Below are 72,089 nucleotides of genomic sequence, written 5' to 3' on the forward strand. Positions count from 1 at the left end.
CTGTTTCTGTTTTCTGTTGCCATGTCTCTCACAGCATGCTGATTTTGATATATACCTATTGCATAAGACAGAAAAGTTCCTGGCACCACTTCTGTTACCATGAAAATGCTTTATAAAGCACATTTTCTCTCTGCGTTCTTCAGCCCCAGGTTGAGATGCCGCGCCAAGACTCATGTTCTATATATTATAAAAAATACATATTTCCCAGTATGGTAAGTCAGAAGACTGATGGTAGAAGGAATAGAAAGAAATCTGCCATAATGTTTGTGTAGAGGGAGAATTTGATTGACGTCACATCAAGAAATGTTATACACAATGCCTTGTCAAGTTAGACAACATGCAAAGTTTGCTCAATAATGTGTGTACTGGAAACGTAGCCAGCCCTGGGGGGACAGGCATTGGTTTCAGTAGGTCTATAATACATGGAATGGTTGCTAATGGAGCCAAATCTCTTCTCATTATTTTAGCCTGGAAGATCATGAAGATGGCAATTTACTCACCCAGATGCATTATCCCAGGGCACAAGAGGTTATACAGCATCCTCCACTGCTTCTGAGCTCCAGGGACAATTTTTGCCTGTGGAGCCTGCTCACTTTGGCTTCCTCGTGGCTGGTTGATATTTGCTTCATGCTGGATAAGGTGTGGTCACCTTGGTCAAGCACAAAGCTGGCTTCCAAATCCCCTGTCCCTGCTTGTTCTGCACTGCCAGCCTCCACGGGGCTTGTTTGCCTGGGTTGGATTCCTCAAGTGTAGGAGGATGTTGGATGAGATTAATGTCAGATGTAGCAGACTTACAGACACACTATTTAGAAGACAGATTTTCTGGTACTGGAGGGACAAACAGACTTCACGCTATGACTCACAGTCACTATGTTGAGCTTCTCCAGCTGAGCAGGTTTTGCTAGTGTTTTCTAGAACTCTGCCATTTCTCCCTACAACCAGGCAAGCAGATGCTCCTCCCAGAGGACGTGGCTATAGGCAGTGTCAGGGTGTCCACCTGCATCATGACTGCACAGTTGGTATAGGCCTTATAATTGATCTTCAGTCAAAATCCAGATGGGGATTTCAGTTGAGCCTAGAATCATAGAATCATAGAATCAGTTGGGTTGGAAAAGACCTCCGAGATCATCGAGTCCAACCCTTGGTCCAACTCTAGTCCATTTACTAGATCATGGCACTCAGTGCCACGTCCAATCTGCGTTTAAAAATCTCTAGGGATGGTGAATCCACCAACTCTCTGGGCAGCCCATTCCAATGCCTGATTACTCTCTCTGGAAAGAATTTTTTTCTGATATCCAACTTAAATTTCCCCTGGTAGAGCTTAAGCCCGTGCCCCCTTGTCCTATTGCTGAGTGCCTGGGAGAAGAGACCAGCCCCCACCTGGCTAGAACTTCCCTTCAGGTAGTTCTAGACAATGATGAGGTCACCTCTGAGCCTCCTCTTCTCCAGCCTAAACAACCCCAGCTCCCTCAGCCTCTCCCCATAGGGCTTGTGCTCCAGTCCCTTCACCAGCCTTGTTGCTCTTCTCTGGACTCGATATCCTTTCTAAACTGAGGGGCCCAGAACTGAACACAGTACTCAAGGTGTGGCCTCACCAACGCAGAGTACAGGGGAAGGATCACTTCCCTGGTCCTGCTGGCCACGCTATTTTTGATACAGGACAGGATCCCATTGGCCTTCTTGGCCACCTGGGCACACTGTTGGCTCATGTTGAGCTTCCTGTCAATTAGTACCCCCAGGTCCCTTTCTGCCTGGCTGCTTTCCAGCCACTCTGTGCCCAGCCTGTAGCGCTGCAGGGGGTTGTTGTGGCCAAAATGCAGGACCTGGCCTAGCACTCCTGCAGAACAGAGCTTATGGGACTACTGAAGGACAGGCTGGATGACAGCATGCCACATATCACACTGCATCCCACGACATTTTCTTCGAGTTGTGTAAGAAGGTGCAGTGGGATGGGGCCCTCCCTGTCAATGTTACATAGCTCATTACTCCTTCAAACAGTGGATGCCGCTCATAAACTGAAAGAAAAAGACAAGGAAAGCATAAGGATTGGCAGTACCATACCTGGAAAATACTGGTGTAACAGGTCCTGTCTGGTTATGGTCAGTACTTCACTCCTACTTTCCTCAAGGTTTTCTTCCTTCTTCCCCTTCAGTGATTCAAACCTCACCTTCCCTGGGAGCCGTGTTTGTCCTTCTTCCTTCCACTCTTTCCTCAAACTTCCCCTAATCTTTCTCCCATGAGCAGCTAGCAGACAGACCCAGGCAACTATGATCTTCCCATGTTCTGTGTGAGATGATGGAAGAAAGTGATTTCTCCAATTCTATAAGCAGAATTTCCCTTTTGTGAATATGCTATCTCCCTGCAGTCCCATTTCAAAGAACTCTCCCTCCCGAGGAGGCTTTTCTAATGTTGTATTAACCACATCTTGTGCCTCAAACCAGCATCCAACCAGATCGTGTCATTTTTAATCCCTCTTATCTTGTTCCCATTTCCCATCTTCCTGCTTCAGGAGGTCATGGTGAAAAAGATGAAACCAGCCAAGGTGCTCCTGCATAAAGCTGGCTTGTTGAAACATTTTGAAACTGCTCTGACAACAGACAGTTTGACCAGGGGAGTGCAGAGGGGCAGGGTTGTTCTCACTCAGCAGCAAATACATGGCAAGGACAAAATCCTTTAGGAGGAGCACTGCCAAACATTGCAGTCATACACATAGGGACTGCGTGCAGCTGTCAGAAATGCAGGCTTGTTTCTCTGCAAGTATTACTGCTGTACAGACAGCTAAGGCATATGCTTACCACTCTGCAATTGCCTTTCTGTGTGGGATAGTGATGTAATTCTACAAAATTCCCCTAGCTTAAGGCAGCATCCACACTGATTCTTGTCTCACCTGCCACTGTATCAGTCACCTTGAGCAGACTCTGATCCTCCTCTCTTCTCCCTCCCACCAACACAGATATCCTCCTCTAGGCACTTCAGCTGCAAGCTGTCCCTAGGAATTTCTCCTGTTGACAAAATCATGTACAGCCCTCGCAGATGTTGACCAGAATCGTGGGCTCCTCCCTGTGTCATATGCTGCATGCAAAAGAGCGGCATTTCATGGCCCATGGGACACTGGGGGTTTTGCCTAGTGAATTCTAGATGAAGTCATATGTACACTGTGGACTGTAAGGGACTCTGGCATGAAGAAGGCACATCAATCTTGCTGCACAGATGGGCCACCATTGTCTTGTGATTCACTGTTTAATAAAAGATACCACATCCCAGAAGAAAGGGATGCAACTAAAGCATTAAGCAGCAGAAAATAATGAAAAATGAAAGCAGCAGCATCTGACTGGAAGATAGCTAAGGGTATGATAGAAATGTAGGTCTTTGAATCCAAACTGAGGGTAAGAATGGCTCTGGATATTGTGGGCCCCTTCTTCCATGACCAGTCTGTGACTCTTCCATTATGTGCTGCTTCTCTTAGCCAGTGTGAGTCCATGTATTTCCAGGTACAGCTACAAATCCTGAAAGTTTCAGAAGCCATGGTCCTTTACACACTGACAACTTACTAACTGGGACATCATCCCAACCCTCAGTAAACTCTCTGGTGACAGTAGTCGCTACAAACTGATGTCTTGTAACTTCCTGAGAAATGGATGCCTTTCAGCTGTACCTCATCTCTTTTCTAGGCAGACTTCTTTCTCCCTTTAACCTGAGGGAGATGACATTTATTATGTATTTGTATAAACTTAGCATCCCATACTGTGCCATACAGAGTAGAAATACAGAACAGTTTGACTGGGGGTTGAGCACTAACAGAAGTGTAAAGATGTTTAGGGAACAGATATCTGCTGCAGAGGGAATCAGTTGAAGTTTTGTCTATGTAATTCATAACATCTGAGGCAGACTGTGCTCATTGTAACCCAGAAATCCAGTCACAGGAGAGGACGATGAGGTGTTAAAGCCTGAGTGACTTCAATACTTGCTGTTTGCTAGGTCAGTGTACTGAGTTCTCCCCCCAGGAGATTTGATACCAAACTGAACTAGTGACATTTCTTCTGCCTGCTTGTAAATTTTGGCTGCTACTGCATTCCACAAGTCTGCAGTCTGCTGACCTTATTTGTTTGTGACATTTCGGGATTGTTTGCATATTTTCAAACCTGGGTAAAGAAAAGCTGAAAATGAAGTCAAGGAGCCAAGCAGAAGTGTCACAGAGATGTGACAGAGGCACTGTGCAGAGATAGAAGGGACTAGAAGTCACCCCTTCTTCAGAGGCAAACATATGTAGTGTAATTTCTTGCAACTAATAGCTTTCTTTAAGGCATTGCAGTGGGAAGTCAGTCTTTGGAAAACAAGCTTAAACAATTCTGCCAAAAACAACAAAGTTTTCCAAGTTTCCAAAATACGATGGAAAATATCCTTCAGGGTCATCAAGCTGAACTACAAGCCCTTCCCAGGACTGCAATCAGGAACGCAGAAAGATGGATCCATTCCAAGAGAGGCTGCTGAGGCCAGGAGCAGCAAGGGAAGACGCCACAGCAAACTGCTCAGGCTACACACACAGCACTGTCTGCGGAGCTCGTGGCAGCTGCTCCTGGGCAGAGCTGCTATGGCCCAGACACAGTTCAATGCCTGGCTGTTCCTGTGTGTGTTTGCTGGATCCCAGAGGCTGACAGGTAGGAAGTGCATCTACTGGCAACACGGCTTCTTGGCTTGGCAAACATCTGTGCAACGCCATTTGCATGATGCTTTGCCTGCTTCTTCAGATATAGTCAGAGGCTTCAGATAGCTGTACTGGCATGGGAGAGAGCTGGAGTCCAGCTGGGGCATGTGCTGGGAGAGGCACTGGTACCTACTTGCAGGGTGAAGACCTGCTGCTAGTTTTGGTGGAAAGGGAGGATTTTCTTGTGCCTGCACTGAAAAACCCCCCTGCTTCTGCAATAATGTTTGTGGATTTTCTATATGCTTTTGGGGGAAAAAAATCTAAACTTGTTAAGTGATAAAATAAGTAAGGAACCATTTTCCCTTCCCCAGGAGATATTTATGTTACTATTTCAATACAATTTTATGTTTTGTTTAATCTTTCCCTAATCAAAAATCTACCAGTGTGTATATTTATGAGGCTGTTACTAATAACAGCAGTTTGGCATCTGTTCAACAAATGCACTGACTTTTGAGCCAGACATCTCTCAGTAGAGGGATCTATAAACCTAGAGGATCAGTTAGTAAAGAAAAGACCAGCAATAAAATTTTGAGATTATATAATATTTTTACCTAAGCTAAAAGCCTTGCTGGAACATTCATGGTGGAGTAGAAAAGAGAATCTACATCCCTACTCACATTCCAAAGCCACAGCTGGCTTGGATCATGGAGCCCGCAGCTGTGCAGAGAAACAATCCTTTGCAGCCTGCAGTGCGGCGGTGCACTGCTTCAGGCAGCTTGTACATCTCCCTGAAAAACTTTAATCAGGAATGGAAAGTTGGAAGTGGTGTTTGGTGGTAGCCATCACACACATACAGTACTAAGTAAGCTTTCTACTTTTTATATGCACCTGCTGAGCTTAACTCTGGAGTATTCAACATAAATTCTCACTCTTTTTATATACAAAAGTCTTCATCTATATAAAAATGAAAAAAACCAACCAAACAAATCCAAATGCATCAGAGAGATTACTATTTTATACAAGTTTTTTCCATTTCATGTTTCTTGACCTGAAGGATGAGTCTGTAAGAAGTAGAAGAGAGTCTTGGCAACATAATGACGCTGATCAACATAGAGAAGGGAGGGGATGCAGCCTCTCTCACACAGTTCTGAACCAAGGCTAGTGTATCCTTTTCACAAGGAAAGAAATAATAAAAGCAATAAATGCAGAAAGTATAAGCACTAGAAGTATTAGCAAATGATAACTGAGAAATTTTTAGGCTTAATTTGACTTTCATATTCAAAAGCTACCATTCCTCTGGCCTCATATCCATTTTTTCCAGTTTACATGGTGTCATGTGGCCCAGCGAGTAATCAGCTGGACATGAAATGAGCCATAATGGATCTGACAAGGTTTGTTTTACCCTCACATTCTGCCCTAGGCAGCAGCAAAATCTTAGGGAAGAAGTATAAAACCAGGATAAGCATCAGGTTATGTTACCACTAGCAGGTTGAGGAGCCTCCCAGCTCCCTTCTTCCTTGAGCAGCATTACTTTCTCCTGCAAAAAACCACCCAGTGACCAAACCCCATCAGTTCAAAGCCCATCTATACTTTGCATGAGAGGCTGCCTTGCTGCCTGTCAAAGCAAGTGCCTTGGCTGCTGTATGCCTCGGTTCTTCTGGAGGGATTATGGGCCTTGATACCCAAAACTTACCCTTGCCTCACTTAACCAGTGCTGCTTCTCTTAAAAAGCTTGTTTTGCTTATCAAAATTCCATGGTCAGCATCTGTCATGTTTGGCAGGCTATGAGTGGTAGCTCAGAAATATTGAAGCCATTATTGACAACTAAATGGCAAAAAACAGAAAGGTCTTGCGCTGCCAAACTCTTCCTGATGTCTTTCAGATGAACATCCTCACAGCAGCACCAACATGCTCCAACGCAGCCCAGAGGATGCTGACATCATGCTAGAGGTCTCCTGAGCACTGGGGTCCTGTGGGCCGAGGCACTGTTGGTGGCCATGCTCCCACCTACCTGCACGTAAAAACTCACCTGTTCTGTTTGTTCTCATCCCTGACGGATTTCAGGAGAACACCTTGGCGATGTCTAATTGCATTTGTGCTTGCTCCCATTGCGGGGTGCAGCTGAAGGGGTCTCTGCCCTGCCTCGTGGCACCTCGTACGCCTGGGGTGGGACACAGAACCATCCCCACTGGGTCAGGCGACTCCCCACAAGGGGCCAAGTCCCGCCCGAGGCAGCCGGGGCGGGAAGCAGGAGCCGAACAGTCCCTTGGGGAAACCGAGGTGTGGGGCCGGTCAGAAAAGGGGTGTGGGTCTGGCAGAGAAGGACATGGAGTGGGACTGGGCGGGCCGTGGGCAGCAAGCCAGGGAGCGGCCGCCTCCCGGTCCGCCCGAGCTTTGGCAGCGCTGCAGATGGCTCTGCAGCTCGTTGGTAGCTGCTGGAGGGGTTGTGCTGGGCTTTCCGTGCGCATGCTGCTCCTCTCTTCCAGATGCTCTGGGGAAGACTGGATATTCAGGCCAACGGGACAATCCGGCTGCGGGATGAAGAACTTGCCTCCCTACGCCCAGCACGGCGGTTCCTGCAGATTTTACAGGATGAAGTTCCCAAAATACCGACAGAGATTGAGCAGCATCTGAGATATTATTCCCTGACTGATACCCCCTTGCCTCTAACAGAGTTTGACCAACTCATTTTCACTAGTGTTTACTCTGCCTATCAGGTTCGTTACGTGCAGGGTCTGGATAAAAATCTCTGGATTCACTTTTTCTCTCAGCTGGCTGATGAAATCTTTCGTGACCTGTGCAAGGGGCTGTGCCCTGCAAATACCACCCTCCTCCTGGCTTCCTGGCCTTGGAAGGATAAACCTTCACATTTAGCATCCCTGAAACACTCCTATCATTCTAACCTGGCCAGGACCTAGAGAGACACTTAATGAGGGAAACTACCATAGGAAAGGACACACTTGTCTTCATTGCATCCTTGGTGATTTCCAATGCTTTCTACAAATATGCCCCACCTTTTTGTCGTGCTTTCTGTACTGTGCTGGCAACCCACTAAGAATTAATCACAAGCTTTTATTTTTAAATGAAAAAAGACAAAACAGTGGGTTTCACCCTCTCCTGATTTTTTGCTAAGTGGGCTGTGCTGAGGGCAGCAGTGCTATTTAGATGTCTTATCTATCTCGATCACTGATACTGGGGAGAAGGCTTGAAGTATTTTTCCAGGATGTTATGCTGGTGTCCTAGCTGACTGCATTTCAGATCATTCAGTTCAGCCCCCTTATATTCTCCCTGTAGTTTCAACCAAATACAGAATCTTTTCTCCTCTCCAGGATGCAACTAACCAGATTTTGTTTCATGATATAGCTCACACATTTAATTTCATTTTTCTGTTCACATGGAATCACATTTTATATGTCAATAGCAATTTCCCATCTCATGTATTCATTTTTCTTTAAAAAGCAACCTGAAAATGTATGTATTCCATGAAGCTTTCTAGTATTTGAATATTTACACATATTCACAGCTTTGTTTCAGTTATCAGTTTGGAAAATACTTCCTTAAATCTCATTTAAATTCTGAAGGATTGTGACCTACTTATTTCTTCAATAGATTTTGCCTCTCTTCTACAAAGTTTTTTTTTTGTACAGCTATTACAAACATAATACTCGGTCTCTATCCTCAAAGTCAGAAATATAATTATTTTATAGAAAAAGATCATTAACATTTGTCTTAAACATTGCAGTTTGGAATTAAATAAATGCAATTATCTCCTCAGGAGGGTTTGGATTTTATTTTTTGTTTTTTTCTACTAGGTTTCTTGCTGCCACTATAGATACATTAATTTTGAACATTATGCTTAGATGATGTGATCCATAATTCCCTTTCTACAAATATAATTTTTCCATGCTCAACAAAAGAGGCATGTGTGACATTTGAAATGGGAACAGTTAGATTTTGACCTAGTTAATCTTCTTCTAAGCAATTGCAGCCCAACAGATGGAGAGAAGAAATGGTAACACAGGAATAAGAAGCCTGGAAGCAAGATACCACAGACAATGGTTTTAGAGGTCAGGGTAAGGCTATGACAGGAAGAGACAGATTTGCACAGTTCAGTAAAGCAGGTTGGTTGTTGATGGCTTTTTGTTTTGTGTGTTTGTTTAATTTTGCTTTGTGCTTTGGGGTTGTATTTGTTTATTTGTTTGTTTTTCACCCCAAAGGATGTAGGAATTAAGAACAGACTTTTATTTGAAGTAAAATTTCTTGTTCCATCTAATGTTTTACTATTCTTGTGCTGGTTTTTTACATACCTCCGATCTCCACTCTTCGTCCTTTTACCAAATATACCCCCAGTCTTTAATGTCTGGGATATGTACAGAGTGACAGAGGCAGTAAGTGGCTGCTGACAAGCCAGTCCAAGCAGAAAATATCCAAAAGATGAGCTGATATGGCACTAATGCATGAAAATACTATATTCTGGAAAATATACAGTCTGAGCCATATGAATGTATGGATAAAGGCTGAGTGGGTTGGCTTGTGACTCAGATGCAAATACACTGCTTTGAAGTCAGAATTTTGTTAGGAGCAGTTTAAGAGCATTGCTATCTGTTGAGCAGATTGTAAGTGATGCCTGAGAGTTTTTGATTTTTAATTTTTATAGATTTTATAAGTAACTGCAATAGATGTAGCTTTTAATGTACCAATAAAAGTAACCCCAGTAACTCAATGTTTACACATTCTAATCTCATCCTGTATCCTCAAAATTCTGTTAGCTGCTTACTCTTCTTTTCAGGGTAGAATTCCAGAAAAACACCTTAAGGCCTGTACCAGAAGATATAAACATAGATAGAGTGACCTCTAAGTTCAGAACTTTGGAAGGCCTCCAAGGACTCTATGTGCTGCAAGGAAGACGAAGATGATGAAGGAGAGGTCCCAACTCACCCAGACTCAATTCTCAATGGGGTGTGTAGAGGGGCAGAATGGGGCAGAACTGAGGGGTGGCAGAACGAGGATTGGATGGACATTATTATAAAAATCATAGAACCAGTGTCATGGGGCATGTGCGTGGATATATATTCCTGGGTCCTGGAGGCTCCTTAAAGCTTCTGCTCCTTATCTTCTACTAAATTGGCCTGGAGTTCTTTTCTCCGTAGTCTTTAAGGCAACAAAAGTTAAACTCAATTGATGTTGCAAAGTTTGGTACATGCTCAAAATTATGCACTTCTGTAGTTTATATATTTTTGGGAGACAGACCAGGGTTTAGCTCAACTGAAACAGCACCAATGGTGCCACAATGAAGCCTCCAGCATTCTCTGCTCCTACTCAGTGGATCCTGCTGACTGGCTGTCTTCTGTCTGTCTGTCTGTCTGACTGTAGGAACACAACAGGGTCCTCTACAGCCACAATAGCCTCTCTACAGTTGCACTGCAGCTCGGCAGAACATGGTGTGTAAGAAACTGCTTAGAACACAGGTCCTGAAAACATCACTTCATGATTCCTTTGATCACACTTGCACTAGGCTATCGATGTAGCACATGGCAGGTTAGCAGTACCCTTGTATTCAAGGGGCTCATTTCTGGGGAATGTAATGCCCCCACAGTCATCAGTGCCAATGCGTAGCATGATACGACTCACATTTACATATTATGAGCCTGCTCCTGACCCAGATCTCCAGAGATTCAAAAATACATTTTTATTCTTCCTACTCACCTTGCTTCTGATCTTTCAGAGGATGGTCTGTATCTGGACTTGAGCCCTCATCTTTCATTACAAGGGCTAGAAGCCTACATTTTTGTTTGCTTCTAAATATATTCTTTCTATTGAATGGAAGCTGAGATTCTCAATCACGTCTTCTTGACTTATCTACGTCAGATACAGAAAAGCACCAAATATTGTGAAACTTGCAATGAAATCGTAAGAGGTACCAACGCTTAACACACACAAATGATAAAAAAGAGTGTACACAGAGATACTGACTCAGTATAATTCAGGTCATTCAATCACCATGCCTCTTTCTTACCTGAGCTGGTACCTCAGTCTGGGACAAGCACATAAACTAAAAAATAACAACAAATTCCAAACTGAGTATATTTTACATCTTTTGTATTTTTATTACATTCATTTCCATTACATTTATTCCCAGATATACAAGGAAAGTAACCACACCCTTCACTCTCTGAATGCTGGGGATCTGCAGTAACATGACTGCAGTGGTTCTCTGATCCTCAGCATCTCACTACATTGCCCCACCCCTGCCCCAAAACTACTTCATGCTTTATGTTTAAATCAAACACCAACACGGGACACACAGTTACAATCTGAAAGGCCTCTATAGATGAATGTCAGATTCAGCAGTGGCCCTGCAGACAGGGCACAAGCGTGCAGCAAATGGAAAGCACTGGACACATGATACAGCATGCTCAAAGTAGAGAATGATATTCAAAGAAGAGTTATATCCAAGTTCATGGCACCTTAGCTCTTCCTATGCTCCTTTCACATCTACATTTAATTATTTGATCCTTGAAGTGAGCTGGCACCTGGAATCCATTTTGACTGAGCCTCTGGATAGATCAGGAAGCCTGTGAAGGTGATGTACTTGCCATGGTTGCTATAGGCACCATAGCCATCATGCTGATGACTGTAGAGCCAAACTGTGTCTCCATATTGCAGAGGCAGCATGATACTCTGACTCTGCATCTCTCGCCTCTTGGAGTGGTTGTCATCATAGATCATGGCCTGCACCTCATTGTGGTTCTTCATAAGTTTCACTGACATAGTCTTAAAGGGCATTTTGCCAATGGTGAAGGAGAAATAGTACGCACCAGGTATACGGCATGAGAAGATACCAGTGGAGGAATTGAAATCCTTTCCAATGTTCACAAACTCTGTGTCAAATGTGATTGGCTCGTGTTGGGTTTGCTTGTCATCTGCCCCCAGGAGACTCTGTGAGCGGGCAACAGAAAATGCAGAGCGAGGGTCTTGTACCCTGTTTGGTTGATCAGATAGCATGTGTCGCTGTGAAGCTTCACTCTGCTCTCTGGGAAGTTGCTGAATTTTACGAGGGTGTGGCCCCAGCTCTTGAGAGCTGAGAGAATTCTGGAAGAAGGCAGAAGTGTCTGGATAGATTAGGTAGCCATTGAAAGTTGTATAGGGGCCCACATTGCTGTAAAGAGCATACTTGGGATCTCCATGTAAACGCAACCAAACTGTGTCACCGTAGTCAAGCTGCAGCATGGCACTCTGGCTGGCTACCTTCCGCTCCTTGCGGTGATGCTCATCATATACTATTACCTGCACCTCATTCTTGTTTCTCATCAGCATGACAGACAAGTTTTTCTTTGGGTATTTCCCAACAGTGAAAGAGAAGTAGTAGGCTCCTGGGATCCGACAGCGGAACAATCCAGTCTTGGGATCAAAATCATTGCCAATATTGACATACACTTTGTCAAAGGTAATAACCATCTCGGAGCTCCCTTCCATGCTGCTGGTTCTGGCCACAGAGAAAGCAGAGCGAAATTCAGGACTGGTGTCTACTGGGAAGCCATCAGTAAGAAGAAAAATCATGCAGCAAAGGAAGCCAAAGAAGACCTGAACATTCAGTCTCATCATTGTACCTGAAAGGAAAAAGAAGCCTATTTTAGCAGGAATACCAGTCATTTACAGCTCATACACCAGCTGAAACCCAAACCTGTAGACTTGCTACACAGACATGACGGTCTGTGTCCAAGTATTGAGAAGTTTCCAGTGTGTTCTCGGAGCAGTGTATGGGACCATACATGAATTCAGATCCCAGCATGAGTTTTATGTTTTCCTAGTGAAAGCTGGATCTTTTTTAACCCATACTCATTGGAAGAAAAGAATCTCCTCGGATGCAGGAAGAATTCTTGATTTTTTTGAATTTTCACATTTTGTAGATTTTAGGAACACAAGTAGCTATAACAAAGTAGATTTTTAGTGGGTTAATATTTCTAGCAGCTTAAGTTTAATGTCTTTCTATCGCTACCTTCTGTCCCAGAACAGGGAGCTAAAATTCTTTAGCTGTTTAGTCTCTGTTTCAAAGTACAAGATTGAAGGGTATCAAAAGAAGATGTAAACACGGGGCAGAGTGACCCAGAACACTGGAAACCCTCCAAGAGCCCTTTGTATGCTGAAGAAGAGCAGACTGATGAAGAGGGGGTCTCATCGACCCCAGACCCAATTCCTAGGGTTGTGGGACTGGGGTGGGATAGAAGTGGAACTGGAAATGTGTAAAGTGATGATTGGATGGATTATATTATAAAAGCTATGGAAATTAAAGCTTGCCCACGCACACATTGATGTATTCCTGGGTGAGCCTGGGTGCTCATTAAAGTAATTACCCTTTATCTTATCTCCTACTAAAAATTTGGCTTGGAGTCTTTTTTACAGACTTTTAAGGCATCACCTCCTTTGAATGCCAAACTATCCTACAGCTTGTCTGTAAAACAGTGTTGCTCACAATGCAGAGGGATCTCAGAGCCTGTTGGGGCTTTGCCAGAGCTCCCTTTTGTCGTGCTTTTATTTCTAAGACCAAGAATGAAACAAAGCCCTGCACAAATCCTGTATTGTACAACTGAGATACAGCTGAAGTGCAGGGAGAAGGGGACATATGCTCTAGAGATTCCTGTGCAGATGCCACTGCCTTGCCACTGCACTAGCTGTTTCACAGAATGTGGAAGCTGGAAGCCAAGTAAGTTGTTAGATCCCATTATTTAGACTTCAGCATGAATCTGTGAAGAGAGTAAAGAAATATGAAGAACAGGGAATATTCAGGGAAGGAAGACAATGGAGAAAATGAAAGAAACAATAAAAAAGAAAGTAAAACAAAATGATAAGTAAAAGGAAAGTCTTCTGAAGTATGCAGTTCCTGAGAGAGAACTAAAGTACTAAAAATGGGGAAACAACTCCCTATCTGGATAATAGACCAGACATAAAAAACTTCTTTGACCCTTATAAAAGGAGGGATAAATTAGGAACTAATAGGGTTTTCTGTTTCTAGTTTCTATGGGGTTGTTTTGTTGGGTTTTTTTTGGACTGAGGCCAAAAAATTATCTGTTAGTGCTTTCAGGCTGAAAACAAAACTGCCAGTCATTCCAGTGAGAATCTTCTCTCTGTGTCACCTCTCTGTGGTTATTAAAATATCATTCAGGCTAGGAGGCAACTGCCTGGTTTGCAGTCTGCTCCATCTGTCACCCCAGAACTGGTGCCTTGCCAGCCTGCAAACAAAGAATTCACAGACCAGCAGAACAGGAGCAAAACATGCAACTCGTTGTGGGGAGGGCTGAAGTCAAATCTTGAATTAAAACGGATAAAGAGGTAAATATTTGTATCATCTGAGATGGCCTAATAATAGCAGTAAAGCAGATGGAATCCACATAGGCTGTGAGGTGGCAATGGGATCCCATTTTGCCAAGATGTGATACCTAGCATCACTCACCAGCAGGAATTCAGCTTGACCTACAGTCCCTGCTCTTTCACACTTGAGAATAAAACTGAAATCTGAGATGCAGCTTTAATAGCTATGAACTCAAAAATTATGTAGATTCTCACTTAATTACATGAAAATGACACACTCACAAAGACAAAAAAAAATCCATCCATGTCCTAATTTTACATTAGGTCATTTCTCTCACAGATATTTGTAGCAGGACTCTGCCTCAGCAAGGATATAGCAGCTCAAAATTTGTTTTACAAGTTTATCAGTGATGGCCTGAGCAAGGAGTGTCTACTGATCAGTGACAAGATCGAGTGAGGAGGGTCTGCTGTTCGAGAGCTAATTTCTCTGTAATAAGGTCACATATTAAATGTTGGAACACTCAGCAGAGTTGAAAGATCCTCTAGTGCTGCTGTCCTATCTTTATCAGCTCTTCCCAATAACTTACTTGCAAGTCATTCAAAGAAGGCAGTTAATTATGCTGTATTTCCATTAGCAAGTTGTTTCCTTGACAGCTCCCACTCACCACTTTCAGGTCTATATAGGTTCTTTTAAAAATAATTTAGATACTATCTAATAACTGCCTCTCACACTAAACTAGTCTAAGAATAATTTGCCAATCATAAGGAAGACCCATCTAGCTACAGGGGTGCCATAAACAGAGGCAGCTCATGACAACTTTCAGACTTGAGTGTTGGCATAGTAATTCTGAAAGATAAAGGTTCCAAAATGCTCTGTTGTTCCCCCAGAAAGTGTTTCTGATGCCCAGGTCTTTTACTGGTATAATTTTTATCCACCAATGAAGAGAGAGCACCAGGGATATGAAGGTAGGACATGTGGTATCAGCCTTAAGTCCACGCTAGGCATAAGTTTTAAAACTTTAAAAAAGAGTGAGGTGGAACACCCAGGCTAGAGATGAAAAGTGGGTCTTTAGCATGTGTCATGCATAGCAGCTATGTTATTCTCGTTACATTTACATATGAATCAGGACCCTTTTCTCTTACCCTACCATTCCTTATTGTCCCAACATCACAGAAGTACACAATGAAGCTATGCAGAATCAACAGATAAACAAGGTATGCTACTGCCTTTAAGCTACCAAGAGGGACTGCAGCCCACAGAGAAGTAGCCAAGAACCTAATTTTGGAATAGGAGACACAAAAGACATGATGGAGCTAAACAATTCTCAAAGGCACTGACATAAAATTAATGACCTGAAAAGAAGCAGCTAAAATGGTAGTGATTCACATAGCAGAACAAGAGTTACAAATCTTCCTTGAAAAGAAAGCAAGAATCCACCATTTGCATGACCCAGGAAATTTTAATAGCTTTGTGTTTGCTGGAGGTGATTTTTCTGTCCTGGAACAGAGTCAATCCACCAGTGAAAAGACAATTAGTTTTTCTCATCTACTGAAAGCCATAGATTTACAAAAGGACTTTCAACAATAGAAAGGTCACCCCATTTCTAGACTTGCAGGCTTGCTTGTAAAACTCCCAAGGGTATTCTTTTTGTTCCAAAATACTAATTATCTAGATTCCCTAGTCCTACCTTATGCAAGAGACCTTTAATTTCAGTAGGAATTTTGCCCAGAATATCACTGAAGAATGAGATATGAAACAAAACTGAAGCAATACAGTTGGATGAACTGTTAGTAAAAGGTTCTTAAAATCTTATAAGCTGCAATAGCAAAACCCTGTTCTTCCTGGCTCTCACCCTAATATTTAAAGACAGCTGCAAATGTTCCAATTATTTGAATCAGTGAAAGCCTGTGTAATGAACAACTCTCTTGGACTATAGTTAGCAAGACTTTTTTACCCCAGATACCACATACTGTCTGTTCCACTCACTCGATACAGATTAAGAACATCAGAGGATGCAAATGCATCAGTTCCTCCAACATCAAGGACAAATTAATTGTAACACATCCTCAAAAGAGAAATCTGTATAAATAGTACAAGAGTAACAAAATCAGGGATTCAGTTATGGCTCTAGCCTTTCTCTGCTTTTGATGAATGTGAGATTTTTTTTTAACTCTGGAACAATCCTGAGAGGTAAAACATTGAATGCTTTTTGGAAAGTCTAAGCCACACTTTCAATGACAGAACCGTATGACATTAATATAGAAGATACTTAATTTGAATGTTTTCTTGAGTCAAGAGAGTCTTTTAACATAATAAACCAGACTTTGTGTACTCAAAGATCTGTGGAGAGACAAACATTATTTTGAAGTGCCTCAACTCCAGCCCTACTAGGGAAAAGGAAATGGAGAGACTGTATTTTGGTATAAGCCAGTAATAATATCTTGCACTTCAGAATATTAATTAAACCTGCTATGTTTCAACCGAAGCCCTAACAACTCTGTTTAAGATAAAACGATGCTAAATAAAATTCTGTATATTCACTGACCAAAATGAAAACATTATAGTTCTGGCATTAAGATTTTTCTTTAAAAACACTCAAGAAAACTTGTCATGCACATTTGAAGTGAGAGAGTGACACAATGTTTTGGCTACTATGTATATTTAAAGATATATTAATTTAGACAGACAGAATGGGGTCTTAGTAGAGAAGATGGCTGAATAAATCCTAGGTGGGAACAAGGAGTCTCACAAGCTAATGGTCTAAAATGTAGTATTTTTTTAGATCCATTTCTAAATGAACACATGATACAAATCTTCCTCTCCCTCACATACTCACTGCTCAAGCAAACAGGACTAAAACTGTAAAGCAAAGAAACATATTCTACCACTGATCAGAAATGGAAGAACAGAAAACATTGTTAGAACATTTGAGTTTAATCTGTAGTTCATAAAATGTGTTGAATACTATAAAGTTGTTCTGCACATGCAGTTAAATCAACTGTTGATAAGAAATGATTGAAATTACAGCAGCAGGAATTAGTGAAAAAATAGCCATTGCTGGGAATAAGTTCAGTGATCAACCGCCTCTGTGAAAGCAGACGCCAGAGGAGACTTGAGACCACAGCTTGGGAAAGCCACAAGTCTGTTGCTGTGCAGTGTGTATTTAACACTGCTGCCTTTAGACATAAAACACCAAGACGGTTTCAACAGTAGGCATTTTCACATGGATCCCATTACAGTTGCAGTAAGGCCAAAGTTAAACTATCTCTTTTCTTGCCCCCAAACCTAATTTCCTTTTTTAGCCTGGTTTATGTGTGCATTTCTTTCTCCTGGTGGCCAGAAAAGATGTTGAGACTGTAACAAAGCTTTGTTAGAGCATCCCATCTCTCCAGCAGGAACCATATTGCTGCACCAGAAGGCAAATCACACTGGCATAAAGGATTAACTGAGAGTCTGGCCTGGAATACCAGGAGGTATTTTGATAGCTAAAAGGCAGTAACTGACATTTTGGCAGCATATACCATAAAGATCTCAGTTAAGACAGTGAGAGAGGAAGGCCCCAGAGGCAGAGTACACACTGCAAAACTAGCTCTAAAGAGAGAGGAAGACACAGAGACCTCAGAGAATGGAGTAGAGGGCAATTTTGTTGTTCCAGGTGGCTGGGCTAGAAGCCATGTAGCAGAAAGACTTTTTCACAGAAGCTCTCCTTTTTTGTTTGCTTTGGCTGTGGAGGTAAAACCATATGAAGCATAAGGACACTGCCAGAGAGACTGTCCCAGCAACAGACCTATTGGAATGACAGACACTTTGTAAGGAAGAATGCTGCACAGGCAGTACAATTCAGGTTATTCCAAAGGCAAATGGGAAATTATTCTATAAAAATGAACAAGACTTAGTTACAGGGAAGATTTTAGTTTAAAAGACTTAAGATATTTAAACTTAATATCCTGGATGGAGACATTAAAGACATGGACCTCTTGGAGCGAGTCCAGAGGAGGGGCACAAAGATCATCAGAGGGCTGGAGCCCCTCTCCTATGAAGACAGGCTGAGAGAGTTGGATTTTGCAACCTGGAGAAGAGAAGGCTTCAGGGTGACCTTATTGCAGCCTTCCAGTTTCTAAAGGGAGCTACACGGAAGCAGAAGAGGGACTTGTCACAAGGGCATGTAGTGATAGCACAAGGCAGAATGGCCTTAAACTGAAAGAGGATAGATTTAGGTTAGATATTTGGAAGAAATTCTTTACTGAGAGGGTGGGGAGGCACTGGAACAGGTTGCCCACAGAGGCTGTGGATGCCTTATTCCTGGAAGTGTTCAAGGCCAGACTGGATGGGGCTTGGAGCAACCTGATCTAATGAAAGGTGTCCCTGCCCATGGCAGGGGGGTTGAAACTTTAAGGTCCCTTTCAACCCAAACCATTCTGAGATTCTATAATTCCATGAAATAAAACTGGTTTATTTCATCATACGACAAACTAAGACAAACAAGCAAGGTCCAGTTAGTATCAGCAGTGCTGCAGGAGAATGTGAAGACAAAGGTAATAACTATACAAACCCTAAGAAACTGTCTTAAGAGGCAATGAGGAAGAAAGTTTAGAACAGTTTGCAGAAGACTTTTTTGGGTTGAAGACAAGATCTGGGAAACTAAGGAAAATGCAGATGGGTTCAGCAGCACAGAGTACTGTTGCAATTCTTCTGTTTTAGTAAGAGTTTGTGTGGCATAAAGGTAAATGTTTTTTCCCCAGTAACTAATGAAGCATGGAGAATTTAAAGGGTTCATAAAGAATGAAAGAGATGTTTAGACAGCCCCATTGAACACAAGCTTATTAGTAGGTTTTCCTGAAGTGGTAGCTGACAACCTTAGGGACATTTGAAAAAGATAAAAAATCTCCGCATTAAACTAAATTGGGTAAACCGAGCTGTAAGTGACAAAGCGGAAACACTAGATAGGCAGAATGACACTGGAATCACTACTGTGGAAACAACTCAGATTCTAACCCCTTAATTTTTTCTGTTTTATTGTTATACACCATGTTTCTTTCTAGTAGTTTTTCTACATCACTTCCTTCCAGTGAAGGAAAGTTTAACTCTCAGGAAAATTCCCACTCCCTTTGTTAACAAATGAAAGTCTAGGAAGAGTTCGGAGACTATAGGTAGGTACTTACAGTATTCACTACAGACAAATATACCTATAACATAGGTAGATTTTTGATTTGTTTTTGGGCCACACTTTTCCCTTATACATCTAAGCAGCAGTTTCCTTCAGTGCAGCTGAATGAATATTTTCTTCCTCCAATTATGCTCACCAGAAGAGAAGGTTCCTGGGCTGTTCTCAGAGTTGATGCTGTATTTGTCAATTTTCTTTCAATCCTTAATTGTAACAAATACTTATAGACATTAAAGTAAATGTCATCAAGATGAGAGTAAATATTCCAGTTAAAAAGATGGTGTACTGGCTTTGCTTCCTGTGCCACTTTCATTCCCATTCTCAGTCATCCAGCAGTTTAGTACAGCACTATGAGTTGGCCAAATCTTGAGTGAGTCTTTCATGCTCTCCTCTCCATCTCCTCACTAAGAATGAAAACAGCTGTTAATAGTAGGTTTATTTGTCCAGGAACTACTAGGACCCTGTGCAACCAGAGTCCCACGAAAGTGCACTGAATAGGAAAGTAATTTTGACTGTCTACACATTACAGGAATTGCAACTTTTGTGTTAAAGCTTCCTGTTGAAGACTGTTGTACTTCAGATTGTGCTGATATTACATGAGATACTGGAACCTGTGGTGTACTCTCAAGGTTTGTTCAGTGTCCTCTCTGGGATGGTTATACCTCTTCAATTTTCTTTCTGTGAGTCAGTGTTGCACTTTGTATCAGACAATATATGATTTTAATTTAACTGCTATGTAAGGTCCTAATCAAACAAAGGAACAAGATTTTACTTATTCCTTCTCTAGCTGCATAGCCACACTTTTTTTCCTTCTCACTTGGGCAGGCAAATAATTATAATTTTCTTCTAGAACTCTGTGCTTCCAGAGTTTCAATCCTTTCCATACTCACTGGAATGCTGCCCCCCAGTCATTGCTCTAAGACCTGCCACATCACCCAGCTGGGTAAAAGCTACAGGGAATATGCTGGTACTTGTTCGTTGACCATCAAATCCAAATGGATGAACTGTGGAGTTCAGCAGTTGTCCCCTAAGGGAATTAATGGATAGCTGAGTGCCAGCTGGGGTTACATGCAATGACAGCAAAAAGCATTTTTGTTCCCCAGTTATGGCTGACCTCATTGCTGGCTAAGAGCTGATGTAGTGATGCAGCCAAAAATTTTCTCAAGTTGGGTAAATCTGGTTCCCACCTGGATTACCTGCAGTTAACAGAAAACTTTCAGAAAGGGTAAGTTTCAACATCCTTTGTGTGATAAATCAACCTGTAAAACTATGTTTCATCAGTGGAAACATAATTGCTTTGGTCATTTTGCTCATTAAATGCTTCACTATTATTGAGAAAATGTCACATGCTATTGAGTGGTATTTTCTGACAGTCAGCTTTGCAAATCCATCTGAAAAACTATCTGTACTGGAGCACTTGCCTACAGGAATGCTGCCTTCTTTGTGAGTTTTTTAGCATGTCCTGACAGCTAAGGCAGGAAAACATGCTGTCTTTTAACATCTGCCATCACACTCAGCCAAAAACCCACATTCATTTCTTTCCATGCCCTGCTGTTTCATTACTGTAAGGGAACTCAGAGAACACTGTGAATTGCACTGCAGTGCTGCTCTTTACTGTCAACATGCTGCAACATCTCAATTTGGAAATTCACTGAGCTCTAGTTTAGTGAAGAGGGAGATAAAAGACATTAAGATCTGTGTGTCTTTCATCTCTGCAATGGCATCTTCATTTCTACCCCTTCTCTTTCTGAGTCAGGACATAGACCTGGAGCTGGAGAACAAGCATCATGCACTGAGCAGAGGCTAGTATTATTCCAGAATAAAAACTCTGGGGAAAAAGAGGTGTCGGTCAAAGTCAACATACATTAATAAGTATTTTTTTTTCTGCTCTTGTTCTCTAATTGTCCAACAGGACCATAGAATGCTTTGGTTGGAAGAGACATTAAAGATCATCTGGCTCCAATGCCCCTGCCATGGTCCAGACACTTTTCCCTAGACCAAGTCCCATCCAATCATGCCTTGAACTCTTCCAGGGATGAGGCATCCACAACCTCTCTGGGCAACTTGTTCCAGTGTCTCACCACCCTCACAGTAAATAATTTCTTCCTAATATCCATGATAACTCTGTTGCTTTTGTACCCAATGAATTGGTAGGCAGATCAAGAAACAACCATTGGAAGAATAATCACAGCATGTGACTACCCTCATTTTTGTCACCAGACAATGTTTTGAGACAAAGACTTGCCCTGGGTGGTACAGAAGTTGTCAGTGAAGAATGAAATTCTGCAATACATATGGTGATCTTCAATATCAGTTATTTTTAAGGAATCAAGTTTATTTGATTCTTGACCCAGATTCTTTCTTTTATGTCTACAGATACACAATAAAGAGCAGCAAACTAAATTAGCAGGGGTAGTCATTGTCATGTATTAATACTGATCCTTTACAATCAGCAATGTGTGGTTCCCATTTCCAGTGGTCTTTCCTGCCAAATCCCTTATAACAAGACCTCTCCAAGGAATGTCTATGGACAGCTAGAACCTCAATCCTTCCAAATTTTTTTGCCACTGTCTAGCAACTATTTCTCAGAATGCTATAGCTGTTGCAAATGAAACATCCAAAGACTGTGAAGTGATAGCTGATATCACCAGGAAAACCACAGTTTCTGCTTCCACTTTTTAACTCTGAATATATTTTGGTCCATGGATTTAATCAGCTTGTCATCTTCATCAACAGGGAACTGTGAAGTTCCTACACCAAACTCTGTACAAGTCAAGTTTTCACAGTTGTGCTTTTGAACATGGATTTTTCTGTGACAATCTGACACAGACGGGCTGCTGCCTGCAAGGCAGAATCTACTACCCTGGCTGGAGGACTAGAGAAAAGCATTTGCTGAACAATCTCCTCAATTTACACAAAGCTTTACAAAGTTGTTCCCATATCTGCTTTCTAGCTTTGTATTGTTTCCAGTATTTAAAAAATGCCAGTCCCCTCATAACAGCAGTAAAAATGCTTGTGTGACTATTTCTATAAAACTCCATCTTCACTGGAAAGCTGCTGGCAAAAAGCTTTGGCATTACCATCAGAAAGTGCTGCTGGACACTGCTCTTCACTCATCAGTTCCTCATTCACAGTGAGAAAGTGCTCAGTGCCTGTCAAGTGTTCACAGGTTCCAGGCTCATCTGCATGACCAGCCAGTTTCCTCCTAGGCAAAATTGCCTTTGACAGCTTGAAGCTGATGCCTCTGAATTTTGCTTATAGGAAAAGATTTTTGCTCAAATATTGAAATAATGACTACAGAATGCATTTGCAGATTTTACCTGACTTTTTAGACCCTAGCTGGACATAATATATATAAAGAACATGAAGGATATGGCTGCTCTAAACCCTGTTATGCGGATGCTTTAATTAAAGCAGGTTTGGTATCATTACTTGGCATTAAATATGCAGCTCATACTGAGAAAAGTGCCATTTGCAATAGCCTACACAATTTCCTCACCACCACACTGAGAAATTCCAGTCATGCACCCTAAACCCAAATGTTCATATACAGTTCATATTTCAAGCCAGGTGCTCCCTCTACTTAAATTCTTTCAGTTCCCTACCTTCCTTTTAGCTACTTCTGTCTAATACCATTCCTTTTCAAGATAATTATCAACATCTTCCACCAGGAGATTACCATCTGCAGAACCCCCTCCAGCCTGTTCGGTATTTTTCTGCACAGTCTGTCTCAGATTTTCTCACAATTTTCCTAGAGAACAATCCTCTCGCCTTTTTCCTCCTCCTAATGGTAAACACGAGGTTTTATTACATTAGCTCTATTAGCTTTATCTCCTTCCAGAACTATCTTGTTCCAAAGCTAAACTTCCTTTAGCATCAGATCACAGTAAGCCTTCTTTTGGATTCCCTTTCTGTCTCCCAAATAAAGACTGCATTTCATACACTCATATGAGAAGTAAAGAAAGCAAAGGGAAGAGTGGGAAAAGGAACAATGAAATAAACTCAGGCAAATCAGTATAAGCTAATGTGAAGCACTGCTCAGTCCTTGGGTGGAAGGGATATGAATTCATTTTGAAATATCTGGGGCATCAAGTGACTGGCTTTTTAAGTATATAATTATTTTTCCCAAGGTGTTCCAGCCATAATAGAAGATGAGGGCAGGGGGTAAATCAGAGTCAGAGCTTATATAATGTTACAGCTTGTGCTCATATGTCCCACAGTACATCAAAATATGAGGATTTCTAACAACTTATAGATAATTCCAGTGTAAGAGTGTTTAAATTACAACAGATTATTATGCTAATATGCTACAGTTCACTGAGCAACAACTCTGTGAAAACAGCCTCTAAAAAGCACAGCCTAATTTTTCATTTTCTCCCTGTCTTGTTCATTCAACACAGACTCTTTCTAGCAGTTGCTCTGCAGCCTTTCAGTCCCAGAGAGTACCTGTTTTCATAGAAAAAATTCCCTATTGCCTGCTTGGTATAAAAACACTTCCACTTCTCCAAGTATGTCTTTAACTTCTCTAAGTGCTTTTCTTTTTGTCTGAGTGGAAAGGTTTAAAGCCTGAGAAGAGAGAAAAACCCCTCTGTCTTTAGAGGATTAAAAAATTATTTGGTTTGACTCAGAATGTGAGCTCAGAATTCAAGATCTTATGTGCAGCCCAGCACTGCAGCATACAAAAGAGTTGATCATTGTTCTCCTATTTCTTTCTACCTGTCTCCTTACAGAAATCCAGAATTTTTCAGCATGCACAGGGGACTGTCTGTTCCATTTATATTAAACAATATATATTAAACCATGAACATGAGAGGACCTAGATTTTCTTTCCCTGGAGAAGCACCTAAAATATAAATTGTAGAACTATGCTTTATTTTATTTCTATTCCGAATTCCATTATTTTATTTAATTTCATTTTACCTCTAAAAAAGCAGTTTTGGACTACAGTCTTTCAATCAAGGAGTAAAATACTAGAAGAGTTTGTATTTTCAGTTCAGATAATTTTGCTAACTGCTAACCCTCATTAATTTTTCTTCTTCCGTATCATTGTTTTTTACCATTCATAACTCAGTCAAGTGTCTGCTCCACAGAAATCAGAATGTCCCATTCTCCATGCCTTCACCAAAAAGAGAGACCTCTTCTGTCTTCTAGTAAGCTCCTACTTTTCATTCAGACTCTTTTCAGAAAGAGCTGGTCTGTGATCTCAGTGCTGTGCTATCCTACGATATCAGACAAACATCAGAATAGAGTCAGGAGACTGCTTTTATTTTGTTTACACAAAATGATTGTGTTGCCTTCATAAAATGATAGAACAGTCTAGAAGAGAACTTAAATGTCTTCACAACTTTCCTAGACCAAATATTCAATAGTTTTTATTATCCTAGAAAATTATCCTTGTAGTCTACAATAATAACTGTTTCTGCTATTTCTTGCTTTCCATTCCATTACCATGAGCCCAAAGAAAAGATCATTCCCTCCTCTATTTTGTATCTGAAGACTGTTACATTCCTCTATCAAATTTCTCGTCTAAAAAATTTTGGTTATTTCAAATCATCTTGCAGGTCACATTTTTCTGACCTGTGATGAGTCCTGCTGCCCTCCTCTTGACTCTTTCTGATTGAATTACACGTCTCCCAAAGTGCAATAACCAAAAATTTGCACAGCCTCCATTGCTTTAACAATGCTGAACAGATCAAGAGGATTTCTGCATGCCTTCCAGGCTTGCAATGTCTCTTTGCCTTCATTTGCAACAGCATGACATTGACTCATGTTCAGCTTGCATCTATCATAAGATTCGTTTCTGCAGAGTTGCAACCTAGTCATTTACTTATATCTTGTGCTTATGCAGTTGATAATTTCTGCCTTATTGCACTACCTTGCATTTATCCCTATCAAATTTCATCCACCTCTTTTCCTACCAGTGCTTCTAATGTGCTGGAAAAATTTTGAATTCTAATCTTTTCGTCCAGCATATTTCAAGTGTCACAGTCTTAGGTCTCTGGAAAATGTGATTTACTCACTCCTTATATTACCATTCAGGTCACCTAAAAACACTGAGAAAAAGCAGATCCAGGACACCTTGACACAGCTATCATATCAGTGTCAAGCAGCTTGTGGCCTCTCTAAAGGACTGGCACAGACTAATAGCATACAGATTATGAGCTCTGAGTCTTCTGATATTATTTAAAGACCTACTTGTTCAGATAATCATGTTCACCCAGTTTACAGCCTCCTTCATCTGCTATGCCCCGTGCCTAACCAAAGCAAATATTTAAATTAATGTGTAACCACAGCCAAGAATCTCAACTTTTACTTAAAAACAAAAAAAACCCCCCACCAAATCAAATCTCTCTTATGTCACAAATATATTTTAATATGTAAAATGAACAAAAGCCAATTCTATTAGAACCTGCTGGGAAAGATGTGACCATTTCTCTTCATAGACTTAGGGATATATTAGAAAAACCACAACTTCTTACATTCACTGTAGTTACAAGAATAAACTTCAAGCACAGCACCAAGGCAGTTGGTTGATTTCAATGGACTAAACAATTTCTTTGCATCTGCTCCTGGCAAAAGGACTGCAGAATTCCTTCCTCAGCGCTTAAACACGAGCCATGATGGTCAGAAGCAGGCACATAACAGATAGTAAGCCTTTGTGTACATCAGAATAAAGATAATCTGGTATTCTGTCTGACAACAGAGGCTTGACTCTCTCATCTAGCTCTGGCTCATACCCCAGTAATCATTGCCATAGTCTCCCCAGATTCCTTAAACCAACACATACAGTTTTCCTGGCACCATGGCTGAGGCCCCGGCACAGCAGAAAACATTCATGGTATGAATTAACCAGCTGGAGGATGAAGAGGGAGAAATAGGGCTTTATGAATTTTTATTATTTCCCAATGGAGCCCTAGTAATCAATTATTATCCCCTAGTGTAACCAATCACTGCTTGCTCTGTGATCATTTGATTCTGGTGGTGTTACCTCTGCTGGAAACCTCAGACCTTTGATTAGCTGCAGCAGGAATTCCTCCTTTGTTCTCTAACCTGTCTGGAGGAAGCATGCAAGTAGAGAGAAGCTTTACAGGGAAAAGAAAGCACTCAGGGGTAGACAACAGATTGACAGCACCAGCAGCAGAGCAGTTGCATATTACTGGCTTATCTCATTTGAACATCAGTAAATTTCCTTACCAAGAAAGGGTCAAAGGAAAAGGTAAAGGAAAGCTGGAAGGAAAAATGAAATCCTGACTTTTCTTCAGCTTGGATTATTTGGCCAACAGGATCTATACTCAATTTCTGGTTGCCAAACAAGAAGTAAGAGCTGAAGTTTTTAATTTCTACTGGGTGAAAATCAGCCTTTCAAATATTGTATGATGAACTATCAAATTGCCAACCCTTAGTGTGTTGTCCAAGACACTACAAAGATTCTCAATCCTACACAGCAGTCAGTAAATTTTAATTCAGTGAAGCATCATTTTCCTTAACTGTGCATATTAGAGTAGAATGCATGCTTCATACTTTGGTATTTTAAAAGGATGGGTGAATGGAAGAGTTCAGGAGTCAACCCCACCAAATCCTAACATCTAACCTCAGATGCTGATAACAAAGCTGTAAACTTCAGCATTTGTAAAATGCTAGCAACTTAAACTTCTACTTTTTTCTTTATTCTCATTCTTAGAGTCAATGTAAAGATGAGTATCTCTTGGAGGGAGACATTTCTCCATTGCAAATATTCTATTTTCAGAGGTACTTCCCACCTTGGAAGTCCACTGTCACTATCACATTATTTCGTTTCAATGCTCTCTGTCTATAAGTAACCATAAGAATGTGGAAATTCTGGAAGAAGGAGTGATCTCTTGGAGGCTCACTGCATGACTCCTTTCCACTAGCACCCACTTCCACTACCACTGGCCTCTTTTTCTTTTGGTCTTCATATTGCAGGGTGCTCTACACAGAAGGTTCAGACGATCATGTCTCTACACCTTCGCCACACTGTATTTCTCACTGTGCCTATGTTCATCTAGGTTACTGTTTTATACAAGAGTTAGTGTTCCAAGAACTGGTGATCAACAGTCAGCCTTGCTGCTGTTTGGGAATATGTCTGTTATTAAAAAGGAGAGTATAAACACTATCATACACCTACGTGACCACAGGTCACTATATAGTTATCCTGGTTTTTCGTAAGTATAGCTGTTGCCACCGTGGGTCTGCCCAGCCTCATGTATTTGGAAAATATGAATGGTTTGCAGTTTATCAGTGGAGGCCACAGCACAATGGACAGATGATCACACTAGTAAAACATAAGTAACAACAAAAAGGCTTCCAAGTTTTGGCTCCTAATCTCTGGTTTCAATGTATTTTATTTCTGCATTTGTTTCTTCATCTACAAAACAGCAAATGTCTACAACATCAAGAAATTATTAGATTTATATCAATTCTATACCAAAGCGATAGGTTCTCCATTATAGAAATCAAATGTACTTTGAAGGCATTGCTTCTTCCAGATGGAAAATTCAGAACTCATTTGCAGAGCCTAGGCCACAAACCATTCAGTAGTCTCAATTACGGCTTTTTAGAGGGAAACAGAAGGAATGTAGAGGGTAATGCTGCCCTACTGGGAAACTGCATGCTTCCTGGACATAGCTTTTACTGTGATAAATTAACCATTAAAACCGGCTAGACAAGCAAACAGCTGCCATATGCCTAGACAGGATTGCAGCCTCCTTTGCAAAGTATTTCAAAGTCTTGTTACACATCATGTCCCTGGAGAAGAGAAACTGCAGAAGGTTGCAATAGCATGAGAATAAATAATTGAAGCACTGCTTATTCAGTATGTGCATAAACTGAAGGGTCACAATGCTGCCTTCTAGTCAGCTGGCATCGAAGAAACTCACCCAGTGTCTAATAGAAACATCATCTGGAGACACTGACCTACTTCCCTGGGAGCTTTTAGGGAATGGGTGAGAAGATGACAGTGGGATTGCCAAGTACACAGAGAAAGATTAAACTGGATTGTCTAACAGAAAATTGTACATTACAGAATCAGTCGCACATGCTACTCTTGGAAAAACCCTCGGGACTCAGCTCCCTCGGAAACTAGAGATCCATGCAAGATTAATTCTATTTCCCATCTCAGAAACTGTCCCTGTGGGAATTTTCCAGGATTCTCTTCCCCATGGCCGATCCCTGGGAGGTTTTCCAACCTCGGCTTCGTGCAAAGTGGGGCCAAAATTTCATACCCTTTCGGACATAAACTCTAGCCATTTAATTCTGGAAATAAAATGGGTGAGAGAGGGTAACTCGGGCATTTCCCGCTATTGTCCAGCCGCTCACTGGGAAGGCAGGATTTGCAGCCCGCCCGCCCGCGCCCTGCCCGCCGTCCCCACGGCCACGGTCAGGGACACCGCGCCTGCCCCAGCACCCGCCCTTCCCGGACCGCGGTGGCCGCCCCCAAAGCCCAGACGGCCTCTCCGCCGCCGTCCGGGCACCGCTCCGCACCGACGGCCTCGACCCAGGCCCTCGGCGCCGCTCCCATCGCCCCTGTCCGATCGCGGGATCCCATCTCAGTGCCGGCCCTGCAGGTGCAGCCCGGCCGCAGCAGTCGTGGTCCCCCGGCACGGTACCTGCTGCAGACGCGCGGTGGCGGCTCCGCGGCGGCGGGGGCTGAGCGCGGTGAGGAGCGCGGTGCTGAACGCGGGGCCGAGGCGCTGCCTGCGCACTGACAGCTCGGGTGCCGCGGCGGCGGCGGAGCCGGGGCTGGGAGGGGGGCTCAGGCACCCGGGGCTCCGGCGCCGAATCAGTGACGGGAGGAGGGCCCGGGGGCGGGCGGGAGAGGAGAAGGGGAGGGGGCGGTGGGGCGAAGGGTCTCAGAGCTTCTGTCACCGCCGCAGCTCGGTCGGTCTCCGGGAGGCGACGGCACCCGCGGGCGCCGCGGACTGGGGGGCGTGTGAGCGCCCACACGGGAAGGGTTGGCGGAGTGATGCGGCGGTGTGAGCAAGCCGGGCTGAGCTGTCTGATGCCTTCCAGGGAGGAGAGGGCACAGGAAACGAGCGCCGCGGGACAATGCACCAGCCTTTTGTTCAGCACGGCGGCGTCTGCGGCGACAGAGGGAAGCGGGGGAGCGTCCAGCACTGCTCCCCTCCAGGGCAGCGGTGTGAGACCGGCCGGACCGCCGTGGGGTGGCGAGGGCAGAGCGTAGCGGCCTCCAGTCCCGGGCTAAGCGACCCGGGACAGTGCTTCCACCCCGGCAGTCCTCGGTCAGGTCGATGAGGGAGAGATAATAGCCTTAGCTAGACGAAAGGATGTAACTGGGGAAAATGGCATGGCTACCCAAGACCATGTTCATGTCTGACCTTTCGCTCTGGAGATTTGTGAGTCCCAAAGCATGTCTGTAGACTGTGTTAATTAGTTCATCAAAAGCTTGTATCTCTCTCTAGAAAGCTTGGCTTGCTTTAGATCATCACCTAACAACAACAAGGCTACTACTTGTTCCTTTGAAGGCTGGCACTGATTTCTGCTGACAGCAAAATAGCAGGCTTTTCACATTCCTGTTCTGTGTTGAAGAGCATCTTTTGAGTTTTGTAAAGCACGTTTATCATTAACCCTATAAAATCTAACGTTGACTTCCAGAAAGAAGATGTAAACATCTGAATGTTTAAAAAATGTTCTAACTCTCCAGCATCAAAGTCTTTCATTCTCCTGTATGCACCTACTATGAGGGGAATTTAGATGCCAGTGTACTCACTCGGAGTACAGATGGGGCATCTACTAATGCTTCTGCTAGTGGATGGTCCAGCCCTGTGTTGGCATGCTCTGCTCTCCAGCCTCTGTCTCCACTTACCCTCTTCTGGCAGGCATCAGTACTTTCACCAGCTGTATTAAGACACATTTGAATCAGTTTTCACATAGACCCTTTCCCCTTCCCTCCCTTCTTCATCGAAGTACACAGTGCACTCATGTGCCAGTCACAAAGCTGTTCCCTACAACAGAGAATGAATAAAAAAATTTAAAAATTAAGTTTTCTTCAGAGACAAAGACGAGTGACAGATGAAATGACCAGAAATTCATTTGCTCTTTAGGGCAAGGAAACAATTTATGGCATAACAAGAACTTCCTTCCACTCAATAGCTTGTCTAATGTGATGTGCACATCATATTAAATACCTGCCACCATGTAAATCCTCCCTAGCTTTCTACCCAGCAGATGCTGCATTGTATTATATCTTTCTTCTTCCCTCCTACAGAGCAAAACAAAGGCATTGATGACAGGCAGAGTGAGACATGAGAGACTTAGAAAATAACCCTCATGTGGATCTGGTAACAGCTGTCAACTGAGCAGAGTATATCCTGAATGGGCTCTCTTCCAGCTGGTACTGCTGGCTAAACATATTTTGTGCTCTCTTAACAGCTTCTTTACACGTTTCAAAGGACAGATTACTCAATACCCAATTTACTGCTCCTGGAAGTATGAATGGACCACTAACTCCCAGGATATGAGAATGCTCATCTTGAATATACCCTGGACAGATGTATTCCTTTTAATCATCTAGGAATGATAGCAATGATGATTAATTTATCGACAGTATGATAAATTGCACTTCTAAATATATATGTTTCCACTGGAGTCAAAGTGATTGAGTACTAGGATACTACAATATTAAAAATAGACACATAATTTGCATTGTCCTGTATAGTCCAGATGAACTGTGCTCTGCTCTGCCTCTGCCAGCCTGTTTTTCTTTCTTATTGGGGCAATACTGGTACATGCTTCTTCTGCCCCAGCTGAGGGAAGGCAGAGGGCTGAGAGTGAACTGTGTTCTATCCAGTAGCAGACAGTGGATTTACTACATATCCCTGAAAAAGTGTTGAAACAGCAGAGTTGCCTTATCTGTGGGTTCCTAGGAAGGAGGCAGGATAAGGTAGAGATACTGTGATAAGAAAGGGATACACTTCCCAAAAGTGAAGAAAGGAGGAAGACCTAGTCCCACCTCATACTGTTACTTTTCCTGCAGGTCCAAGTTCCCCACAAGGATGTATCCCTTGAAGTCCCATGGGTGTACTCAAATGCTCTTTTGGTGTTAGCATTATGAAAAATCTCAGGGCATAACTCATTAATAAATGACAGCCTCAGAAGTGTAAGAATCAGTGTTATAAAGTTAAAAATTCCATGGAAGAGAATGTTCATATTTATTTTACATAAAACTGATTTCAATAATTTGCACTCATTCACTGTTGTTTCACACATTCACTCATACAAGCATCAAGAGGTGTATCTGTGTGGTCTGGTCAGGACTATATCCCTGTGTGTGTATGACACAGAGGACAGGGGACATTAGTTATTGAGTCCTTGGTATGCCTCTTAGGTTTGTCTTGACCAGGCACAACAAACTATAATTTTGACAAGCTATTTATGTCTCCTGGGAATCAAGCAGTCACTATGGCAGTCACTATGGCCTCAGTTTTGCCTTCATCATCTTCTTAGGCAAGGCTTCTTTGTTTTCTCATTCTGGGTGTCTTTGTTGCTGCCTTGCTATTGAGAGAAAAGGGATGGGCCATGTGACATACTGAAACCTTGTTCCCAGCCTCCTATTATCAGATCCCAGGCTCTCTGTTGTTATCTTTGATGTAGCTGTATTGGAGTGCAGACCTTCTGGTCTTGATGGGTGCATTTTCCTTCTTACCAGTTTTATTGCTGTTGATTGTACCCTTCATAATCAATATGTGCTATATTTTTAATCCATGATAAGTATTGTATCACTATAAAGATGAGAAATGTCAAAGTAAACAGTGATTCAAACAAGTCTAAGTATTAAAAAGAATACCTTAAGAATACATAAAGACTCACTAGTAGATAAGCCAGCTCATAGTGGGACAGTGTAAGAAAAGAAAAAAAAACTCTGTTACTATTTGATGTAGCAAAAATCCTGCATTAAGCTACTGCTGTTTGTATATTTATTACTAACCTGGACATGGAATGACCAGCAGTTAGCAGATGGTGTCACTTGACTTACAATGAAATCTTTCAATAGCAAAGAACGTCATCAGTAACCATCATGGTTGAATAACTAACAGGATTTTTTGAGACCCCACCTGCAAGTCTTGTTCTTGGAAATGAAGGGAGATTTGGTGAGCTTTGGTTTGGTTTTTTTATGTTTCATGGTCTGAGTTTCTATGATTCTGAATAGCCTACTTGGGGGAATTCTACTTTTAGCAGAATTCAAAGCTTGAGCCTTGGGGGTCACTGATCATATGATGTCTGGACTGTGTTGTAATGGCAGGAAGCCAAGTGGGGAGATATTCTGTGTTTGCTGAAATCTGGAGTAGGTCCATTTAGAAGGGTAGGTCAGAGGGAAACTATGATTACTTCTGTAGAGAAGTAGCTCTATTCCAGGTGCATGAATGAGGAGGGAACAACAGGTGTGACAGTGCTGGATGTGCTGTCTTTTTTTTCTTTGCTAATTGAAAGAGATTCTAGGTGCATGCCAGCAGAAATGCAGCATGAGTTATGTTCATGTGATTGAAGTGTAATCCTGAGTACAGCAGGAGCAGGTTCATATTCCTTCAATGACTACATTGGGTAACACTGACAGGGGTCACAGGGGAAATAGCAGCAGGAAAAATGGCTGAAATCCTTGTGGCTGATTGACAACTTAGGACATGTGGCAAAAAAAATCTGGAAAACACTCAATTTATTGAATAGATGTTAGACTTACAGCAAGATACTTACTGAGGAACTTGTCTGACAAACTGTAACAGACAATTTCTGGAGATATCTGATGGGACTTATGTCAAGAAGGTGAGCAAGATCTGGCGACTCCATGAAAAAAGACATAAAGTCAAAACCACAATGACAATGGGGCAGCATGCTATGATTTTGTGGTACTTTAGACATGAATGCTGATCTTTTCCACTGGAGAAGCAGCCAGGAAGACAAAAAATTGACAACAGAAGAAGAACATAGAAAAGATATTGTTTGAACTCAGTGTACAGAACACATAAGGTGTCAAAGAATTTAAAGAAATATTTTAGGCACACAATAAAACTGTATTGAAATCTTCCTTTCCACTGTGTATACATACATATATGTATCTTCAGTTTTTCTACAAGTCCCTTGAATTAAATTCTGAATTATGTGGACATTTACCCATAACAACTAAAATTACTTTTCAACTCTGTTTTGCTGAAAGTCTGAATATTAAATCCTTTATCCTCATTCCAAGAGACTAATTGAAACATGTGTCAAAGAAGCTGAGAAAAATCTTTACAGGGTTGACCAATCTTTTCATTAACTAAGTTCTTTAATATTTCAATTTGACAATGTACATATTATGAGAATTCCACCATATTTCTCATTTCTATGTGGGTTTAAGGTTTTATTCTTCACATTTTTATATTCTGTAAATTGACACAGTTTTATTACTCTCAGCTCTCCTTTAGGCATTCTTGGGATTCAAGATCTCTCCTTATTAGTTGAAATTATAAAACAATTATAAAACTCTGCCAAGTGATTTTTACTGCTAACAACACGCTTGGGAAATTCTGAATGTCTGTGAATATAACTGAACAAATGTAAGCAGTGCTGGTCGAAGCAGTAACCTCTAACATTTTGCATTTTTTTCTTGCCTCTCAACTGTGTTCTTAGACATTTCTGGATGAGTACAATGACCCACATTATGAAATGGGCAAATCTGAAAAACAGTCCAAGAATAAAAAGGGAATGCAATTCATCACCCAGGTGAGGTTCCTGGTCTTGTTCACTGTGCATTTTCAAAAACTGTTGTCCTGGCATCTGCCAGAAATCAGTCACGGGCAAGGACAGCCTAAGGCAGCACTGTCAATAGGAGAAATGTTGTCTGCCAGCACCCTTGAACACATACACAGCCTGCTGAGAACATCATGTTAAGTCTCTTCATAAGGCTTATGTAAACCTTCTGGTTGTGCTCAGACAGTTCCTTCAACTGTCTTACATGGCTGTAAAATTCCCCTTTCTTTAAATATGACCACAGGCCAATGATTGGCATGCATAAACACCCCAGCTCCTCAAGAGACCCTTTTTCACTTCCATCGTTCTCAATTTAGCACTTAACGGTTGAAATAAACTACCAGTCTCTATGTGTGATAAGTCACATTATTTTGAGTGAATTATGACAAAACAGAAGTGTCTGCAATATATCACCCCTCTACACTGCCCTGCCCACTCAACAGAACACAGCCATAAAGTCTCATTTCTTGAGTGATGATTTCTTCCCCATTTTTGATTTCAGTGTTGGAAAATAGCAGCATCCTCTCTCCCTTCCCAGTTAAAGCTAACTTTGATTGAACCCAAGATCTTCATAACAAAGACCAAGGCATTCCCTACATGTATATTTCTGAAAAGAACAGGTGATCAGAGGGCAGCACTGTCCTCAACTCAATAGGAAAAGAAATGAACAGCATATATTTTGAAGATATCTTCTACATTTGGAAACCACCTTCTCCGTCATTCTTGAGACTTAAGTGCTATGGAAGATTACTTCAAGTCAGTTTTATCACTCAAACTGTATTTTTCCTTCAAAAAATTTCCTACACAACTGCCATCTGTACTAAGTGACATGTATATAACTCAAAAGGCAGAAAAAGGTACTTTTGTCTTTTCATCTGTGCCAGCTTCTTTGTCTGGAAACAATGAGCTTTGCAATCTGAATAAAAATATTTTCCTGATATTTAGTTCTCTAATTGAAATCACAGGATGAACTTAACACACATTCTCTTAGTTATAATTTATGATCAGTTTTCTTTTCTTGTTACTCCTTAAAGCAAAAATATTGAAGTACGAACTGTATTCCATTTACATCTAAAACCCCTACGTAAGTGGATAGAAACTGTCATCATGCTGTACTTTCTCTGCAACTCTGCCCATACTCCCTGCTTTGACATAGTAAAAGGAAGCTTGATCAGATTTCTTCTATTTGGTAGTTTCTACCTCTGTAAATACTATTTCCTTGCATTAAGGTGTTTAGAACATTTGCAGTTTTTCTCAAGATCCCAAACCTTCACATTCTAACATGTAACTTCTTACCCAGTATACTCCCATCCCCCTGAAATCTCACATGTGAATCATGCAATCTCATATTGTTAGTGGTACAATTTTCTATGCAATTTAGACATGCAGAGATTGCATACAAAGAAGTGAGAGAAATTATAGTGTGTGTATTTTTACTTTGTGCAGTTCCAATGCTAAGTACTTAATATTGAACAAACTGGATGTTTATTGTAAACATTTTTATCAGTAAAAATTCACTTTCCCCTAAAGAAATAACTAATACTTTGAAAGAAACTTCTGCATTCTAGATGACATGTCTTGGAAAGCTGGACTTCTATGAATTGTTTGGAAATTAATTTAATTTCCCATTATCTACCTTTGGATGCATCTTTATTATACATAAATGTTTCTCCAGACACAAGCATTCAGCCCAAAAATTCATATTTGTATACCCTAAAGCTAAACAATTTAAAGGCAAAATTACTCTACTAAATTAAAAAGCAACCAGCTTAATGTATAAAATAAAGCATACATGCAAAGCTGTGCAGGCCACTCTGACCAAGACTTTATACAGGCCAAATTCAATGTTTCTTCCTGGTTTTCAACATGCTCTAAACCTGGATTCCCCTCTAGTACTTCCAACTATTGTTCCAAATTACTTAAATACAATGGCCCATAAAGCTCACCCTCCCAACCCCAATGTCTCCAGTGAATTAAAAACAGTCTCCATAGTAGCAATCAAATGTCTCCTGGGCCTACTTATTGCAGGAAACAAAGTCATCCTTGATGATTTCTATGCAGCTACAGCAACCAGCGGCTTCTTTCTCATCAGCCACCTGTACTTCTATGTTAAAATTCCTGTCAGTTATATAAAAGTCTCACCCTCTCTAGGGTGTAGGTGTATCAAAATTCAAATTAAAACAAAACACATCCAGTTCTTTAATATTTATCTCTCCAGTTTCACGGCTGAAGGCAACCTCACTGTGTTTTTTCAACCCAAGGCACAGACGAACCTGTGTAATTCTGCTAAGCCCTCCAGGTCTCTACCTAATGGGACCTTGTGGTAGGACTTTATTTGTATTGTTAGAGGTAAGTGTTCAACACTTATCAGTATGAATTGTTTTGTGCTTCTTAGATTTACATTAATATAGTGTCTTTGCTACACTTGCATAAAGTTCAGGACTCACACCTCACAAAACCAGATTTTAGGCAGGTTTCTGGCCAGGCAAGTGGTTCTTCTTCATTAGAAAGGACACATTTTTGGCTGAAGTGTTGTTCTTTCTCTGTCCCTCTCTTATTTCCTCCTCTTCTCTTTGAGAATGATGACAAAGATGTGTTTGTTGGTGATCGATGCCACGGAAACTGAAAAAGATCATGTGACTCCTGTGTGCTCTCTCTTCAATTTGCCTGTCCACTGATTACATGTTTTCCTTTGCTTTAATGACTATACAACAACTAACCACACAACTATGCTTGTATGATTTACAGAACTAAATATGTTTCTGCTGAAGTGTTTTGTGCTGATTTACTTTTAAGTTTTGGAACTTCCCCCTGAGTTGTTAGCCTAACACACACAAGCCCTAAGGCCTACACCATGAATCCTGCATGTCCTGTCTACTTCAGGCCCCAGCTGATGGGTAGGCAGCCTATTCTTAGATCTCTTCTATGCTGCCAAACTCTTGCAATATAATTATCAGTAATGGGTTTTATCTGTCCTTGAGCCTGCTGCAGAGTGACAGAAGAAGTTTCAACTTTCTCATATAATTCAGTCCTCCTGGGGTGAAAAAGAGTATAAGAAAAGCCAAATGGTCTAATTAGTCTCATATTCACAGTTCGGAAAGGACAGACAGCAGCCCTCTGCACTGCAGGGAGCAAGAAGGTTCTTTCTCTGTCTCCTCAGGGGCCCATACTGTTCCCAAAGGAGCACAGTTACAGAAAAAAAAAAAAAAAGAGAAAGAAATAAAGGACAAAGAAAGACAGCTCAATTTCCTGTTTTGTACTTGTTTTTTTTCTCCTCAGAAGGTAAGATTTGGTCCTCTTAGCTCATCTCCTTCTAGTAGTGCAGCAATTCAGCAAGCAGGTAACAGGTGCAACAGGACCCAGTGGCTGCAAGCACTTAAGTGCTGGTCTGTCAGCACAGGAGAATTAGCCACTGGTGTCTGGCTTCTGGAGAGGTCTGGCTGTGATCCCACCACTTCAGAGAACGAGGTCAAGGCTGAAGCAAGCAAAGAAAATTCAAGTTTTTTCTCCTGCACCCACCTTGGAAAACCTGCACTTTTTACCCTCCATTCCTTTCAGGAGCAAAATATAAACCATGTCTATAAATGCTATGCAGGCACTGTAACTCTGTTTGAAAAATCCTGGACTCTGATATATATGATTAGTAGCATTCTCATTCTGCAAGTAATTCCAAATGCCTGTGTGGAGGCTTCTTTTGAAGTTAGGAGCCATTCTCACTGAGTAAGAAAATCAGAATACATTGCAAAGTAGAAGACATTGTAAAGCTTCCTTGCATAGTCTATAATTAAAGTATGGTTACACTAGGGAAAGAGATTAGAAAGCTGAGGATCCTGGAAGAATCAGTTCTGTCTTTCTCATTATGTACACGAATGGTATATTTCCTCTTTAGTTTTTGTTTTTTGTCTTTTTAGTCCAAGGATTTGGCTTAAATTATTTACATAAGACAGAAACCAGCAATGAATGCTCAACAGCAGAAAACTTAATGCTGTATATCACATGTATATAGTGATATACATGAGTGTGTGTGTGTGTATATGTGTATATATACACACACACACACACACACATATACCTGGGCGTGTGTATATATATATATACACACATACACATACATACATATATATATGTATGTAAAGAGAAGGTAAATACAGCCAAGGGACTTCTGAAAATGGTCATACATAAACACATGGGAATGTCAGAGTGTTGTGAAAGATTGGTAGGCAGGTACTTGAAAGAGTCAACCTTTAGTAATAAAACTTCTTCAGCAAAACAGCTCAGTCTGACACTCAGAGTCGCACATATTAGGAAAGAGAAGAATTAAAGAGGGCAATTAAAATTTTTTTTGAAATGTCAGGCATGTGCCAAAACTACATCTTGTAGCTGGACATCCTTCCTCTGATTAAAATTGAACAGAGAACCGTTTGTAACACATTAGCAGCATCTGCTGGATAGTGTAGGGAATACAGTTTGGAAACTGCAATACTAAGTATGATACATACAATTATTGGATTAGGCAAGCCATCCAGAGTAGGCAGAACAGTTCAGACTCTTTTTTAAAACATCTCACATTTTCTTTAATTTTTGGAACTCGTTCTCGGTAAAATATGCAGTTTTAAAAGGGATTTTCTGCCTAAATAGTCCTAGTTTCATGTAGCAGAAACTGCTGTGTGATAACTGTAGAAACTGGAGACGTTCGGAATTAAAAATATTGTAATTTAATTAAAAATGTAACATTAACTAAAAGGGGCTTATTTTTTTTAGCTATAGAACAATTTGAACATTTGAAACCTAGAAAAATAATTTGCAGTCAGATGGCAGCAGTCCAAGTCATCTTAAGGAGGAAAACTGAATTTGGGTTGTGCCAAAAAAACATAAAGTATGGTGGGAAACAGAGGTCTTGAATGTCTTGGCTATAAGGGATGCCAGACATTAATTTAGCAGATTCAAAGAGGGATGCACCTCATATGCATGGAAAAGACTTGTCAAAAATAACATCAGCAGAACTCTATTGTGATTGCTCTAAATCTCTCCAAAACTGAACACATGTGGAGAATCATAAACAGCTATAAAGACACAGACCAGTAATTATCAGCTTAACTACTGGCTGCATTTTTTTTTTCAAGAATAATACTGTGTTCTTCTCAGAAGGCCCTGTGCCTTGCAGCTGTGAGCTGAGTAAGAGTTACCCTCTGGAGCTGAGCAGACCCTACACGAGCTGAGACTGCTGCAACATGAGGGTCTTCTCATATTACTGAGCAGCCAATGGAACCCTGGCACTGCAGATTCTTGTGAGAGGAGGTCTCATTCTTTGGATTGTGCATTAACCACCTGTCTAAAATCAGGAAATTCTGAGGGATGGGGCATTTCCTGCTTCCTCAGAGAGTTGCTCAGAACTCAGAAGGTTTTCTTTTGATTTCTCCTTATGCCCATATTGTGATGGCTCATGGAGATCTTCAGAGAGAAGAAAAATGTAATTTCAGGAACACAGGGTTGTTACCACAGAAGAGATGAGGCCATCTTTAATCTACTATCCTTTGTGACAGAAGACAATTAGTATTGCAGTGTTTTATGCTGAGATTGCATCTGGTATGTCTTACATGATGTAAAAACCCCTATAAAGTAAGTATTTCTTTGAAATATTCTACTTTCTAAACACAGTAGAAAAAAGAAACCCATAAATACTGGAAAGGAAAATGACATCTTACAAAGTCATAAACTTGCCTTATATAACACTGCACCACAGTTACAGCTACTGATCAGCTCTGTCTTGTGATGAAGCACTGTGGTCCTTTTAAATGCTCATGAATATAGATAAACAAATGCATAGCCTTTTTCTGCATCTTGCAGCAAGAAGTTTGAATATATAAATATAAAATGCTGTAATAAATGATTTTTTGGTAAGGTTTTAACTTTTATTTCTAGTAATTTTTTATCTTTTATGGTCTATTTGTATTTATGTATGCTGTTATTAGCAGCTAGACTATAACCTGGAAGAATGGTGGGTATCTAAATTCCAGTCCTTTATTAAGTTCAACAGAGATCCTTGTAAGCCTCCCTAGCTTGACTAACTTAAAGAATTGCTGTCTTTCAGCATTTTTGCCACTCCTTCCATTTATTCCTTCCTTCCAAAATTTGTAGAAGCTTCACAGGGCTGCTTAAATAAACGAATATGGCAGGCACAGTCCCCGCCTTAAAACACTGAGCCTGTGGCATCCCATCCTGGAGGAGAAAGGAACATTCAAGATTCCTAGGTGCCTGTGGTTGAAAGGAACTACCAAAGTCAGAGGGTCTGCAATAACTTACCAAGTTTTATTAGTAAATTACGCACTTGCCATGGACATTGGTATGTTGGTCCCTGACCTACTATATAAGCGCATGGCAGTGGAAAAAGAGTTAAGATGAAAAAGAAGGAAGTGGAGAAAGGGGTAAGATAGGAAGGAAGGAAGGAAGGAAGGAAGGAAGGAAGGAAGGAAGGAAGGAAGGAAGGAAGGAAGGAAGGAAGGAAGGAAGGAAGGAAGGAAGGAAGGAAGGAAGGAAGGAAGGAAGGAAGGAAGGAAGGAAGGAAGGAAGGAAGGAAGGGAGGAAGGAAGGAAGGAAGATTTAGTTTTCTTCCTGGTAGATGGTGCAGTGCTGTGTTTTGGACTTATTATAAGAATAATGTTGATAACACACTGATGTTTAAGTTGTTGCTGAGTACTGCTTACCCTAAGTCAAGGACTTTTCACTTTCCCAGGCTCTGTTGATGAGGAGCTGCACAAGAAGCTGGGAGAAAGCATGGCCAGCTGACCTGCACTGAGGAAGACTCCATACCATGGATTGTCATGCCTTGTATATAAGCTGAGGGAGTTGTCCATGGTCCTGCTGATTGCTGTTCAGGGCTAGGCTGGGCATCAGTCAGTGGGTGATGCACAATTGTATTGTGCATCCCCAGTGTCTCTGTTTCCACCCCACCCCTCCCCCCCCCCCCCGTCTTTAAATATTATTATTATTACAATTTGTATTATTATTTAAATTTGTTTTAGTTATTACATTGTTCTTATATCAACCCCAGAGGTTTATCTTTTCCTTATGATTCCCTTCCCACGAGGGTGGGTGGTGTAGTGAGGTGAAGTGAGTGACTGATTGCGTGAAACTTAATTGCTGCTGGAATTAAACCATGACAAGTGACAGAGGTGATCTGCAAAAAGGAGCTAAAGGAGATATTCTCTACTTTTTGACCCATCTATCATGTATGAAAGTCAATGTAACAAAACATGAAGATACCAGTACAAGTTATGGAAAAAAAATAACAAGCTGGAGACAATGATAAAGTGAAGGGGTTAATCACTGATGATGTATGATAAAAGCACAATTATAGAGAAGGACACATAGGTGTAAGTTCAAGCAACTGAGGATCAGAAGTAGAACATGATGTAGTAGAGGAAGAACAGCGAAAGGAGATTAGCAGCTGAAGAAGCAACAGGGAAAATGAAGTCGTGAACTCTGAGCACATGTGGCCCAGGAGCAGAGACCCTAGTTCTAGTATAAAAGAGAATGATTCATGTGACAAGTTCTGACATTTGGTCAAAGAATAGGAAGCCAGATATTAGAGATAGTATGATGGTAAACAGAGTGTGTCAGCTTGCATGTCAGCCACATAAAAATCATGGTGTATATATAAATTCATGACTGTATATCAGCCCCACGGAATCAATGTGATTGACAGTGAAGAGACTTCTAAGTCTCAGTCATCTCAGGTTATAAGCAAGCCACAGAGAGGCCAAAGAGAAGACTGAATGGAAGGAGGTGGGTGGGGACATTGGACATTTTTGAGTCCCTGAGCTGAAAGCATGTCACAAAGAGAAGAGGTAGTGTTATGAAAAGGAATCATTTTCAATAATAGCTTAAAAAGAAGGAAAGGAGAAAAATTATTCAGACTGTGAACTTGCAGGAAGAATCATTAGAGAAGTAAATTAAGGTGAACAAGGGTTGGAAGGATTTCAAGAAGCAGGGAACAGTGGTCTTGAGAACTCAAGATAAGATGAATGGGGTAGGAGTCAAGATGCCAAGATGTAGCACAGAGGACCATTTTATGCCAAAACACAAGGGATTCCCTTAAGCATCAACTGACACCTCTCTCTTTTCTGAGGGCATAACCTTACGATTCAGTCCTTTTTTTTCTTCAGAAAGAAAATTAGCCCAAGAGAACAAAAATAGCTAAAATTATACAGTGAATCATGGAAAATTATATCTACTAAATTTCACAGTGTACTGCTATTGCCATAGTAACCATAGTTGGTAGATTACTGCAAGCTGCTTCTTTGCTAAATTTTCCTGGAAGCTTTGCCAATTCTCAGTTTGGTTTCAACATGAACTTTAATAAAGACTAAGTCTGAAATCTCAGATTGTCTTCTCCTATTTCTCTTTTGTCATGTCCCCTTTTTATTCCCCTTTGTAAAATTTAAGTTCTCTATGGAGGAGTTTTCAAAGGTAACTTTTGCCAAAGTTGTAAATGGACTTGTACTAGGATTTGTGCAATATATTTTTTCTGATTCTTGATTTCCAATTCAGTGAAATATAATCCTTTGTTGGAAAATGAAGTATTATTTATTGCTCCTTGCTTTGGTTGTTTTTCTCATTCCATCTAACAGAACAGCCCAGCTCATCAGTGGTGCAACACTATGTATCACAAAGCAAGAAAGGAAAAAATAGCATGAGAAGGAAAACAAGAAAAGTGAGTTTAGCTCTTTATCTTGTTTTCTGAAAACAACAGGTTCCAAACATGATAACAAGACCCAACCTGAGAGAAGGGTAGGAACTATAAAGAAAGAAGGCAACTCAACCCATGGATTTATTTGATGAGACATTCTTTCTCAGATATTGCAGAGCTGCATTTAATGTGTGCTTTGTATTCTGCCTCCAGATATGTATAACCAGTCCTTTGTGGACATTTCAGAAAACCAGGACAGGTAATGGATAGTGCCACATTAGGAAATGAACTGCCTAAAAATGTTGGGGAAATCTTTTAAGTTCACCATTGCTGTTGATGCTTGCTTAGTAATACACAGTCATAGAATAAAACACACACTGTGTCATTCTTGCTATGCTGTTGGCCTTTTCCATCCAGAAATGGAAACATGTCCAGAAGAATGGTATCCTTCTGACAGATGTACAGGCTCATGAGCATGTGGTGTCCTCTAATTGCCATCCTTTGGCCAATAAGACATGAAACCATGATGGCCAGAACAGACCATATTTTAGATTTTGGAAATAGATTATTGCTTTGTCCATCTGATATAGCTCATTAGAATGTCAAAACTGAATGCACTTAATTTTTCTTTTATAGTATAATTTCTTTAATAGTATAATTGTGGACATCTAAAACGACCAACGATGTACTCACGTGGAAGGATAAAACCATTCAGGGGAAAACTCATGACAATTGGTCTACGAGCTTATTAGAGAAGAGGGGGAAAAAACCCAGGTGTAAACTGGAAGTTTCTGTTTGGCTTGATTCTTCAGCATATCAAGCCAAAGGCTGACCCGCCAAAGAAACAGCTTTATGAGTCATCAGATGCAAGAAGATACTTTCATGCTTGTCATCAGCAAATACAGAAATGTAAGAAGGATATATGAGGGATAGGTAATCTCTTTTGCTTCAGTTAAAAATAAAGCTGAAGGCAGTGCTTCTGGTATAAAAAGTTTTTGGAGTCAAAGCTCTTAACCTTTTAAAATATAATTCAGTCATCTACATAAACTTATCTTGGGCAATAAAAATTTAATTCTCATTGCTACATCTACTTTAGAGGACCCTGTGGTTAAATCATAAACTACTGTGTTTCATCTACAAAACAGGTCATTTGTTGCTGCTTCTTCCTTCTGGGTGGTAAAGAGGAACTCAGTAAGTTCTCTGAAATTGGAGATGTATTTTCTTCTTAATAAAACACACAGACCTGTACCAGAAATGAGTATCAGATGACATCTGGCAGAATCAAAGAGTGTGAAATGAATCAGAAAGGGAGAGCAGTTGTACAAAATAAATGCATAGTGTCCCTTGAAAGATTCTCTATATGAGTGCTCCTTTTGGTGAGGGAATTATCACCATACAGGTGTAGAGTTGTAGACTGGGGGAAATAGTGGAGAATAGGACTGTGATTTGAGACTGGTGGAGCTCTGGGACAGGTTACAAAAATTCATAAAATACTGGAAATATTTAGAAAAGAAAGATCTCAAAAGTTGTAAGCAAGAAGCACATTCAAAAGTTGCAATCAAGAAGAATATTCAAATGTGAGCTCTTTTGAAGGAAAAGTATGGGATATAGCCACAAGTAAGTCTGAGTCACTAAATTAATAGTCAGTATTGGGTTAGGGAAAAAAATGTTTCATATATTTTATGTTTACAAATCTCTCTCTAAACATACACAAGTCAGTTTAGGATGAGCTATCTCAAATTTCTCAGAGAAAGTTCAATTACCCTTGAGTAGCTGATATACAATGGCTTATTGTTCCAGTGCCTACACAGATTCTTCCTAGGCATAAAGTGTAAGGAACATCTTAATACAGAAATCTGAAATCAGCCATCTTTACTTAAGGAAACATATAAGGAAATTGGAGAAATATGCCAGATGCTAATATTTCAAAGCCTATTACGAGTGAAAGATGAAAATTCTCACAAAGCTTTGTGTCTGTGTCTTCTTTCTGCCCTGTCCAGACACATAAAATTATTGCAATCCATCCTACATATTGACTCCGTTAATTAAAATTTCTCCTCAAACTATGTGGCTAGATAACAGACATTGTATTGTAAAAGAAAAGGAAGGTTTTAAGATAATTACTGAGCTGATAGATCAATGGTCCTCATTTATCTTTTAGAATTGTGGTGACTTTGAGGGGGAAATCCTGTTTATGCAAATGCTGGTAAGCATAAGTAACATTTCTCAAATCACACATTGTGAGTTTTATGAAGGATAGAAATGAGAGCTTGCCTCATTGGAATTCTCCCTGTACACCCCAAATCTAAAATGGTGTGATGACTTTCCCTGCAAGTTACTGGAAAAGGACGAAACAGAGAACCATTAATGTTTCTTCCTTTGATGCAACAGAGCCAAATTCCAGGGTGGAGTAATTCAAATAGAAGCCCCCAACTTAGTGACTGCTCTGGGTTTTTTAATCTGGTTTTCTTATGCAACACAGATCATGTGGTCATGAGGAGAGAGATATCCCCTTACTCATTAAAGAGGTGTTAGCTGGCCATGGAGACAGCCTGGAAGTTCTGAGCAGAGAGTAATTGCAAACTAGTAACTCAGCAAACCATGCTGCTGCATGCTCTCAGTACCATGACAGGTTCAAAGCTGAACTGAAAACCTTCCCAAGTAGGGCTTGAAACAACAGTGCCTACAGGCACAGCAATGGCAAAACTGGGAACAGACACACCTAGGACAGAGCCAGGGCTGAGTCTAAATGCAGACCCTGAGGCCAAGGCAGGCCTGCAGGTGGGGACCCCAGGTGAAGCCAGTCAGAGCCATTCAGGCTATTGGTGCACTACTCCAGAGAGTGGACCAGCCCTGACAGACCAAAACAAACCTTCTCAACACTGGAGACACCTGGATCATGTAATGTATTTCCCTGGAAATAGGTGTCTTTTTATCAGTTCTTTGCATGCAGGCAAGAGATATTCTAGTGTGTCTTTCTGCCTGTTATCTGGGTGGCTATCAGCCTACCAGCCTTGGAAACCTTTCTGTGACTTTCACAAGGATCATTAATTAAAGCTGGTTGAAGGTGAGCAGGTGTCACATGAGGACAGTTATGGAAAGGCTGCTCACAAGAATATGAAAATTGGCTGAGGGATAGCATATTTAGGCTGAACGACCATTAACTAGATTGCAAAAAAAAAAAAGTTAAATGAATCCTGGATACCTAAGGCATACACCATTTGTTTTAATGGTGTGAGTCTAAACAGCACACAGATGTTGCTTTCTCTACTAAAAATAAAATTCACTGGGGCAATGGTTTCTGAACAAAACAATGCTAACTGATCTTACAGGTGCTTCCTTTAGCAGCTGATGCATTTCTAAGATAATGTGCAGCATGAGAGCTTGCTTAGAGCAATAATTTTGAAATTAATTATCTTGCTGAACAAAAGAATCAGACTCCTTAGACTCCTCCTTCACTTGAGCGCTCTCTGTCTTCAGTGCCAGAAAGCACAGATGTGTCTGTAAGTGGCCTCACTACACCAAAGGCTCTCTATGTTCTGCCTTCAGGACAGCTTTGGCCAGACCACACCACTAATTTGCAGTGGGAAGCAGATCACGTGCAGTCAGTCAGCAAAGCTTTGGGCCACAAGCACAATCCAAGGTGACCGCTGTTCTCCTCAGGACTTGTACAGCCTAAAGGGCTGCGGCAGTTTCTTCCTCAGCCTTTGTGCGTTCCCCTCAGCTGCACCTCGCATCTTGGTACCAGAGTGTCTCTGATGCACCCAGTGAACGAAACACTGGAAAACCATTTTCTGAATACACAGAGGTGAGGAAAGCATGTCATGCAGGGTATTTAAGCTTTGAAAGTGTTGGAAATTAGGGACTAGTTCTGTTACTAATTTCTGTTATTAATTGTGGAACTGTCAGCAAACACAACAAATACACTTCGCGCGGTTTTCACATTTCTATGCTGCATTTCCCACACCAGGCACTAGAGGGCAGGAGCCAATAAAAGTTTTTCAGTGCAATTTTCGTAGAAGGAACTAAGTTGATCAGATTTATCTTTTTTAGATTCTCATGTTTAATCTAAAATAATTTTACAGCAGCCCCTTTATGTTTTTGGACATTATTAATGCATATAATATTTCTTCTGCTGCAAGGGTTATTTCTTTTTAATGTAACTTTTATTATTAAAAGATTAATCTTTCAAGATTGTATTGATATTTGAGATTTTTTGATGAGTTCTGAGATTTACTAGACGTTTCATAAGTTTCTTAACTTAAATTCCACTTAAGGTTCTATTTCTATGGCAGGTGAAATATTTACTTCCATGTTATTTGCATTTGAATCCATCAGTCATGCTACAAACAGCAGAAGAGGAACATGCTCAAGGCATAAAAAAAGAGAAAAGAAATAAAACCCATACCAGAATGGATCAAAACAAGCATAGGTTCAAATATTGTTGCAAAAGATGACCCTCCTAAATCGCCCCTCCCAAATTTAATAGAAAAGAAAATATTTTACTTTCTGACTGTCAACCAAGATTCCTTGTGAATTATTTATTTATTTATTGAAAGAAACTGATGAGCTAACCTGTAGCTATGAGGAATATAACATTCCATTGTCAGAATTAGTTGCTCATTACATCTTGTAATCCAAAGAGACCTAGCAGAATAACATAAACAAGTATTATGAGAATTTCTTCTTTGAATTCAGCATGCTCCGACTGGCAGTCTGGAGATTATGCAACACACCCAGCCTGCCTCTGCTTCCTGAGAGGAGACAAGTATGTGTTTGATAGTGTGTGCTCTTTGCCCAACCAGCCGAACATCTCAGCCTGTGCTTGCAGAAGTCAGGGGCTTTAAGTTTGAATTTCCATGGGAGAAGAAAGACAGGCTGCAGCCATGCCTCCTCTCAAATAGGAGTGTGGCTCCACACTTACAACCTCCGTGTGGCCTGTGAAACTGCCATATGTCCTGTGTTGCTGGAGGAATTGAACTGTGTTGCTTCAAGATATCAGAGAATAGGCAGTTAATTGTGCAAATGTGGAACCAGGCAAGTATTAAAATTACTGCCACTTTAACTGAATATGGAAGTCCTGTAAAGACATTATTTCCAGCTATCACTGTCTGGATTAATAATTATATCAGGTGTGATTCATAAACAGCTGCCTAAAAGGAAGAGCTAGCACCACATCTTTTTTTTAAATGTGATTAAACAAAAGTTCCTCTCAAAATACATTACTTGGGGATTGACTGTTACTGTAAATTTGTCAGTGCAAACTTAACTGATAAATCTGATTTAATGTGAATGAGGAACTCAAAAGAAACGATTTCTATCTCTGTTAAACATATTTGCACTCCTTGTAGATAAGCAAAACCCCTCTTATCTACCCTTCTGGGCTTCAGTTTTCAGAGCCTTGGGCACGGCCTTTCCCCCTTTGAGGGCTTTGGCTGCCTGTGGGCATGGTCAGCTCTGATTCATGCAGGGCTGAGGCTGATGTGCAAGAAGCTCTGTGAGGCTGAGCTACTGGACTACGAAGAGCATCCTTTCAGTCTCAAGCCCTTCCTTAGTCTTTGCCTGAGCTATATTGTGGTTATGTAATCTGACGATGTACCTTCCTGAGCCAGATCCCTTGATCTGAATCTCTGGGTTGACCTTTGTTCTGTTACACCCCTGAAGACTTGTCTGGCAAGCACTGGATTGTCCACTGACCCTGTCACCAGATCTGCCCAGGCAGGGCCGGACTACACCCTTTTCAGTGAGGGCACTGCCTTGCTGCCCTGCTGTCACCCCCAGCTCCCAGATCACCTTCCCTTGCAGAGCAGCTCTCTTCTGCTTCCTCACACCAGATCATTGGATCCACTTCTTAAGTAAGTCTTTTCTAGTGAGAGAGTGAAATACAAATATAATCCCAGACCTTTATGGAAAGTGTAGTTACTTATATGTGGCAGCTGACATAGTTTCAACAGTACACAGAGCAAACTGATGGTAGTACTAACACTTGAGAAGCTGTTAGAAGTGCTCAGCTTAGGCTGTCTGCTAAACCCCTACTGTACACTGGACTGCATTGTTTTCCAAACAGAATCTCAGTCCTGTTTTGGTGGTTTTGTTGTTCGGCTGCTGGAGGCAGAAGTGAATTTCATTTACATTCTCTCCTGCATGGGAAGGTACCTCTTCTCATTCGTATACTGAAGAAGTAAGATATTTCGTCAAGGCAAAGGGGAACAAAATATGAATGTTTGAAGCCATGACTACTCTGCCTCTAATGTGCAAAGAGATATTTTGTTTAAAACCCATATGTTAAATTTATTAGTCTTTCAATATATTATTAGTAGTATTAACTTTAACAAGAGAGTATAGTTCATTTTGAAGAGGAGACAATCATCTGAGGAAGAGTTGATAACAACATGATATAGTGGAGTAGAACTGAAGGCAGACCTCAGAAGACTATGGTACATAGTGATGGTATTTGTCCTGGAATGTGTTATCAGTTTATCATGTTTATTGTACTATTAAAATTTTATGAATTTTTTGATGACTTATAAGCTAGGAAGTTACTGGCCACTGCCTGGTACCCTGAGTCCTACAGGCAGGCACTGATTAAAAATTACTTCTCTCAGCTCTGCATCTCCTCTGTTCTAAGGAAGCTCTCCAGGCCTCTACCTGTAGTACTTTCAAACTAGTTCATCTCTCAAAATCAAGCAAATATACACATATTCCTTTTTTGTCCTATCCACACAGGAGGACTGATTTCACCAGAGCCAGGGGACCTAAAAATGGGGCCTTCAAAATAGTCTAATCAAACCCAGGGAGAACCAAATTTCTAGGTGTTTCCACACTGTAGCCCCTTTTAACTGAATCTGTTTCTAGGGTATGTAGTCAGTCAAAATATGTTAAAATGTCATCCACAGACTTGGAGCAAGTTTGTTAAACCATGGGATCTGCCTCCCCCCAAATCTCACTATAGCTTACATTGGATCTATTGCAACTGTAAACTGCAAATGTAATGAAGGGCACTGTGATGAGGGCACCTGTGAGAACTCGGCTGTTCATCTGCTAACAACTGAAGTTCAAACACCTACCACACCTATTAGATAAGACTTCAGACTGTGAATCTGATGCCATTTAGGTTTGGAGCCATTGCCTGAGTTCTTGTTTTTCAAGATTAATCTATCCTGAATTGAGAGCTGTTTGATGCCTTCCTCAGGGGTGTGTATTGGGACTGGCACTGTTTAACATCTTTGGCAGTGACATGGACAGTGGGACTGAGCCCACCCTCAGCAAGTTTGCCAACAACACCAAGCTGTGTGGTGCACTTGACATGCTGTACAGAAGGGATGACATCCAGAGGGACCTGGACAGGCTTGAGAGGTGGGCCTGTGCAAACCTTATGAAGTTCAACAAAGGCAAGCGCAAGATCCTGCACCTGGGGAATTCCAAGCACAAATACAGGTTGGGCTGAGAATGGATTGAGAGCAGCCCTGAGGACTTGGGGGAGTTGGTTGATGAGAACCATAACATTACCCAAAAATGTGTGCTCACAGCCCAGAAAACCAACCATATCCTGGGATGTACCAAAAAAAGTGTGGCCAGAAGATTGAAGGTGATTCTCTCCTTCTACTCTGCTCTCATGAGTACTGCGTCCAGCTCTGGGTTCCCCAACAAAACAAAGACATGGATCTATTTGAGTGGGTCCAGAGTAGGGCCATAAAGATGAGCAGAGGGCTGGAACAGCTCTCCAGTGAGGACAGGCAGAGAGATTTCAGGTTGTTCAGCCTGGAGAAGAGATAGCCTTACACCAGCCTTCCAGTACCTAAAGTGGGCCTCCAAGAAGGATGGGAAGGGATTGTTTATCAGCGACTCTACTGATAGCACAAGACATAATGTTACAAAGCTGAAGGAGATTAGGTTTAGTTTAGATATTAGGAAGAAATTCTTTACTGTGAGAGTGGTGGGACACTGGAACAGGTTGCCGAGAGAAGTTGTGGATGGCCCGTTCCTGGAAGTGCTCAAGGCCAGCTTCGATGGGACTTTGAGCAACCTGGTCTATGTGAAAAGTGTCCCTGCCCACGGCAAGGGCATTGGAACTAAATCATCTTTAATGTCCCTTCCAACCCAAACCTTCTATGATTTCATAAGGAAGACTGGAAATTATGTGTACATCTTGTCCTGACCTCCAGCCCCTGGTGTATAACTGCTGGTTGCAGTCCCTTCAGCACAGGTCAGGATGAGTGTGATCCAAAGGGTTACTTCTTCTCACAGACAAAACCCAGCCCATTTTGTCCTGACCTGATGGATGTTACTTATTTGCAGACTAAATGCCAGTTGCCTGATTCCTTGTAGTAATTACAATCTGGGTACTGTTATCTCAGTTTTACTATTTTATGCAACTATATCAAGCAAACAGATATTACAAAACATTTTGTTTCCTGAACTAAACCAAGAAATCTTGTGGTATGATTGGGTATGATTTGGTGTATGTTCCACATACAGGCCTTTATGCTACAGATTCCCCCAAAATCCATCCATCCATATTTAATTTGCTTCCTTTGGTGGTCTGTGAAATACCCTCTACTCTACAGCTTCTTCTTCCGCTGCTTTCACAAAGCTACATTTTGCCTGAATATAAAATACATTTTTAAAAGCTTTTTCAAAACTCTTATCTTCCTAGAGCCCCAGTGGAAGTGACACAAACTGTTTTTAATGAGTCCTGAAGGCATGCTAGAGGCTGCACTGACTGAAACACCATATTTTTAACAGAGCTTACTTCCTAAGTCTAGCTGTGATCTCTCTCTCCATCCTAAACCTTCCTCACCTGTACTCAGGCACTCTCCCCCTCTCTCTCCCTTGATCTACCTTCATAGTTCTATCAATTTCAATTGCAAAACAATAGTTACAAATTTAGCCCAAGAGCTAGAATTTTGATTTGAACTGCCTATTATAAGTGTTTTGTGTCAGACTGACAGCATTTCTAGCCTTATATCAGGAGATCTATTGGAAAATCTTAAAAATTTAGGAAGATATTATTTTGGGAGTTTATGAGTCATTAGGTATGGCTCAGATCCTGTGAACTTTGGGGAAAAAATGAAGGAAAGCAGGGTCATGTGCAATGTGTTTATATCACTGACTATAGACAGAACTTTGTAGAAAAAAACCTAAACCACAGTACATTATTTTCAGATAAAAAATATTTCTGATTTAAAATAGTTTCTTAAATCTCTCTCTACAAAACTGAAAGTCTAAAGAGTGAATTTTACCTTATGCTTCTATCAGGTGACTGCTATTCACACAGAAAGAGAATGAATAGAATACTCACCATCTCCACTTCAGACATTTTTGTATTTCTAAACTGTCATTAAAATGTCACAATCCCACTGCAGTCCTGTTCACTTCAGGATTTTCTCTCTTATCACAGCAGTCGGTAGGTTTGGGTTCTTTGCTTTTCTTGCCATTGTGCACAATTTAATACCACCATCAGAGGTGGATAATGATTTCACACAACAGAAAGTTTTTGTGGCTTCATATGGCTGGGTGTAACTGAACCTGTTGGTGATTTAAACTATTCCTGTAACTTTTTGGGGTGTCTGGTCTTCCTCCAGTAATAATTACAGGCTGTGGCAAATCAGTTCACTTTCTATGAGTGGCCAGAAAGACCATATTTACAGACAAATGCAAGTGAGAAAGGTCTAATAAATTTCTGTTAAATTTTCACACCTCGGTACTCAGACAAGTCACTGCCCAAATTCTAAACTGAAGTCTATCATAAAAGTTGGTATTAATTAGTCATATATCAGCCTTTGATAGAGGCCAGAAGCTTAACAGATCTTGGAGAACAAACTTCTTTCATGCTCTTCTCTTACAGGTGTTCTGTCCAGATCAGTGCAAAGGCTGAGTAATACTGAATAATGGTCTGGGGACTTGCCATCCGAAGGGCCAAACAGAACAATCTGTGGGAGATCTGGGCAGGCATAATCAGTGAAAGTACAAGCAGCAATCTGAGATGCAAGATAGTTTGCTTGGGAGTAGCATTGAGAGCAGCATTGGGAGCACCATCAGGAGCAGCCAGAATAATTGTAGGGAACTAGGACGTATTTGCTTGAATGTTCCCTGTGCCATTATCTCATCTCAGAACTCAGAAGGCATTGGACATCTCAACACCAAAGCAGCAGGGAGCACTCAGAAGACTTCAGTACTTCTTACAAGATATGTGGGTTCTGTTTTGATATGGTTAGACAGGAATCTTCCAGTTGCTTCTCTGCCCTTTGGAGGAAATGGGAAGTCCACACTATATCACAGAAGTATGTCAGGGAATCAAAGTTCAAAATCCCTGTTTTCCAGTTCGGTGGCAGGGAAAGCCTGAGCTTTCCTGGTAGGGCATCCTGGAGATGCCATTCCCTCTTCTGTCCTTTTCAGAGCTGTGAAACACTTCCACCTTTTTCTGTGGTGGACAAATACAGGAAAGCAGCACACTGAAGAGTTTGCAGGAGGGTACTGTTCTGCAACTTGCTGTTGTAGCTGTACAAAAGCAGCAAAGTGCACCAGAGACCAAATGTATGTGTATATTGGAGCAAAAGAATGCCACAGTGCATCTGAGAGTATCAGTAAATGAACTTTTTGTGCCTGTGCACTTAATGTGTCCAAGGCTGAGACTAAATATAGCTCATGAGCACTTTCCCATCTCTGATAAGAAAGCATGCTGTGACATTTCTTGCCTTGTATCTATAATGCTGATACCCAAAACCCAAAAGCCTCTAAGGCTTTCTAGCTGCAGTCTTTTTTTGGCACCAATTTAATTAGAAATATGAGAGTCTCTAAGTAATTTGGAATTATTTTTACATGTTTAACAGGAATGAGAAGCATTATCTCTGGACCCGAGTTTGGACAGAGGATCCTGATTCTGGACTCAGGTGGCCTAGTTTGGATCCATGAGGTCATGATATTTTCCAACTCTCTGTCTTGCTAGTAAAATTGTGTTTCTTTCTAAGTGAAAGGAAGACTACCTAGCTAGCACTTGAAAGGTTTGTTGTCAAGTTATCTTCCCTTCACATCTGAAACCTTCCTATCTGCTTCCCAGGATTTCTTCTGTAAGCCTCTCTTTCTCTGTTCTGTCCAACAGAAAGGTCAGGACAAACTCACTGATGTCCAAAAACCATTTCAGAACTCAGCTCCAGTTCTGTTATGACAATGATGTGGACGTTTACTTTCATTTATGTTTTATTTCCAACTCCAAGCTCTAACTGATCTCTCACAAAACTTTCAGATATCTAGTTAGATGCAAACCTCCTCTCTTTGCTTGTTGATATGAAGTTGTGCATTATCACTTAGATTATTCCTGGAGTTGTGTTTACTGGAAGGAACTGGAAGTGCCTGTCATAAGGAGGTGAAGTGGCCTTTAGAAAATCAACATTTGTTTCCTGTAATCTTCAACCTTGACTACTCAAAAAGCCCTTTCTTTCTTTCCACCTCATCAAACACTTCTCACAAGTGAGTTTATTTACTCCCATTAAAGACTAATGCCCCATCTCTATGAGGATCTGGTTCAACAAACTATTTTATAAGCATTTTTTATCTGTTGCGTTTGCTATAAATGCCTGCACTACAATGGATGCAACCCCCTTTCCTTTTCCTCCACCTTGTAGCAACTTAACAAAATGCTGCAGACCAACCTCTTGCTGTACATTTTTTTCTCTTTACTTCCTACCCGCACAGAAATATGGTGACATTGAATTTTTTATGCATATATTTATGGACACATTTACTTTCTTAATTAAGCTATAATTTTATTTTAAGAGGATGCCATCACTATAAAAATCATAATCAAACGTTAGTTACCAGCTACTACTGAAAGAATAAAAATTATTTACTTCTCATCATTAGCAGTGTTTGGCTTTTCACTCATCTTGGGGCATGGATGCTGAAAATAGACCAGTAAGTTTCACTTCTGCTTAAGATTATTTTTGTATTAGAACAAGGCCACTTTGAATAGACTAAGAACACAGCAAAAAAATTTATATTGGTATTAGACTCTCCATTGAATTACAGAGGAGGCGCTAGTTCCCGAAGACTGTTCTGTATATTTTGGATTTTACAGAACCAAATGCTTGGCATTCTGCCAGAACACTGAGATTTGAATTATCCTCCTAAAAGTGTAGCAAGCTGCCTGTAGCTATTTTTTTATTGTACCAGAGGAAAGAAAACAAAGGTAAAGTGAAATATATTATCAAATTCTCTTTGACTTCTTGCATTTGTCTGAGTTGAGATTGAGTGTCTACTTAAGAAGTTCCTCTCCCTTTAGATGCTACTTAGTACAAGCTTGTACCTTATTCAGAATAATCTCTGCCTCAGTCCATGTTGGTATTAATTATACCTTCAATCTGGCTTGCAGATGCTAAATCTTGGGGAACAACTTGGCTGTGTAGTGGGGGTCTTACCTAACCAAGTAAACCAAGTGGCAATAACATCTGTGTGTTTGGGGCTGTTACAAAAGGCTCATTAAATCTTTGGTTTTGTTGAAATGCATTTCTGGTCTTAAGAAAAAGATAGGACATAGACTAGTGATGCAGGTATAGATTTGATCTACAGCTAACTATGTGGGGGGCTGCCTGGAGCAGTATCTCTTAAGTCTGCTGTCTGCTCTCTGTATGCTTGAATTAAAAATAACAAAGCACTGCAGGTATGAGAAATCTTTTCCTCTGATTTGTTAGTTTTGTACATCTTCTCACTTTCTCCCCTGCCTGTCCTGCAGCTGGCCTTGACGTCTTTGTAATTGAGTTTCTTCCCACCACACAGACAATTTTGAGTCACCTCCTTTCAAGGATAGTCACTCAAGTGCCCGTGGAATCCAAGGAACCAAAGTAGCTTTAAAAACTTCTGTGTAGTTGATCAGCAACTAAACTCTTTTGTGCTCAAAAACTTTTGCTTGTGAAAATAAAAATCTACTCACAAAAAGTAATACTGAAACAGATTTCTCTGTGCAGGGCTCTCTGGGATCATAGCAAGTTATAACCTCACATGCCATTTAAACCAGTGATGAAGTGCTGAGTGACCAGCTCTCCCTGACACTTTTTTTTTTCTGCTAAGGGTATGTATTTGCCCTTTCATAGAGGCTACGGGAAGGGTGAGCTTACTTACCTGACCCATCTTATGAACTGTTCATAAGCACATTTAATAAATTAATTCTTCACAGTCTTGTATAGAATGGATACATCACATGCTGTATTAGGAATTTTCCTGATATTGCAAATCGTATGAAAGATTTACTTAACACACTGGCAAACAGCAAATGCAGAGGAGCTGCCCTGGTCAGGTATACTTGCAGCAAAGACATCTTCCAGAAATACAGATCTGACTGTTCTCAAGAAGTCAGTTGTATATTCCCTGAGATCTCTTTTGCTGTGGAAGAAAATATTTCAAGTTTGAAAAGGAGTTAGTTAGAACTGGTTCCAGTTTAGTTGTTTGAAGTGTACCTATCAAGCCTGCCAGAGTTCCAGATTTGCTCACATTGTAGAAACTTTTCTGTTTACCACCAGCTAAAGTTGTACATCTGATGCTGAAGCTACAGCGATACAATTTTTCTGTAGAATATAAATAAGGGAGAAAATATGGATTTCTTGTGTAGGGTGATAAACAGATCAATACTACATGAAAGAGACATCGATGGGTATGAAACTTATGTAGTGAAGCATGCTCCTTTTATAATTTCAAAATTAACAGAATTTCACACTGAAACTTACATAGTTTTTTTAGCATAAATGGAAATTTTGCAAGGATCGTTACAAGAAAGCAGAGATTTAGAGCACAAACTGATACAGTGTGAGCACTTTAGGAAAGAATTTATTAAGGTGAGCATTTTTACTAATGGAAGAGTGAGTGATTATCCTAGTAACATAGAGTAAAGAAGTAACAGCTGACATATAAACTAACCATCTAGGAAAAGAAAAATGTAATCAAATGAGAAGTAGTATTTGGATCCACCTAGAAGGAGCATTCTGATAAGATACAGGGCAGTGCAATATGATACACATAATTGCTTCTAAAGAGAATAAACAAAGAACTGATCTATAGTAATGAATACCTGCACAAATCATAGCAAAATCTGGAGAGAAGGGTTCATTTTGAGTATGACAGAGAAAAGAATCTATGGTTAATTGAATTATATTTGAAAGTCATGAAGCTGTCAAAACGATTGGATGCTGATTTCTGAGATAAAATCAAAGTTTGCAAGGTGAGAAAACTTGAAGGTTCTGAGGACTGACAGTAAGCGCTGACACTCAGGTGGAGTTTCAGACATGCAGTAAGATCTGCTGGTTCCAGCACAGCCTTTCCTTGTCAAGGTGTCCTAAGAATAAAGAGAAAACTGAGAGAAATGCCACTGAAATAAAACTAAACATGACAATACAAAACTCAGAGTTAGTACTGTGTAGGTCTGCAAGTTGAAGGAAGATTTTACTTTGCAGGAGACCTCCAAATAATAGATGTGCATACAAAAATGGATGAGAGACAAAAATCCATCTGGCAGATATACCAAACTTTTTAGTAAAACACAGAAAAACTTTTGCCAATAGGTATAGAATAAGCAGAGTAAATCTGATTTCTCACAGATATATATATTTTGTACCCTTAAGTACTATCTCTTAGTAGTCATAGGCTTATAGGCTGGAGAGATGGGTGGATTCCAACAGGATGAAGTTCACTAAGGCCAAGTCCAGGTCCTGCACTTTGGCCACAACAACACCCTGCAATGCAAAGACTGGGGACAGAGTGGCTGGAGAGCAGCCAGGCAGAAAGGGACCTGGGGTTTTGGATTGACTGGAGACTAAACATGAGCCAGCGATGTGCCCAGGTGGCCAAGAAGGCCAATGGGATCCTGGCCTGTATCAAAAATAGTGTGGCCAGCAGGACAAGGGAAGTGATCCTTCCTCTGTACTCTGCAATGGTGAGGCCACACCTTGAGTATTGTGTTCAGTTCTGGGCCCCTCAGTTCAGAAAGGATATTGAGGTGCTGGAGCAGGTCCAGAGAAGAACAACGAGGCTGGTGAAAGGACTTGAGCACAAGTCCGGTGAGGAAAGGCTGAGGGAGCTGGGGTTGTTTAGTCTGGAGAAGAGGAGGCTCAGGGGTGACCTCATCACTCTCTACAACTACCTGAAAGGAGGTGGTAGCCAGGTGGGGGTCTCTTCTCCCAGGCAACCAGTAGTAGAACAAGAGGGCATGGGCTTAATCTCTGCCATGGGAGGTTTAAGCTGGATATTAGAAAGAAATTCTTTACAGAGAGAGTAATCAGGCATTGGAATGGCCTGGCGAGAGACGTGGTGCATTCACTGTCCCTGGAGGTTTTTAAGATGAGACTGGATGTGGCACTTAGTGCCATGATCCAGTAATCACAGTGGTGTTGGATCAAGGGTTGGACTTGATGTTCTCAGAGGTCTCTACCAACCCAGCTGATACTATGATTCTTCTCCTGGCAACAGCTCTAGATGTCCCCAAGGTCTGTGTCTGATCCAGAGACTGGCTGGTGTTGAGACATTTGCTGACAAAGAAAATGTATAATGTATCAGTTCTTCCTGTCTCTCCCTGGGGTTTCACCTGCCTAGCACAAAACACAAAGAAAGGTAATTATTCTTAATACCTCCACCATTCTTTTAAATTTAGATTATACCAAACCTGAGTTCCAGGTTACATAATAATTGGTCAGAGACCAGTTAAAAGGCAAAGAAACAGCTTAGGGAAGGATGAAAAAATCTTTGATCATCATAAATCTTGTAACGTCAGCTATTGTTCCTGTTGTTAATTAAGAATGCCAAGGATTATTAGGTTCCCAGGGAATAAGAATTGATTCCTCAGAAAAAACCCAACAGGATATAACCCAACAGCCCACTTTTCAAACTCTTGAGATTCTTGGAACAGATTGTAGGAACAGCAGTGAAAATGCTTACTCTATAACTGCATAACTTTATGAAAAGCTATAATAAGTGCCAATGGTTTGTGTTTGTCTTTTCACATTCTTGCAAAGATCATTTTTCACTCCAAGGGCATTACTGAAAAAAGTCATCTATGAATCTTAAGTCTCTACAGCTATTGCTTGAAGGAATAGGCAGAGTAGGAAAGAATGAGGTTAACAGGATTAGTTAATGCCTTGGCTGTTACTCCTACAGAAATTTAAGGAATTTTGTAGTGGGATGCATACATCATTCTATCACCCTTTCATAACATTGCTTGACTGACCAAGAACTTGTTCCATTAAACAGATTTTATGTTGCTTATCTTTCAGTTATACTGAGGGCTGTTACAAATTACATGGATTTTCAAGATGTCAAATACCACGTTAATAAATTACAATTCTGTTGTCCACAGATCAGTGGATATTTTACAGCTGGTTCAGTTTCTTGTTTTATTTAACTGTAGAAGTCTTTTCTATAACTCCTGAATTTCCCCCCGAAAAAGGATTCAGGTTTTAGGAGGTGTGTGAGAAGTGAATATGAAAGAAGTTCAAAACTGATTAACATTATACAATAGAAAGAAATCTGTATTAAAAACTTCAGCCATTAGTAGTTTACATTAATGAAGGACCTTGATACTTGAGTTGATAAAGGACTTGTCTCAGGCAGGTTTTGTAGAGGTGGGATATGTACTTTTAGATGTCTTGCTGCATATCAAGAGCTAAGCTTTGTATTTCAAGAGCTGGAATTTGACATTGCAATTTTACTCATGTTGGTAAATAATTACCTATCATCTCCAGAGAGACATGCAGATGACAGGAACCATGGGATGAGGAACAGCCCACTCTATGTTACATACAGTGAAGGCAAACTGCATTGAAAACTGCATGTGCAGGTACTTTTTATTCCCTTCTTCTAGAAAGGGTGGTAAATCTATAGGAGAAATATAGTGAGATGTTCAAACCTAGAATCACAGAATCATTAAGGATGGAAAAGACCTCCAAGGCCGTCAACTTCAACCCTCAGCTGAACACCACCATGCTCACTAAAAAATTACATGAAGTGCCTCCTCTATTAATTTTTTGAATACATGTAGAGATGATGACTGCCACTTCCCTGAGCAGCCTGCTCCAATGTTTAACCACTCCTTCAGTGAAGAATTTCTTCCTGATATCCAACTCAAACCTCTCCGGTGCAACTTAAGGCTATTTCCCCTTATCCCCTTGCCTGAGGGAGGAAGCTGAGCCCCATCTTGCCACAACCTCCTTTCAGGTAGTTGTAGAGGGCAATAAGGTCCCCCCAACTCTTCTCCAGACTAAACAACACTAGCTCCCTTAGCCATTCCTCATAGGGCTTGTTCACCAGTTTCATTGCCCTTCTCTGGACATGCTCCAGCACCTCATGTTTTTCTTGAAGTGAGGGACCCAAAACTGAGTACAGAATTTGAGATGTGGCTTCTCCACTGCCAAGTACAGGGAGATGATCACTTCCTTAGTCTTGCTGGCCACACTGTTTCTGACACAATTGAGGATACCATTTGCCTTCTTGGTCACCTGAGCACACTGCTGGGTCACGTTCTGTTGCTGTCAACCGGCATGCCCAGATCCTTTTCTGCCAGGCAGCTTTCCAGCCACTCTTGCTCCAAGCCTGTAGCATGGTGTGGGGTTTTGTGATCAAAGTGCCCAACTTCATCTTGTTTAACCTCATGCAGTTTGACACTTCCATCTACCTTGGTGTCATCTACAAACGACTATAATATCAGCAATTAGAGTAGGGTCCCCATGTACCCTGTATAACAAAGCTAAAAATCTTCCTGAGTCTGCATAGGATACCCAGGTGAGATGACACCGCTAGGTCTGACTGTAGGCCAGACTCCTTTTTCAAATGGAGGACATTTGTGGGAGGCAGGGCAGGGTTGGAGTAGGGTGAGACCCCTGTTGAAGTTATAAAAGAACTGTCTTGTTTATGGGAAGGTCTGGCAAATCTGTTGTGTGCACTCTGTGCTCCTTCCCTCAGGCAGGGAGGGCAGGAGGTGAGAAGTCACCTCCTGGCCCCTGTGTCTAGCCCCTCTACCTCATTTAGCCTCCCGACCCCTTCCCTTCCCAGCTGATCTTAAACCCTTTCCTTTGAAAAGAGCACTGAGAAAGAGAGTGACTGACATAACCAAAGCTACAAAGTTTCATTGCTGTTCCTTCCCTCTTAGCAATGGTCCTGGAGCACAGGAGTCTCTGAGAAAAGCCTGAAACCAGATGCACCGGGCCAGACTCCCTTCTTTTCCAAGTGCCTTGCATATTACTTCTGGGCACCAGGATCTGCACTTCACGAATACTGAGGACATGTCTGAGGACATAGCCCTGAGACAATGAGATCAAAATAGTGCCCCTGCTCCTGTTGCCCTTGTAGCAGGTTAGTGGTGTCTGGCAGAAACAGGTCCCACTCTCCTCACTGCTGATGAGCACCCCAGGCCAGCATTAAATGAGGTCTGTTAATTTAGTGTGGCAGGCACATTTCTCCAGCTATGAGGAAAATTGCACTGTGCTATAATAATTTGTGCTATGAAAGAAGTGCTTTGAACGGCTGAGAGTGGATAGAGAGTTTGAAATGGATTTGGTTGGGCTGTTGCAAATCTGTGAATAAAACAAGGCCCAGCAAGAGAGTAGTTCCAAATAATACAAGATTAGGAGAGGTAGCTGCTTCTTACTAAATGAGTTTCTATAAAAAAAGTAATTGTCATCTGTTTTCTGCTGCTTTCCTACAGAGAGGAAAACGTGGCAGTGTTACAGTACAAAGCAAAAAAACGTTTCCTGACCAAGCTGAAGGTTTGATTGCAAGCTTTGTGTGTCTGATTGGCACAGACAAGCAAAAACATGCTTAGCATTCTGTTCGCAAAAAACGTGCAGTTGGTGATTTACAGTCCAGATCCATCCTGTCAGCACAATTTACTTTGCTTGCAACCTCATCTCTAATATTTCCTTCCTGGGGAACATTTGCCCCACTTTATGCTATGGAGAGGCAAAACCCACTTGGCAAAAACACATAAGGACATGGACATGAATGTTGGTCATACGAATGGGGTATGTGTTCTATGTGCTGGAGACACCTATGCTGAAGACTGACTTCTAGTCAAAGCTGGGGGAGCTTTATATTGATTTCCATTGGTAGCAGCTAGTAATTTCACTATTTGTTTCAGCAAAAAGACTTGATACAGTCAAGGTGTCTTGTGTCTGGATGTGTAGTATGAATCTACCTTTCCTAGTTGGTTTTCAGCTTTCCTATCAGCCCAGCTGCAGGAACATATTTAGTTATTTGTGGGGAAGAAGGTGAAGTCAAAGGTGACTAGACAAACTGGTAGCTAAAATGGTCCCTTCTGTGCTATTGGCTGTAAAAACCAGTGTGTCTCAACTGTGGCACTGCTTGAGCACAAGATGTGCCTCCAAAGAAGTAGATTATCACCTCATTTGAGCCTACACTGATGAACAGTCTTGTCTTACACATATGACAATTTATTCCAATTTTTAGAATTATCCCCAAAAATGCAAAGTCTTTGAGGCATTGTGGAGAGTGAATTGCTTCCTTGCCTCTGAAGCTACTTATGTCAAATGACAGGTGAAGTTCTCTGACAGAGGCAAATTTATACTCCTGTAACTACTGCTGTGACTAGAAGCCTGAAATCTCAATTATATTATTAATGTGCTGTTGATAACAATGAGGGCACAGGAAGACTTTACCTTCTGTGCTGTTTTAGGCTGGGATAGAGTTAATTTTCCTCCTGGTAGATATTATATGGCTGTTTGCATTTGCACTGCACACAGCGTTGATAACACAGGGATGGTTTTGGTGCTGCTGAGCAGCACTCACACAGAGTCAAGGCCTTTTCTGCTTCTCAGCCCACCCCACCAGTGAGGAGGTTGGGGGTTAGATGGAAGGGGACACAGACAGGACAGCTGTACCCCAACTGATGAAAGGGATATCCCATACCATCTAGCAACATGCTCAGCATATAAAAGTGGGTAAAGAGGAAGAGAGACAGGGACATTTGGAGTTGTCTTCTCAAGTAACTGTTAGGTGTGATGGAGCCCTTTGCTGGAGATTGCTGAACACTTGACTGGGGAAGCAGTGAATGAATTCCTGGGTTTGCTTTGCTTGCATGTGTGGCTCTTGCTTTACCTGTTGAGCTGTCTTTATCAAAACTCACCAATTTTCTCACTTCTACTCTTCTGATTCTGTCCTCCACTCCACTGAGGGGAGTGAATATGAACAAATGGCTGTGTGGAGCTTCATTGGTGACTGGGGTCAAACCACACACCTTTGTAGATGTGAACAAGTTTTGCTTTGGGGTTGCTGTTACTGACACTAAGCTTCCTGCAGGCCTGTGGGAACAGGGAGTCACTGCAATACTATATTCTCTCACCTTGGCCACATTCTGCCTCCCAGCCTTGGTGAAGGGAGCTAGTGAAGATTTAATAGGCCAGGCTTACACTTATTGTGGAGACTTTTTAAACAGAGTATTTTTGTCCTTTTCTACCCATCATTGTAGTCCCACCAAAGATGAACTGCAGCTGTCAGCTGGCCCCAAAGCTTTAAGAATAACACTTTTCACCCCTTCCAAGTCTCAGGATGGAAAAGTTGAGAGAAGCATAATACTTACCATGATAAACCAGATATATGGATTAATTTCCTGCCTTTGTTTTCAATTAGGGCAAAAATCTTTCTGTGAGATTTTGATCATATTCCATGTGGCAAAGACTTTTTTTATAACACTCAAAGAGCTGCCACCAGCATCATGGAATATCTAAGTCAAAAGGATCTGTATTTCTGTTCTGCTTTTTGTATTTTCAGGCATACATGATTGCTTGCCCAATGTATATGAAAAGACCACTCCACACTCAGCTGAAGTAAGACACGAGCACACACTTACCAGGTCATGCCCACTTGGCAGTACAAAGTTCAGCCTCATCCACTGGGCACTGCTGTGCCACCCACCTGTCTGCTCTCAGGGTTGCTCTTAGGGGCATGGTGTCTCTGATCCTCGTGCCTGGCAGCCAGGGAGACAGCATGTACAGTGAAAAGATTGCCCATGGCACCCTGCTGACATGGGGATTTAGAGCACTGGAGATACAGGGTGTAATTTTGCAGTATTTACTTTCCATTAGGTGAGTAAGTAGTGTGATCATTGTTCTTTGCCTGACATCTTCTCATGTGCCAGCAGCCTGTCTTTTACCCATTCTGACAAGAATGGAATTTTTATTTGCAGAACTTTATCAAATATGTTTCTTAAGGGTGAATAGCTTGCTGTCATACACCCTTCTGATATCTGACTGTTGTATGATTAAAAGAAAATATCTAAACATTTGTGCATGAAAATAATACATTGAGCAAATCAGAGATCACCTGGACTAACACATATTCTTGGGAAATCTCTGCTGATGGAGTTTTCCATACATCAGCATTTTGTCTTCCCTTCACAGTACTACATCAGCCCCTTGCCCTGACTTTTTCAAGGTAAAGGACTCAGAAGGTGCTTAGAAGAAGCAGTCTAAAAGATATGAGAGGGTAGAACAGTCTAGAAATGCTAACCAAGTAATTGTAAAAAATCCCAATATATTTTAGTGAAAATCCACATTAAATTCACATTTCTTGTCCTTGCCTTCAAGGCTGTAAACAGCTCTGCCCACACAATTTTCTGCCCACAAATCCACATGCTGTTTTTGCCAATCTTGTCTCTCAGCTGCTCCTTTTGCGTCTCTCCCACACAGCACTTTGTGCTGGGATTCTTCTCTACCCCCAGACTTCCAACATCTGTGATAAATATATATGTATGTATTATATATTATTCTATTTTATATATTTATTTATTATCACATGCACATGTAAAATGTGATTCCTCTTTCAACTGTTCCTTAAAATTAACTTCTTTCCCCAAAGACAAAGGCTTCACCACTCTCTTCGCTTCCTTTGTGATATATGAATTTATCCCTGAATGACAACTTCACATGTGAATGATAATTCTGGAGAAGGGACAGCATTATTTTTTTCTAAACTATCACATGTGCTTACAGAGACATGTATGGCATAAGGCATAATAACAGATGCAAGTGAGTGCTCACAGTTCCTGAACTTGGAAGGACAACTAGCACCAGCCTGAAGCTAAAAACCCAACTGCTTAAGCTATCTTTGACAGATGTTTCAAAATTGTATGTAACATTTCAGTCATATAGAGAACATGATGTCAAATGCTCCAGGAGGAATTTATAGAATGAGAAAGTTGAGTGCAAGTATCTGTGGAGTGCTTTGCCAGTGACATACTGGTGATGCTAATCCTGATGGGGTATGCTGGTAGGAAGACTACCAAGACATTTTCTATATCACATCAGTATTTCCCTGCATACACCTCTTACATGAAACTGTGAAAACTGCTAACTGCTCATTAGGTGGTTTTTTGTATCTGTTGTATGGAAGCAAAGTGGTCTGGGGTTTCCCATTGCAAGACCAATAGGTTGCACAATTCTACCTGAACACTTTCACCTGATGCTAAAGGTAATGCACAAACTGACCAGGAGATCATTAGTAAAAAGTATTTCCTTTCACTAATCTTTTCCTCTTCCAGTCTGGTAACACTTAAAATATAATTATTTTTACTGTTTAGCTGCTACAGTCATTTGTCTTTATGACTCAAAAACCACAGTGTTTTTTCATTTGTGCAAGCCTCTTAAAGGTAGAAAAAAATGATAGTAAAGCCAGAGGTTAGAGGAAACTAGTGAAATAGCTGAAATATATCTGATCTTGCAACATGAAGTTCACTGGAGGCTAGGATGACAGTCTCCTTTTAAGGGCATTGAGAAATACTCTAAATGGATTGTGTTAGGGAGTTTATTGTGGTTTTGGCTTTTGGAGAACCATAATTTGTTTTATTTTTTTTTTGTGAAATGAAAACCATGTGGAAATTTGAAGCTGAACTCCTTTGCATCAGTGTCCTCAGGTTTTTTGGGTAGATGATTTTAAAATTACACCTTGGCTTTTGTCCCTTTAATTTACATATTTTTCCCCTGCCATCATGCTGTACTACAGTTTCACAAGGAGATCTGTGCATATCCAATCATTGTTTTAATGTCGATTTTCAAAGAAAAATAATTTTAGAGTTGCAAAGCTAAGCAGAACTAGAAAGTGTAAGATTAAATTAACAAATTGTTTTTTCCAGAATATGAACCTCCTTCTGCTGTCCCTATTTACTCTCAAGATCTCTTCCTTTTAAATTATGTGTGAAGTATGCTCTAACTCTGTGAGGAAAGATGTGTATCCTGGTGGAGCTGCAGTAAGTAACTGTCAAGAAAAAATTTACACACATCTCCTAAAAATATGACATCTATTTTTTAATAGAGTAGAAAAATTAGAATGAACTGAAAATGTTAATGTGAGAAAGAACATTATGAAAGGTGTGTCCTTCTTTTTGGGAAATTGTTGGAAATCCTTTGCAGTGTTTGCAGAGTACATTATGCAGCAGTGCATGCTGTGTTTCTGGCACAGGGTGCTTTCTGTAGCGGTGTAAGGTGCTGCAGCTTGGCCCAGACCACTCACAGAGGTGCATGTTGCAGTAGCTGTTTTATGCTGCAAGGCAAAGGCTTGGTTTTGTACCAGCTGGTTCTCTGCTCCCTGAATTTAAGAGGGATGTTTCCCGTTCCACTGTGTCTCAAGAATGGTTTCACTCAAACAAGCTGTCATGGGGCAGTAAGACAGGAAATGTAAAGGATAGGTTTCTAACAGCAGCCAAGCTGCTAAATTGCCATATTGGGAAGGATGGTTCCCTTGCATGTGCCAAAAAGATGAATATGTAATCCTTTGAAGTACTAAACAGTATTATTAAATGATCACAAAGGACTTAAATTTCCTGCAGAGCCAGGCAAAGCCAAAAAGGAAACCAACAACCCACCTCATCAGAGTCATCAGGGGTATCATTTTCTGCAAAGGTCATCAGAAAAGGCTGAAATGTGACTTCTTCCTAGAGATTTCTACTGCCTCTTAATGTATAAATTTGTCTCCAACTGGCAGGTGTAAACAGTCTGGCAGAGTTGAATTTCAGTACTCCTACCAAGAGGTTCCCTCAATTTTTAAAGGTGATACCTTAGAAGAAGGTACTAACTTATTTCACTGTGGAGCAAAGCAGAAAGCAGTCTGCCAAGGGATGCACGGTTTGTCATACTGTTCTGAGAGTAACAAAGGAAAAAAACAGGTTCTCCTATGTGCATTTGTTTTATTTTTGTCTTGTTCCTTGAGCCAATCAACAACTGACTGCAGGGCTCTGCATTTCAGTGACATTTCTGTAGGTAATCAAATATCTCTTCAGGGCCTGCCTTTGGGGAATGCATAAACATTGGATCACAAAGTTACTTTATATGCCTCACAGGACAATTGTTTCTTGCTAGTGTTTGAAATATTAGACTGAGACGTGGAAGAAGGAGTGAGCCACTTCAGAGTGTCTTGAAACCTGTCCATCCAAAATCCGCAACAGGCAATGGTGGTGACTGCCAGTGACCACTGCTGGTGCTGAATATGACATCAAAGATTTTATGTTTTTATACAGATGGAAAGCCTCATGATGCAACTACTTTACTATGTGGTTACAGACACTAATGTTCTTTGCCTCTGTTTTTCAACAGTGCAATAAGGTTTTCTGTACTTTATCAGCTTGCTGGGAAGTGAAATTCATTCTTTGTATGAAGAACTTTGATAGTCTCTTGGGATAACTGAAGAAAGGCTAGGTATTAGAAATACTTCTGAGAATTATTTCATCACACCATTGCACTGCCAGTTTGGTAGCTGACTGTGGTCTACACCTAATGATTTGGAAAGCAAGGTATAACAGAATCATATAACATTTTAGGTTGGAATATCCCTGTTAAACGTAGCTGGAGAATGGCGCGAGATCTGCCTGCTTCTATTGCTCAAGTATGTCTTGAAATGATTCAGTTAGACAATGAATGGTATTTTCAGCTTGCCTTTATGCTAAGGCAATTTAAAGCATTCATTTTTTTTATTCCTTCCTTTCTTTCATCTATCTTCAACACTGTCTTAAATGTAATTCCTGCTTCTTTACATTAAATGTCAGTCCTTTTGGCCCTGAGGTACTGGAAAGGTGTCTCAGCAATAAAGTCAGAATGCTCCTGTGTTTACCGATGTCCTAGTTCAGCAGGTGGGACCAGTTTATCACTGTGTGTGGGGGACCAAAGCTATGTATCCCACACCCTCTATTCATTTCCCAAGAACTGTTAACAATAGACCATTTGCAGCAGCTGCCCAGGGCACACCCAACTCCTCAGGCTGTGAGCTGGGTGTGAAAGACACCTGTGAGATAAGAGCTGTGATAACTCCCCCCCAGGGAGTCGTTAGCACCTTCACACCCAGCCTGGGGGGTCATGTCTGCTAATGGGCCAGCAACAATTCCAAAATACCCCATGACTCACAGAGTCAGATCACCCATTGTGTAACTCCTTGCCTTGGGGAAGGTGCTGGGTGCTCTCACCTGGACCTGAGGGTACATAATCTTGGGGTTTGAAGACCTCAGGAACCACTTGTTAGATCTGGAAGAGGATCAGAACCTTGACAGGAGAAGACTACCACTCTCAACCAGATTGTGACCACCACACTTCACTAGACCACGACCAACACTCTTCACCAGAGTGCAACCCTCATCTGCACCAAGAGGTTTGGGTTTTTTTCACCTCCTTTTGCTTTGGACTTGGGGGAACTACGTGGATCTCAGCATGGGGGCAAACAAATGCCATTGTGTTTGTGCCCCAGAGAGCTGGGTTATACTTCTGGGTTTTGTGGGTTAAAACCAATATCTCTTTGTGTCATTGCATTTATTGTAATATTGTTATTAAATTGTAGCTCTGATTTATAATCTCTTTTGTGTTGAGTTTGTTTTCTCCTGCTGGTTTACATTTAAACCAGCACAACTGACTTGGTCAGAAAGCCTAGACTTTTGTGACTTGCGAGATGTGGTTATGGAGCCAGTTCATGTTAGCTCAGGTCTGTGCTTGACATGCAGAATGGTAGTCTCCTATTATTCTCTTTTGCTGGAAGTTTTTCTCTGTGTGTTTTGATAAGGCACTAACATTTGTACAGCCACATAAATGAAATCAGGAAAGTCATCTATTTAAGTCTTCTCCCTCTCCATCTTACTCTCCTCTTCCCTCTCTTTTCTCTCTCCCTCCCCTTTTGTGCCTTGCCATGACTTTGTCCTTTTTCCTGTCAGACCAGGTACCTGACCTAGCTCAATGTGTACCTGTATGAGCTCTCAATCCAAGTCAAGGGTTATAGTTGGAGTGTTCAGTAACGTGAGAGTGGCCAGGACTATTCCATTCATCACTGGCATGGATTGAGATTACATTAATGTGACTGTAATCACAGACAGAATCACTATAGGACCAATGCTTTTCATCCCTGATTCCTGTAGAAAAAAACCAGAAAGCTGCAGGAAGTGCAATCACTGGGGACAAGAATCAAGAGGTTCTTGCTTTGAAAAACCAGAAGATCCAGGAATTTTCAGGATACTGTGGAAAAGACATATTGATTTAATCCTGACTTTTGTCAAACTGCAAAGACAAGCCTAAAAGGAGGGTGTCTAGGCTCAGCTGGGATGGTTGTGATGGTTTGAGGGTGAGCAGCCATTTTAAAATGAGATAATTTGATGTATCCAATGTGAATTGACAGGCTTCTTTACATTTTCAGCTACAAAGTTGCCTCCTTCCACAACAAGACAGTGACAGGCACGTGTTGCAGAGTGGAACATTAAATAACACCTAGGAGAATGGGTTGGAGCCTAATCATAGCCTTGAAGGATGACACTGAGGATCTCAAGCTTCTCATTCCCTTTTATTGTTTTAGGATTATTTATGGAATTTTCAGTGGAGTGTGGGTCGATGTGCAAGTGTTGTCAAAGCAGTATTGAGGACTGAGGAAAATGAGCAGACTACCACAACAATAATCAGGGAAAACTGCGCATAATTAGAGATCTTCTTGCCCATGAAATGCTGAAACATTTCATGCCCCTAAATTAAAGCATCCAGAGTCATAGTGAAACTGATGGAGTAATTAGGAGAGTGTTGAGGGGGCTTACATACCAGAATGATATGTATGTACAGCTCAAAAGACTAGAACTATTTCCAGAGTGGGAGAGATGTACAAGAGACTCAATTAAGAAGAAATACTTGGGTTGGCTGTCTTTCCTGGTGAGTTCTGCTGTGTTGTAAGAAGCACTCAAAGGAAAGCATGGTTCCTTATACATAGGGCTTAAAGAGCTGCAGTGGCCTGGAGGAATCAATTGGAAACGTACAATAGAGAAGCACCTCACAGTAGCAGGGAGCTGGAATGCAGCTAATGCTTGTTTTCTCACATTCTGAAATTACAAACTGTCCACAAATTTTGGGAGGAATTGTTAAATGATCCCTAATAGAGCAGTTGCTTCTATAGCTGGTAGGTTTGCTCACTTAATCATCATAAAGGCATGCAAAAATGAAATCCTCAGTTACATGTCTGATATTTCTCAGCTAGCACACAGCAACATAGGTTTTTGCCTTAGAACAACCATTGCTACAAGAACTGTAGTGACAGGGAGAAGTCTAACACTTGGGGTACTAATCCCCAAATATTTAAGTGGATTTTTTGAAAAAGGAATATATCTAATCTACCCCACTTCCTCTTGTTCCCCAATCACACCATTTTTATTCAGTAATTGGAAACAAATACTTGAAATTCTAAATAATGCTTAAAGAACTAATTGACCTGACACTGTGGGCTTCCCGTGTGCTTTGCTGAGCTATGCTTTTGAATAATTTACCAAAAGAATGGTAATAAACCAATAAAATATTAACCAGGCTTTCTACAGAACATAAGTTAGAGGGTTTTATTTAAGTTGTGAGTCTGTTAACTTCTCAATCAGTGTAGCACTGTCAACATGACCAAACCTGGTTTGCAAGTCCACCGTCTTTCATCTGAAAGAGGCTCTTTGCTGTAGTATATTACAGCATTCCAGCACTAATGTTACTCCTGGTCCGCTGGGATGGAGCCCACTGTGTCTGAATATAAAGTGTTGGGTCTAATAATGTAAATATAAGAACATAAACCCAGTCGTACCTGGTCAGACCAATTGACATTATAAATCAATATCCTGTCTGCAACAGTGGTCACAGAAAATGTTACTTAGGCCAAAACTTAAGGCCAGTGAGTTTGAAGGCAGGAGGGGAATGAATAACATAAATGGCTTACAGTGATAAATTGAAAAAACTTTATTTAGAGAACTATATTTGGTAGAGCAGATGAGCATCTTTTATTATGTTTTCCTATTAGGGGAAAACACTGTTTTAATTGTGATAACAAATGAACGGATCATTGAAAACCTGTACATTTGGTATTTTACTGAAATGTTCCCCTTTAATTCTTGAAGCACATAGAACTCTTCTTTTATAGGGATAGTAGTCAGAGTTTGTGGCTTGAAATAGAGGCTGGATGCTAAGGGCATTTTTGGAGCAACCAACGAACAGTGACTGTTGGAAAAATGTGTCTTGCAATCCCAGGCTCCAAAAGTATTAAAGGCAGGTCTTTATGGATTTGCTTTTTGGGTGAATTCCCAAGAGCAACAACTGTGAGATGAACGCTCATATGTGTTTTATAGTTAAAAGACAATGTTATCAAAAGAAGTCTGACCAACCTTTTGACTTCACCATATCTTGTGAAATTTCGAGAAGGGCATCTGCTTTCTCAGCAAGATAACTGATCTTATGGATGGAAGGCATCATAACCTCAAAAATTGCTATTCCATTTATGATACTGAACAAACAATTCTTAGTAGGCATCTCCTAGGATTCTTAAAATTGAGTAATATTGAAGAATGTTAAAAGTAATACTGCTTGCATTTTTTTTTTGTTTATAATCCCTGTCCTTTATGTATATCCACTTTTACCTGTCATTTTTGTGAAGTCAGATACTTTGTCCGTATTCTGTTCCCTGCCCATTCTTTCTCAGACCCCACAGGAATAGAGCTACAGCAGCAACACTACTGATTTTGAGCTCAAAAGTTATAATCAATGCAAATTTTCTCTCTTTTCATACATGTAATCTGAAAGCTCAGCTTCTCTACCAGTGTGTACAGGGGGACATCAAGAAAAGTGGTGAGAGTGTGAGGTCCCAGTATTCTGTGGATGATCCCCCATTCTAAGCTGTCTAATATTAACTGAAACCATCATATGATCTCACAGCTTGTAGTTGGCCTGAAGAGATGGCTGGCTCTGGCTGAAGTTAGACAAGACAGTAATGAAACTATGGAGAATAAGTGTTCAGATGAAAATGCTCTTCCCCAATAGCAATGACTCCCATTGAATGCAAGCTGTGGAGGTGAAACACGTTAATTATCATCTGTGGCTGGCAAGGAGACTGTACTGGGTCCTATTAATGTTAAACTGACCAGTGTGACTGATGCAGTTACAAGACTGCAACTATTGTAAGTGTGAACATATAGGAGCAATTGGTCATGGAATGAAATGGAAAGTCTGAAAAGGGCACAAATTTTTGAATATGCAAAAATTTGCAAGGTGAGGAGACT

At 41.0% G+C, this 72,089-nt stretch overlaps 2 protein-coding genes across 2 annotated transcripts; one reads left to right on the plus strand and one right to left on the minus strand.

The window, feature by feature from the left end:
• Nucleotides 1-4,522: 4,522 nt before the first annotated feature.
• Nucleotides 4,523-8,912, plus strand: FAM180B (family with sequence similarity 180 member B). The gene is made up of 3 exons (XM_071559461.1): nucleotides 4,523-4,658; nucleotides 6,528-6,595; nucleotides 7,132-8,912. Exons 1-3 carry the CDS (start codon nucleotides 4,592-4,594, stop codon nucleotides 7,561-7,563), a joined length of 567 nt encoding a protein of 188 aa, XP_071415562.1. The 5' UTR covers nucleotides 4,523-4,591; the 3' UTR covers nucleotides 7,564-8,912.
• Nucleotides 8,913-10,727: 1,815 nt separating this feature from the next.
• C1QTNF4 (C1q and TNF related 4) lies at nucleotides 10,728-29,151 on the minus strand. Its single transcript, XM_071559462.1, has 2 exons — nucleotides 28,746-29,151; nucleotides 10,728-12,255 (listed from the first exon to the last, which is right to left on the minus strand). The coding sequence occupies exon 2, from the start codon at nucleotides 12,248-12,250 to the stop codon at nucleotides 11,147-11,149; it is 1,104 nt and encodes a 367-aa protein (XP_071415563.1). The 5' UTR covers nucleotides 12,251-12,255; nucleotides 28,746-29,151; the 3' UTR covers nucleotides 10,728-11,146.
• Between the last annotated feature and the right edge of the window lie 42,938 nt (nucleotides 29,152-72,089).

The sequence above is a fragment of the Pithys albifrons genome, chromosome 6 (assembly GCF_047495875.1).
Source record: "Pithys albifrons albifrons isolate INPA30051 chromosome 6, PitAlb_v1, whole genome shotgun sequence".
Classification (NCBI taxonomy): domain Eukaryota; kingdom Metazoa; phylum Chordata; class Aves; order Passeriformes; family Thamnophilidae; genus Pithys; species Pithys albifrons.

Bases quoted from the DNA above. Each gene is read 5' to 3' on its own strand.
- FAM180B (XM_071559461.1), top strand. From the start codon at position 4,592: ATGGCCCAGACACAGTTCAATGCCTGGCTGTTCCTGTGTGTGTTTGCT. The intron at 4,659-6,527 runs GTAGGAAGTGCA...GATGTCTTTCAG, and splicing joins TGGATCCCAGAGGCTGACAG to ATGAACATCCTCACAGCAGC. The intron at 6,596-7,131 runs GTCTCCTGAGCA...CCTCTCTTCCAG, and splicing joins ATGCTGACATCATGCTAGAG to ATGCTCTGGGGAAGACTGGA.
- C1QTNF4 (XM_071559462.1), bottom strand. From the start codon at position 12,250: ATGATGAGACTGAATGTTCAGGTCTTCTTTGGCTTCCTTTGCTGCATG.